Source organism: Xenopus laevis, chromosome 1L (genome assembly GCF_017654675.1).
Source record: "Xenopus laevis strain J_2021 chromosome 1L, Xenopus_laevis_v10.1, whole genome shotgun sequence".
NCBI lineage: Eukaryota > Metazoa > Chordata > Amphibia > Anura > Pipidae > Xenopus > Xenopus laevis.
In genome coordinates, this window is record NC_054371.1 from 109,348,440 (window position 1) to 109,420,528 (window position 72,089).

The 72,089-nt window shown below is 39.6% G+C and overlaps 1 protein-coding gene across 3 annotated transcripts; it reads right to left on the minus strand.

The window, feature by feature from the left end:
* Nucleotides 1-320: 320 nt before the first annotated feature.
* On the minus strand, nucleotides 321-40,500 carry arid3a.L (AT-rich interaction domain 3A L homeolog). 3 transcript variants are annotated; one of them, XM_018225206.2, is made up of 9 exons: nucleotides 40,300-40,500; nucleotides 36,788-37,384; nucleotides 32,827-33,079; nucleotides 6,454-6,526; nucleotides 4,847-5,030; nucleotides 4,182-4,432; nucleotides 3,555-3,815; nucleotides 1,900-1,992; nucleotides 321-1,294 (listed from the first exon to the last, which is right to left on the minus strand). In XM_018225206.2, exons 2-9 carry the CDS (start codon nucleotides 37,147-37,149, stop codon nucleotides 1,143-1,145), a joined length of 1,629 nt encoding a protein of 542 aa, XP_018080695.1. In that variant the 5' UTR covers nucleotides 37,150-37,384; nucleotides 40,300-40,500; the 3' UTR covers nucleotides 321-1,142. The 3 variants fall into 3 exon arrangements, with proteins under 3 accessions (XP_018080695.1, XP_018080703.1, XP_018080687.1); XM_018225214.2 differs by lacking the exon at nucleotides 40,300-40,500 and adding an exon at nucleotides 39,650-39,842; XM_018225198.2 differs by lacking the exon at nucleotides 40,300-40,500 and adding an exon at nucleotides 39,125-39,276.
* Nucleotides 40,501-72,089: the final 31,589 nt, after the last annotated feature.

Sequence of the window (72,089 nt, forward strand, 5' to 3'; positions counted from 1 at the left end):
CCCATGACCTATTTTATGGGGTAAGTAAATAATTAAGGGCTGTATAAATTGTAGAGCTTTTTTCTTTCAGATTTTACACCTAGTGTAGGACATCAGTCTCTTATGGGAAGAACACAGATGTCTCCTCAATTTCCTCAGTGGCTAGGAAGTGGGGAGAATAGCAAAAGCCCTAACCAAAATGGCTGCACACATGTTTTGCATTCAAACGTCACTCCACAGGAGCAGGCCTCAAACATCCTTTAAGGCCTGCATTTTCGACATCCTTTAAGAGCAACAAAGTAAATAAAGCAAACTACCAAGATGACCTTGAGACAGGAGGCTTAAATACAGATGACTTTCATGATTAAGAAATACAACTCCAGAAAAATAACTGCAAAATCAGAAACATAGAACAACCTGCTACCTGAAAAGGTAGTCAGGTTTTTAACCAAACTATATGACCCGTATAAATATTGCAAAGTTTGGATTCAAAGGAATGGTGGAGGCTATAAAGGTTCAGATGCTGCCTGAAACCCAAATCTTCTGGCAACCACAGGAATAAAAAATAAAAACACATTCAGTGATCTACATTCCCAGCTGCCCTCTAATAACATTCCAGAGTCTATGGAGGGGTGGGAATGTCAGGACTCACATGCCCATTGGGGGGGGGGACGTCATAGGCACACCCCACTTTGCTGATATTCAGTGCCTCTTGTAAGTCCAAAGTGGGGATTACAGAAATATTCCATTTTTTTAAAGTTTTTTTTGATTTTCAGAATAAAAGGCATTTACACGAAAAAATCCATACCCTCCCTTGTTTTTCCTATTTAGATATTAAAAGTTAAAAGGGTAAAGTAAAGATATTTGCATGTGGGTGGATTCCGGAGCGCAGCTTGGGATGAAGGGGTAGGCAGTGTGGTTCTGGAGGTAATATAAAATATATTTTAATTGCAGTGCAAGAAATGAGGTATTTGTGTTTTTTTCCACTTAGGGAAGAGATTTCTGACTGATTCTGTGCTGGCTCAACCTAGCCCCCTGCTAAAAACACCCCAGCACTGCGTTCCGGGAGCTCCCTCCTGCGAGGAGTAATAAACCTGAGTGTGAAAAAAGGAACAATTCCAACATTTTTGGCGTCAGCTGTGTGAAGATTTGGCGGCTCAATGTCAGGGAGAGGGGTTATTAGAGGTGGGGGCTGAGGAGGTTGGGGGGGGAGCAGGTTGTGAGGTGCTGCTGCCTCCTCCAATGCTGCCAGTCCGGTTGGAGCTCCCCTTGCTAGTCCCAGATGCTGAGGTATGATGCTGTGCAAAGAGCACACCTGTGGAACACAAGAGTTGGAAGAATGTTGAGGTAGTAAAACATATACCATGCTTAAAAACATTCAAAAAGAGTTTTTCCACCTAGAACTGAACCAATGACCAATGCTAAAGCAGAGCAGTAGTGTTGTGCAAAGAGGTTTTACTAAAACGAAGATTTCCTTTCTCTTGGAATTATGACTTGTATGTTAATGTCATCAGGTATGTTTATACAAGAATGCATTTTATAAAGCCTCGCACACCTAAGAAGTTGGGGGCAGCACAGGAAAGCAAGCAAAAGGAGGGGGGAAATGAAATCTGGTTGCAGTATGCCGCCAAGCAAGGGAACGGCATAAGATGGGTGTTGGAATTTATACAACTTATTTTATGCAAATTCATTTTGCAAATACTGAATTTCTTTGCAAGATTCAAAACTATGTGATTGGGTTCAAAGTGAAAAAATTTTGAATTATGTGACAGTTTTCCCTTTATGTTATGTTTGAATATTATCATTCACAATTATAATCAATTGCGTGTGTAGTGGAGTGGTCACATAGTTTAGTGGAAATTATATTGACGTAGATTTGAAAGGTAAGCTTACACCAGAGTCTGATCTATGGCCTCTTACCTGTGTACACAATACCATTTAGCTCCACGGACATGCTAATACTGTTAGTTCCATTGGTTGTGAGGTTCACTGCAGAGTCCTGTCTTCCTTCAGCTGAAATTAGGATTAAATGGTAGTGTGAGACTGCAGACATTAATTTTCATGATTATGTGGCCACTGTGGGCACAGAGGCATTGAACTACAATAATAATATGTTTCCGTTCAGTTTATCTGTACTCCCACTAACATTAAAGCAAATAATACAAGACAAAACACCCATGTCCATGTTTTACCATTCTGCAACAGGACATTCAGTCTCTACTACTATGATAAAGTGCAATGATCAAAATGCTGTCCTTGCTGTAAAGAATAGAAAAACAAGAAGCCTGGGCCTAAAATAACGGTCTGAAAACCACACTGGTAGGTTCTTGGGGAAACAAATGCAAGCACTGAGTTGGTTGTCAGACATATTATACTATGCCATCATTTCCTGTAGTGCATTGCAAAGTAGGATGATACAAAACCAGCATCACACTATAGATACAAACATTCTAATTTCACTGTATTAATAAATAGGGGTTATAGCTTGCAAAAGTTTTCATTAGTTTTTATCTAAACATTGCATCTACTTCAGGGGTGCCCAAACTTTTTGCAACGAGGGCCAGATTTGGTGAGGTGAAAATGTGCGGGGGCCGACTATTCAGCCCGACATTCTTTGAATTAAATTAAATTACAGGAATCGAGTAATCGTTGCAGTAATATTTGGGCACATTAGTGAAATGATCTGCCACTTGGTCTATACTGCTGCCTGTGTGCTGAAGGTGTTGGCAATAGACACGTACTGGAACATAGTGACTCCATACCTCTTTAGTTTACTGTACTGGCACGTCAGTATGTCTATTGACACCTTCAGCCCTAAAGAGGTATGTGAGAGCGCCACTATGTGCCAGTACGTGTCTATTGCTAACACCTTCAGCACACAGGCCGCAGTATAGACCAAGGGCAGATCATTTCACTAATGTGCCTTAATATTACTGCTATGGGATTCCTGATCGCACTGTGCTGGGGGGCCTCATACCAAGGTTACAGCCTTTTGTCAGAGCTAAGCAAATAAATGTTTATCCCAATTTTGTTGGGTTGGGCTTGCTGGAGATCTGAGAAGCAAAAAGGCATTCTCCCCCAACCTAACTCATCTTTCACTGCTGGACACCCACTGGTGCTACCTTGAGCACCAACAGTGTGGGAACCACAGCCTTAGGCTCTGGCTTGCCAGTTCACCTTCAGCTAAGATGAATTCTGTTTACCTCCTTCGTCAATGTTGTTTTGCTGCTCGCTGCACAATTAAACAAGGCCATAAATTTTTGTCAAAACAGATTTTAATAGAGGGTGGGTGTGGAGAATGTTACAACACCATCCCCTTTACACAGATTAAAAAAAAAAAAAAAAGTAGCATCACCTGTCACATTACAAACAATGAAGGTTTGCATGCAAAATAACAGGTGTTACATAGGCTTTGTGCAGATTGATAATGGAGATCAAGGGAAAGGAGTGAGGTAGAGATGCAAATTTGTCGCAGATAGTACCCTGACTGGAATGGAACCCACAACACAAGCCCTGCAAGGCAGAGTTGCTAACTAGAACACCACTGTTCTACTACACTTCTATGGAATTATTACCTTGGCTGTTAATGCGAATGTTCATGGGAAGCTGTGCAGTCATTGCCAGGAGATTGTGCTGGATGGTTCGCTGTATTAGTCGCTGCTGCTCTTCTGTGCCCAATGCCATTTTCTTTTCTGGGGGCTCCCCAGATTCAAGCTTTTCTCTGAGTTGCTCCAGGGCAGCAGCCTGAGCAGCTACTTGTGCTGCCACCATAGAATGTCCAGCCAACGTGACTGGAATCCGTGGTGGCACTGCCAAAGAGATTGGGGAATCTTCCTCTGAAGGAGATAAAGGCAACATTTTTACATTTTGGCAACAAGGAGATCACTGCTTTTAAGGTAGAAACAATAATAAAGAGCCTACACAGAAACAGTATGTGAACAAATGCATGACCCTCAAGGTTGTTTACCAATCAAAATGCATAAATCGCATGCCATATTAAAGCTAGGCATAAATCCTACAAAAGTGATTTAGGTCATTATAAATTGTATCCAAGAAATATTAGTATTCTAAATATAAGTGTATACTACAATGTATAATTATGGGGGGGGGGGGAAAGTCTGAAGAGAGCTACAAGTTTCACAGAATTATAACATTTTATAGGTTAAGGCTGTACGCTCAAAGCAGTCTAGATGTCCACTCACCTTTTTTTATTTTGTGCATGGATGAAAAAGCACTCCCATTTGTTGCAGAACCCCCTAAAGACAAACCAGACACCTGTAATTTAGGGGATGAAAGAATGCTTGGGGCACCACTTGGGGAGTACGTGAAGAGGGAGCCACCAAAGCTTTGCCTACGCCCTTCCCGCCTGTTACTGTCAATGGCTGCCTGTAGTTCATTGGGATTACTAAGGCCTCTCTTCTCACATTCATAGGGATACAAGTACTTCATATATCTGTGGGAGGGGGAAAAAGTAAAAGTCAGCTTAAAGATAAAGTTTCAAAGTGGATGTAAAACAAATAACCTACTTATTATATTCCCTCTATAACCACACTTAAACTCATTATTTGTTGCGTGCTTTGGGCAGGACATTCTACAGTTTCAGAATAATACAATGTATTTTGATCACAAAACTGAATTTAATATAGCTCTATAGCCAAAATGAGATTAGTAAATAAAAGGAAAAGTATTAAGACTGCTTCTTAATTTCAGAATAATGGTACAAGGGATTGGATAGAGAGGAACAAGTGGCTATGTAGGTAGGCGTAAAATATGAAACAGAAACAGCCTATATATGAGTTTTCAGTTTGTGCAAGTCACTCTCCACCTCCCTAATACCATATTGACACAGTAACCCTTATGTACTTACTGAGTGCGCAGTGTAAAGGCTGCACTGGTGATTGAAGTTGGTAGGTTCAAGCCTTTAGTGATCTCTCTCCACAGCTTTTTGTTAATAACTTCCACCAAACCTCCCTTTTCAGTTACAAGAACATACAACATGTACAGATCAAGGACCTGCTTGGCCATAATTGGGATCCGATTCACAGGGGTTCCTAGAAAAGGGGGTATATTAATGATGTGTCTTATCTGTAACATTAAAAGTCAAACTATACAACCCTCTCCAGAATTGATGTAAAAATTGGTTTAGGATTTCCAACCAACTATCCTTACCGCACAGATAACTAAACTCCACAGATCCAAACAAGTTCTTTTGCAGGCCAGTTGTTTTGATCATGCAACAATAGTGCAGCCCACTGATCTGATGTATACACTGACCTGGGTTAGAGTCTGAATCTGTCCTGAATGTCAATACTGTATATACACAAGCGGATATCAAACTGATCAGACCATGGAGCAGCTGGTGATGCCACTCAGTCAGAATTAGTTTCATTGTTACAGAACCAACCAATTGCAGTGGAATGTGAAGATCTTACTGTTAAGCACAAAGCATTCCCATAAATTGACTGGGTCATTTAAATACTGGGTAAAGCCAAGGGTCTGGCCACACGGGCAGATTCGGGGGGGGGGGGGGCTTTAGTCGCCGGGCGACTAATCTCCCTGATCTGCCTTCCCCCAGCTAAAATGAAAATCGCCTGGGGGCAGGCACTTAGAGCGATTCGTTTTCCTAAGTCGCCCGTAATTGCAAACTTGGGGCGACTTCGGAAAGCGAATCGCTCCGAGTGCCTGCCCACAGGCGATTTTCATTTTAGCTGGCGGAAGGCAGATTAGTCCCGTGAGTAAGAGGAGATTTGTCGCCTGCCAGTTATGGTGAACTAGAGGCTTATCAGCCAAACTCATTATCTTGGGGTCATTTCCAAATTGTGAAAAATATCTGTGCATATAGTTTGCTTGACATTAATACACCAGGTTAATTTACAGGCCAACAACTACTAGCTGAATATAAAAAGGTACAGTAGCTTGATGAAAGTTACAAGGGAAGTGTGGATGTAGGCAAACTAATTTACGACAAAAAAAAATAATAATGAAGACCAACTGAAAAACAGTTACAGAAAGGTTGGCCACACACACAAAATTAAACATTAACCTCTACTTTAACAGTCTAGGGCCAAAGGTATGATGCACGAAAACATAACCAGGAACATCACACAAATTTTTTTTATATCACTAATGAATCAAAAGGAACTCTGGCTGGCAGAAGTGTAACACTATAGTTCTCCCCTCCCATCCCAGTAGCTCAGCATATTCCACTAACTGCACTGTTGATAGGGACAATACCCCTGGGGAGAACAAGTGGGTGGGGGTCTGGAATGCTGCATTCCCAGATGGGTGAGAGATCAGAGAGTGCCCTTAGCTGAAATTCCTACTGCCTCTCTCTTCCCCTAACCAGCACCTAACGTGAAGCAAACAGAAAATGTAGGTGACTTAAAAAGGTGTAGTGTTTGATCTTAAAAACATAAAACAATATTAACAACATGTGCAAAAAATATACAACCAGTAGTAAGGGCACATAATTACCTCTTTTCTGCATAAAGCTGAACAGATCATCCAGAAATTCTTTCCTTTTGGGGTCACCATCCAATTCATAGAGCTGTGTAGGGAAAGAGTCATATTGTTGATTATAATAAGGCCAATAAGACAAAAGGACAAGTATCAAACACTATAAAATGCCACCGTGGGAGACTTGGATTTGTGCAGTGAGGAGACGATATCCAGCCAGGTGGCAAAAGAAATATCCAATTCTCAGGTTATTGTTGTATTTTCAAACATTTAATAAAACAAACTTGTCTAGTATAAGGTAATAAAGACATAACAAATACATAAAAGTTCTACAATGTTTCTGGAGGCTACTGGCACAGTGAATAGAGGTGAACACATTAACATCTGTTGCTACTGGTAAGAGGAAATTAAAACGTCAAACTGAACGAATGAGTGAGGCAGACAGATCCCCTGGAACACATCCAGCCTCTGTCTGCATGATGTAACCTGTGGGGGATCCCTCTAAGTGGAGCAATGAGGGCGTGGGGGTTTTGCAATGGAATGTGGCAAGGATGATGTTGGGTCTCATCCGTATACACCAGCTGTGCCTCCTGGAACATGCCAATACGTAGAGTGAAATTACAGATTGCGCTACCTGTAAACAGTATACTGGCACTCTGCCATCCTAAACACTGTTGTCCTGACAGAATCTCTGTTTACTCTTTTACATATCAGAATACGCTTTGGGCGATGAGAGATTGGGTTTAACACCTTTTCAGCTACAGTACAGATTTTCCAAGCATCTGGTGCATTTTCCAGCACAGAGAGAAAGAGCTAAGCCAAAATAAAATAACCAAGTGTAGCAATTACTGTAACTCTCTCAGAGGCACGAAACTCACAGCCATGACATTCAATTTTATGTCAGTAATCACCATTCTGTCAGTGAAACCCTACATCACTCTCAGTATAAATATGTACAGTAACTGCAAACTTTCTTCACTTGCATGCTATAGTTCTATAGTCCTATTTATAGATACAGCTTACAAAAAATACCCTGTATATATTTATAGGTACACTGAAACACATATATTTATTACACATACGTATATATAATGATATATTATGTATTTATATGTCAATTCCACCCGTATATACTGACTTTGCCTATTACCTTTTTTTGGATCACTCATACCAGCAGGGGTGCTTTGCCAATGAGGCGAGTTGAGGCAGCGCCCCACTAGGTACCAGGGGCAGCAAAAATGCTGCTCCTGGTACTTTAAGAGTGAATTTCTGGGGGAGGGGGGGCAGCAGCAACTGCTGCTGCCTCAGGCGGCGGAGGGGCCAGGATTACCTCTGCATACCATAAGGGGTTAAATTCTGCAATCTCCAGACATTCTCTGGTGTGCAATAGACCAAACATCTCTCATTCCCATTAAACCATTGTCCGTAGGCTCTAGAAACAAACAGAAATAATTTTCTCGCTTACCACACACACACACACACGTTATACAGGATGGTGTTTTTGTCTGGAGCATTTTGCAAAAGGACAGGGGCCTCAGCTCTGCCATTTAATGTGGGCAGTTTCTGAGGGCTGCACCCTTAAAATTGACACTGGCCCACACACAAATATATTGATTTTTAGTTTTTTAGTTTTTAGATTTTTAGATATCTATATCTATCTATATAGATATACACATACACACATACACACATACACACACACACACACACACACACACACAAGCTCATATTATGTTATATGTTTTTGAAAACAAGGCAATGGTGGCAAATGCCAAGAAAACAAGTTTTGAATGATAATAAGAAATTAGAACTTCCCTAAAGCTCACACAGCAACTTGCCCTCTGAAGTGGGTGTTATGGTTTTTCTGCTATTAGACTCAAAAAAATAGAAGACTAGCATCATGGTCGGTTGCCATTATTAAAATAAGCCTCCACATTCCTCTCTTTCTTATAACATTTTAAAACAGAAATAGTCTTATTACAGGAACAGAGTACTTTCCCAGGATGGGGGACTGACTTACAATAAAAGAAAGCTCTCGGCCATGTAACCACTCCTCCTCATGTCACTCTGCAAGCTCTAAACCGTACCCACCCTTTGGTAAAGCCAAGATAAATAAGAGATGAGAATGGCTATATAGCACTTCCCTTGGATTAATTATTTAATGAGCTGCTGCAGAATCAGCCAAACGAGGGGGCGGGTGTCTGAGCAAAAAGAAAAACAAAGGGAGGGGCACAGGTTCTATAAGGAACAGAGGAGTAAAGCAAACTGTTATATTATACAGCATTGCAAAAAACGTTGGTGCATTATACATAAAAAACTTAATTATAACAAAACTAAAAAACTTTAGAGGAAAGAAATAACATGCAGATACCATTATTGTTGGTCTTTAAGGCAAATATATGAAGCATTATGTTGTTATGGTGGTATTTTATACACAGGCGAATTAAACATTAGAATGCAGCAGCACTGCACATTGCTGACAAAAAGCCCATCAAGCTAATGTCCAGTGTCAAACTGAGAGAGAGTACTTAAAGGAAAACTATACCCCTCAAACAATGTAGGTCTCTATAAAAATATATTGCATAAAAACAGCTCATGTGTAAAACCCTGCTTCATGTAAATAAACCATTTTCATAATAATATACTTTTTTAGAAGTATGTGCCATTAAGTAATCATAAATAGAAAACAGCCATTTTGAGAAATTAGGGCTGCCACCTGGGATCATATGATTCATGGTGCACATGCTTCCTGTTAAAGTTAGAGTTGTAGTATTTCTGGTCAGGTGATCTCTGAGGCAGCACAATGGGGGTTCAAGGCAAGATATGTAAAAGTACAATATTTACTTAACCATATATACCAGTTTGATAAGATTCTTCAATATGCCACTTAATTTGATATAAACGATCTGTATTCATTTTGGGGGGGGGGAATAGTTTTCCTTTAAGAGGAAAAGGCAGAGAGAGAAAGAAACTGGTTTGGCTACAGAGAGGGAGACACTGGAGGGATACGAGTGAAGAAGATGTAAAGAAATGTTGAGAAAGCTGGCATGGGGACTACAGGGAGGAAACAATTCTGTAGAAAATAAAGATTTCAGAAAATAAAGAGTCATGCTAAAATACAGGTATGGGACCAGAAACCTGTTATTTATTATTAAAACAGTCAAATTTGTTACCATTTAAATGTTTTTGTAGCATTGTAAACTAAACATAAACTAAAGTTGCATAATGAAAGCACATGTATCCATTTATTAAAAAGTTTTTTGAAAAATTGTAAGGTGTTTATAAATGTTAATAGTTATGGAAAGCTGTATTTTTCAGTCTCTTACTATTCCTGCACTGCTAGTCCTATCTACTGTATATGTACCATTGAAACAATGCAGCTAGTTTCCAACATTTCTCACAATGCCTTGCATGTTCAGAGATTCTCCTTCACATGCCTGTTAAATGAACAAGCAAACGTGGGAAATGAGTCTTGGCTGGAGGAGAGCGGACTAAAGATAGAGATAGTAGTGCAAATGGAGATAGTAGGGGACTTAAGGTGGCCATACACGGAGAGATACGCTTGTTTGGCAATGTCGCCAAACGATTGGATCTCTCCCCGATATGCCCACCTTGAGGGGCCCTAGGGCCCAACCATCGGATCCTAACGATAGCTAACGGGCGGTCAGATCGTGGGACCGCATCAACGAACAGATGCGGGCGCGATCCGACAGGATTTTTAGTCCCGTCCGATTGACATCTGCCCGACTTTCGGGCAGATATTGATCGGGAAAGCCCGTCGGAGGGCCCCATACACGGGCCAATAAACTGCCGACTCGGTCTGTCAGCAGCTTTTATCGGCCCGTGTATGGCCACCTTAATTCTACATTGTTTCAATGATACCTATGGTCAATACTAGCAGAGAAGTGATTAGCAAAAGGACAGAAAGCTAGTCTTTTTAACAGCAATCACACAAAGTATTTTCAAATCAATTAAAGTTTGCAATAAATATTGAAAAGTTCATTTGGCAACATTTTACATTTTAATTTACACCACCACCTTTATTTAGGACACCCAAGGCCGCAGCGACATTAGCGTTCTTCTTTGCTTGCACCCAGAACTGCTGCATCCTCCTAAGTGCAGACACAGTGCAGTGGTAAAACACAACCTCAAACGTTTGAGTGCCAAAATCTGCACCTGGGCTGATGCAATGGTTATGGGTGCAGGCGAGATCAGCCTCATGGCATTAGCCTTAATCTGAAAACCCCAGGTCCAAAGTATTAAGATTGTAAATCCCATACTTGTTTATACAACATAAACGCTAGACCCCTGACCCTCAGGTAAAGTCATGGGGAACATGTAAAAACTTGTTTTAAGGCATGCATTGGCCTTCGTGGAGAATGCTGGTAAAAAATAAATATGCACTATTAAGGGATAGTTATAGCCAGACTGCTATTTTATAGGGCTAGAGAAAACAGATTAAAAATATACCGGAAAACTGTTGTCCTGTAACGTTTATTAGTTGATTACAATGCGAAGTACAGCATTAACACCAAAAGCTGAAAGATAGGGTTCAGGGCATTCTGACATGCCAGATGATGAGTCATATGTTCTTGTACATATAATACAATAATACATATGCATATAGAACCAGTACCTATTAGATTTGGCCATGCTAAACAGTATTCAAGATCTGCTGCATTCATACCACAAGAAACAATGAAATACCAAAGCCTGCCTATCCCATAATCTAACTGACTAAACAGGCAAGTCTCTAAAAACACAATATGCTGCAGCTATTCACTTGGGACTGTTCAATCTCCTGGCATCTTACCTAAATACACTAGGATATCCATATTAACAAGGTTATTGCTCTGCAATTAAATATGCAATTCTGAAAGGGGCCCGGGTGTGGCTGGTAAATGCTGTGAAATACTGTATCTCCTATCACATTCTCATGTAACGTAACTAAAGATTAGCCATGCTGTGTCTGATCTTTTGCCCTGGGCACCACAGGCTCCTAAAAAAAATAAAAAAAATCTGACTTACCTGGTTAATTCATTTAATTTACCCTCTGGAGGGGAGGGTGGAACTTGTAGTTCATATCCATTTTTTGCTCACTATGTCAATGGACAATATAAAGCTGCATATAAGCCCTGCAATCTATTAAAATGTATTGTATTTTTCTTTATCTTCTTCTCACAAAGTCTCTGTTCTTACACACAGGTATAGCATGTTCAACTTTACAAACATCACACAACATATCTGGCATGTATGTGACTAAATGCATAAGCAACAATTTTAACAAAATGCACTCATAATATACAGCACTTCCAAAGCAGAAGGTCCCCCAGGGTTTTATGTCCCCAACCCATGCATTAAAAACATTTGTTTTTTATGACATCTGGCCAGGGGGAGGTTGGAAGGTGTAGTTTAGCATTCCTGCTATAAACACAGTCAGCTCAGTAGAAGAGCATCTGTAATTTGAATTAGCTATTGAGTATTACAAGACTCCTATTATGGTTATTAGCTTTTTTTGTTATGGATTGAATATAGATTTTGATACACTGGATGCAAAACTGCATACACTTTACTCTTACTCATTTGCACTATGCATCAATCAATAGTCTCATCTCCCCTTTAAAATAAAATAAACTGCTTCCCCTCCTCCATTCATACCCTTTTTTGAAAAACTACAATGGCTTAAAATAGCTAAACTGAGTAAGCTAAAACACATACAATTTTGCTTACATGTGAATTCATACAGAAACTGGCTGACATCATGAAAATACCCAATTGCGAACCCATCTTGCCAGTGAATAGTTAGAATATATTACTAAATACATATGGGTAAGGCAACATAAGGGAGATTAGTGGATGGCATGAAGGGTATGAAACTTTTTTTTTCTCAATACTGCTGGTTTCTTTGCTTATTTGGAAGGAGGTATCTCAATAAGGAACTGCTCCAAAAACATTAATCTGTACCTTAATGGGCACGGGGGGTGGGGGTAAGCGTAGATTTTTTTTTTTTAAATGGCCCCCCAACAGTTTATGACACTCGCACCGGGAGGAGCTGCCAGTGCGAGCGGCCATGTCGTACATACATGCGCTTTTGATGTATTGTGCATAATGACCAAGTCCGGGCATTTGTTCATTATGTGCATTTGTGCCCAAACATGGCCGTTCGTACCGGGAGCTCCCTCCCAATGCAGGTGGCCTAGCGCTGGTGGGGGGCAATTTTTAAAAAAAGAAACTACTGTCACCCCCAATCGGAGTGTGGGCTCTTATTAGCCGCACCTTTGGTTGGGGATAATATTTTTGCCCTTTAAGAAACAGCATTCACTTCGAACACAACCTCTATTTTCAGATATTGGTCAGGCAGGCCCACCAGTGGGTTCCATACACGGGCCAATAAGCTGACAACTCGTTTGGCCGGTGTATGGCCACACATATATACAGCTAAAACAACCTAACACTACAAACACATAACTAGAGAGGACAACCATTCCTCAATACATCCAAAAATCGAAGTTTTAACATATGCAAGGACTAAAATTGCTATGTCAATGTTTCTATACATTTTATGACCTCAGCTTGTCTCAAAGATGCTGGGCCAAGAAGGAGAATTGGGCCCACTCATAAATGCACAGGCTGTGTGTCTGACCTGCGGCATTAGTGATAACAGGTAGTCCACCCAGACAAACAACCTTTCCACTTGTGACGGCCATACCAACTTTCCTTTCTAAATATAGTTAGGACATTGTTTAGTTATCAGTATCTGGCTACAATCAATAATTAACACAGGCCAGTACGAGCGGCCATGTTTTTGTTTTAACAAAAACTGGCCTGTGTGTGGCCACATTTAGGTCGGCCACACTGGGATAATTGTCAGCAAATAAGTGGATATTTGCCTCATGATTTGGTGAAGAAAACCAGACTGAGCAGATTATGCAGTTAATGGGATAATCAGATCATAGTGGCCCAAGCAGATGACTTAGGCAAAGACTTCACCAACTGCTTAATGCGGTCCTCGGGCTCTGGGATTTTCATTCTGGAGTACCATACTCTACCAACCCACTATCCATGGTTTCTATGTTATAAAATCATCAATTCAATTTAATTCTTTTGAACACATATTTTAGAACTGGGGAGGGGGGCAGAGTGCATTGGTGTAATTCTCCTTCGATTGTCACCTCACAAAATTCATGTATACTCAGGATCATTAGGTTATAGAGCAAGCAAGTGGTGTTCTGCTTACTGTGCAGGCATGAACACAGGACATGGATAACCAGGGACATGTGACACTAATAATCTGAATTCCAGAGCCGAGAGTCACATATAGCTGGGGGAGGGGGAAGGCTTTTGTACAATACATATAGAAACACAATACTAAACATAGCCTAGTCACTGAACAACAAAAAGACACACATCCAACTGAAAAAAAATAATTGGTTACTCTAGGGTACACAAAGATAATTAAAGACCCTACACAAAAATATCAATATCTATATATTTGTGAGGTGCTCAGTGTGGTCCTGCACAAGTTAGCATATACTAGGACACAAAGCAGCATAGAACAGCTTTGAGTAAACAAAAATGGTTCCCAGTGCAATCCCCAGGGCAGAGACACGGAGTGGATTTCTCCCATGCCTGGAATCCACTCTGTGCCCAAACACTTCCATAAACAAGTCGGGAGAAGGCTGATGCCAGCTGAGGAGCTGAGAATCAACCCATGTCGCATTACCCATACCCTTCAAAGTATTAAATGTAAGGCTCTTGAGCTTTGCGGTTGTCATTTTGTTGTATCAGAGTTTGTTCACAACTAGTTGCTCTGCCCACCAGCTTGGTTTGGTGCCTTTTTGGCGAGGAGGGGTTTAAAGGATTTGGGTAACTGTTTGTACAGTTTGTTTGTAGTTTGTTTGACCTTGAAGAAGGTCACTGCTGCTGGCCTAGCTGAAAAGCATTTTAAATGCAGCCTGCCATCTTACTACTGTATATATTGAATTGCAAATACCTAAAAATGGCAGTGGGAGATTTTGGTGCAATAACTAATGGTTTATCATCTTTGCTTAACAAAGTTACCATGACAGACTAACCTGTAGCCAATCAAAAAATTTATTTTCATTGACTGCCAGCAGCATCACAAAGCATTAAAGTTACCAGCGTTAAAGAATCCAACTTTGTATTTTGTGCTCCTTTTTAAAACAGGGGTGTTCAACCTTTAAATTGAAATATTATAGATCAGTTTTTCTTAACATTTTACCCTTGGCAGATCAAAATTAAGAGAAAAAAAAATCAGTCCTATAAAAAATTGACTGATTAAATGTAATACTTTATTATATAAAGGAAAATTTTACTGTATTCAGGGGATCATTATGATCCACCCATAAGTTAAGAATCCTGGTTATAGAGTGACATTCATTTTACATACTTTTTTTAAAATAATTATTAGTGTTTACATTCTGAACATTTATAGTCTTCAATTGAAAATGCTGTCTGGTTGTTGGGGGCCCTGACCATGGCAAAAAACACACCAATCGAATGATGGTTCTGTTTTTTTTTGTTATTCTTATAACTTTTTTCTTAAGGAGTATTTTATTCTTAGAATACTCCTGTCTACATCATACAAAGGTTAACTTAAACATAAACTACCCCTTTAAGTAATAGAAAAATTGGTAGTAGTTTTAAAAGAAACAATGCAAAATGCAGTGCTAAATGCAAATACAAACACACAAATTATAGCATTACAATTTAACAGAGGCAATTGCAAACACAGGCACATAACACGGATGCATGTTATAAACTGCTTAGTGCAGACTTTCAGTCTGTAAATGTGAACGCTCCTTAGTAAGCACTTTATCAAAGTAATTACTGCTCACAGGGTTCGGGCCCTACTGGGATAATATGCATAAACACATCTTCCTTACCACTTAACTCAAACCAGGCAGTCTTGCAGTCCATTATCAATGTCTGGATATTCGGTTTAGAAGGATCATCCATACAGGAAATATTGTATTTATCTATAGTTTCTGCACTTATTTATGTTTTCTCCTGCGAGATTCATAATTTGGGGCAGAATTATCGTTAGATTGTGGTAATGTTACGTACCACAGTAGGACAAAGGCACACGTAGTGCAGAAGATTGCCTCATCCATGAGTGACAAAGCATCTAAAATACCTTTAAATTCAGTCAAATATACATCATAACATGTAACACACTATACCTGAAGCTTTCCAGTGTAATCCTGAGAAAATGTGTTCCACTGTGATTCCTATTCTTTTATTTATTTATTTTTATTTAAAAGGTATTTGTGAATGCTTTGAGTGTAGAATGTCATCACCCTAAAGCAGGCCATAGATGCAAAGATCCGATCGTACGAATCAACGTACGATCGGACTTTCCCATTTCCCGACCCTCCACTAACCATTCAGATCAAAGTCTTACCATTTCGATCAAATAAAGTAGTAAAAGAACAGATCAGCCAATGTACTACCTCTGACAGCAATCGTACAATAGTTATGTCTGACAAACCTAGTGACAGTCTATCACTGAAAATCGTACGATCGGCAATACACGCAGAGATATTATCGGCAGGCGACAGAAATTTTCTAACCTGTCCGATCGACCAAACAACCAATCTCCGCCGGACGAAAAATGTCGGGGCTCTCCAGACACGGTCCGAAAATCGTACGAATCCACAATTCGTACGATCGGATCGTTGAGTCTACGGCCAGCTTTACACTATATGTTGCATTAATGCCACTAGTAAGGCATTAGGCACGTTGATAAGATAAACAGTGATGCAAAATAAGCTTAACAGGTACGGACACCAAATTAAAAAAGGATTAAAACAATTTGTCATGTATAAAAAAAACTTGCATGTATTGCTGAAAAGGATCACAGGGTAGATTAAGTAACATACATGGGTATACAAGCCACTTGGAAAGTTGCATAGAGCAAAAAACTTTGCAGTTGCTCATAGGGCTTCACCCATTGCACTTTATGTAACAGCCCGAACTCAAAAAACCCGAATGACGCATTACTAACTTTATGAGAATTGCCTGACAGTCCAAGCACCAGGACTTGACTATCACACAGACAAATAAATTCTGTATACTCTTGGTGATTCCGGTCAGCTATAATGAGAGTCAAACTCTAAATGTCAGTGATACTATTATACACTCATTATGCATACAACAAAGTCCACACCAAATATAAAGCTGTCCCACTTTTAAGACTTGCTGGTGGAGTGAAAATTGCCAGAGCTATAAAGAATTAGCAGGACATAAACAAATAGTACAAATATCAAAAGGTCCATGCTTATTAGAGCTTGCAATCAAGGGGGAAAATCCTTAGATACAAACAGTCAAAGTGCAGTGTTCTGTTATAACACTTCCATTTTTGATAAAGTAAACATTTTCATTTTTGCTTAGCCTTGCCAAGATCTCCATCTTCCTGCTAATTCATGTAATAAGATCATTAAAAAAAACAATGTAAATCATTGTAATATAACAAATACTTAAAGTTTAAGAAAGAACTATTAATACTTTGCTGGTAACAAAATGTTCCAATATGCGGTCATGGCTTGGCCACGGGCCAGACTACACTGAATGTTTAAAATAAACAATTAAATGATGCAGTACTAATAGAGGCTGCAGTTCTGATCAGGTAAGATTTGAACAGAGGCTTTTCGCTCAACTCCCACCTTATGACTAATCAACAAAAAGAAAAACTCTTCCATTTTCTGGATATTTACACAGCGGCACACAACAGTAATGCCACTTTACTCAGAACATGCTGCTCATGCAGTGTTAAAGCAACCATGTGTGGGAGCACAATGAATAATAAAAAAACTGCAAATGCTGTTTTTGTGTCAGTGATTTTTTCCTACGTGTACAAAGAGATTAATGGGACCATTTATTAACCCTCTAACTTCAGGAAGGCAGACAGGACAGATGCTGAACAAAAAGTGCTGTTATAATTTTGCCAGATCTACCAATATTGTTGCCTAAAGACTACTTGATTGTGTTGCTGTGTGGTTACCAGCAGGCTGTACAATTTGATTTGCAGTTATGTGCAAAAAAAGCAACAAGGGGCACATTTACTATGGGTTGAATATCGAGGGTTAATTAACCCTCGATATTCTACCATTGAAGTTAAATCCTTCGACTTCAAAGGAAAAATCGTTCGATCAAGCGATTAAATCCTTCGAATCGAACGATTCAAAGGATTTTAATACAGTGCTACGCAATATGTTGGCGCTATATAAATACATGTTAATAATAATAATAATCCATCGATCGAACGATTTTCCTTTGATGAGAAATTGCTAGGAAAGCCTATGGGGACCTTCCCCATAGGCTAACATTGGTGCTCGGTAGGTTTTCGGTGGCGAAGTAGGTGGTCGAAGTTTTTTTTATAGAGACAGTACTTCGACTATCGAATGGTCAAATGAATTTTAGTTCCAATCGTTCGATTCAAAGTCGTAATTAAAGGTCGTAGTAGCCAATTCGATGGTCGAAGTAGCCAAAAAAATAATTTGAAATTCGAAGTATTTTTCATTCTAATCCTTCACTCAAGCTAAGTAAATGTGCCCCCAAGTGATTAGATTGTGCTGGCTAATGGGCAATAAGCCATTAGAATACTAGAGACAAAAATATATTAGTTCATACCAACCCTAAAGCTGGCCATCTACAGCCAGATCTGCTTGTCTGGTGAACCTGCCAAACAAATGGATCTGGACACTATTTGGTCGCCCACTTATTGGTCCAAATCAGGCTGATCTGATTGTTGGCAAAGTGGCCTCTATAGGAGACCCATCAGATGAGGACCACATAAATGCACTCAATTAGATTCTCCCAGATATCGGATAAGGTGGGCATCATACACTTGGACCCTATAAACTGCCCAAGGCGATGCCAATTTTGGGACACAGTCACAGCTGTTATTGGTCTGTTTATGGTCATCTTGAAACAAACATTCAATTGTATCCAGTTTATCAGAGCCATTTATTAATGTATGCAGCTTTACATTATTTATTGTAATGGAAGTTTTTCTGCAAGATTTCATGTTCTGAATTTCGTCTGTGGATGTGCTGAATTGAAAAACTGATAAGAATTGCACCTCAGGATACAAGTGTCATATTATAAGTATAGTTTTGAACATACATAAGATGCTTACAATTGAATAAGAGACAACACTAAAGAAAAAAAAAAAAAAGTACCATCTGCAGTGCAAAGTTACTGGCATGGCTAGGGTTAATGCAATAGTCTGAATCCACTGTTTCAGTATTCCTATTTGGGCTAACGGGTGTGCCAAAAGTGGGAAGGGGGTATTATAAACAGGGCATAGGCTAACTTTTGAAATAGCTTTTGTCTGGTTTTGAAAATTAGACCTGGCAAATCTTTCCAGGAACTGCAGTACTTCATGGTTGCACCCCTGGGCATTGCCTAATTCCTCTACCCCCTTGAAGCTACACTAGCATTTATTGAAAGCAAAGTCAATGTCACACATAGTCTATGCTTGGATTACTCCCACATCTAGTGGGTGATAAAGCACGCAAGCTAATGAATTGAGCCATAAGATGTGGCTTGAAAATGTACACATCTGGGGTCAATATGGACAAAGTAATGCATGTTAACTTTTAGCCGTCAACCTAAATATTAATATTTATGTTTGATAGCACAAGGTTATATGGCACCGATTGTCCAATGGCTCTTGACTGCCAATTTGGTAGACAAGTGGGCTACTCAATTCCTATACACAGAGCCAACTGGAGAAACTTTATTGGGAACTGTATCTATTGCATGTCATAGAATAAGTACAGTATTTTATGATATGCAACAGCCTCATTTAAAGCCCCTTTTATTTAAAACAATATCCCACTACTTTTTTATCTAATAATTTCAAACATTACTGTTAGAAAGTAGTGCCAGAAGGGTAAACATAGATGCACACACAGTATTAATGTATTAAAAGTAAATTCAAATTCATGATTGGCCAAGTACCTTTGATAGTGTACAGTACTATATACAAATATGACTATTTTTACTATAGTACACATTTTTAATTGGCTGTTATGCGTTATCAGGAGCAGTGCAAATTTCGGTTTTCAGTTTGACTCATGAATTGTATACACACCATTCTTTAACACTATCAGCTTGTTGTAAATTGAGAACAACCCCCCACCCAATGAAACTCATCTGGCCCCAGTATGCAAGGGTTACGGCCTCTTCCACGTGTTCTTTGTTAAAAGGGGAAGGACAACAGAATCCTGAGACCACCATTCCCAAATAAGGATGTCATCAATTTGTCATGCCTCTTAATCGCATGTTCCCTTTCATTCCCAGACCCTAGTTTGCATGTCTCTTTTACAAAGAACTTCACCCCTAATGGACTTGCAACCAATATGCTGAAATAGAAGCAATACCAAAAAAAAAAAAAAAAACAACTGTTCTGTTACCTCTCAGCAAACACTCTGATAACATGAAACACATGGCACTGGAGTAATTTAAATCTACAGTAAAATATATGAAAATGTCCAAATAAGCGCTACTTGTATTCTGATTCTGCAAAGTGAGGGTAGGGGTGAGACTAGGATCTGTTTATAGCAGGCGGATCACCCTAACCCACAGAGGAAGCATTGTCTTAGACCGGGGTTCTGAACTGCTGCACGCAATCTGGTAGCATGCAAATGAGTCGAAAAACAAAAACTAAAAATATTCTGCAAAGCAGGAAATTCAACAGGGGGTAACAAACAGGAGAGAACTTGCAGGATTTGGAGGGGGACAAATGCACTGCAGCGTTTTTTTTGTTTTTTTTTAATAATGAAACCCTGACAACAAAGTCCATGCCACTAAAACTGGTTTTGATATATTTGGAGCATAGTCAACTTTGGATACTTTCCTGTTGAGCAAAAGGGTACAATGCAATGTACTGTAGAACCAGAATAATGAGGGAATTCATTTCCATTGCTGTTTTTGCTTCCTCTTTGTGTCATCGACCTTTTAAATGTACGCTCTTAACAGGCAGGGGTTTCTAACCAGTTTAGACTTGATTTATCTCACAATAGTAAACATCTGGAGTTTAATAAACAGTGTGATAAAATTTAGATTATGGTTTCTAAAGACAAAAAAGGAGAGCACTTTTGGAACATAAAATATAAAGCTGTTGGAAGATTGTTATATGTCTAACAAATAAAGAGCAATTAAAATCCATGGCTATACAGGCACATGTTAAACAGAGTTTATCAGTTTAGTTTAGGGCAGAGACACACGCTCAGATTCGGGGCAACTAAACGCCTCGATCTGCCTCCCGCCGGCTAGAATGTGAATTGCCAACGCGGATGGCAATCGGTGCGCTTCGTTTTCAGAAGTTACCTCACGAGGAAACTTCGGGCAATTTCGGAAAACGAAGCAGTCCAAATGCCATCCCGCTGGCGATTTAGATTCTAGATGGCGAGAGGCAGTTCAGGGAGATTAGTCTCCCGAAGAAGAGCAGATTTATCACCGGGCGACAATCTCCCCAAATCTGAGCGTTTGTCTCTGCCCTAAGAGTTTAGCTTACTATTTAGGCTAGGTCCACACAACGAGGATTTCCGCCAGCATTTCTATGCTCGGGTGCAGGCAGCGCAGCAGAAGAGGAGCAGCAGCAGCAGGGCAGCGGATTCTCATCAGTATTGTGTGGCCTTAACCTTAAAGGGGTGGTTCACCTTCAAGTTAACTTTTAGTATGTTGTAGAATGGTCAATTCTAAGTAACTTTTTCATTTGTCTTCGTTATTTATTTTTAATAGTTTTTTAATTATTTGGCTTCTTATTCGGACTCTGTCCAGCTTTCAAATGGGGGTCACTGACCCCATCTATAAACAAATGCTGTGTAAGGGTACAGTTGTATTGTTATTGCTAAATTTTAACTCCTCTTTCTATTCAGGCCCGCTCCTATTCATATTCAGGTCTCTTAATAAATCAGTGCATGGTTGCTAGGGTAATAAGGACCCTAGCAACCAGATTGCTGAAACTACAAACTGGAGAGCTGCTGAATAAAAAGCTAAACTCAAAATGCACAAATAAAAAATGAAAACCAAGTTGTCAGAATATCACTCTACATCATACTAAAAGTTAACTCAAAGGTGAACAACTTCGATCATGGTTTTTATGATGTATTTTTTATTTCCAAATTACAACGTTAACACTGCAAATAATTCACTTTACAATATAAAATTGAATTCCTGAACCAGCAAGTGTATTTTTTTAAGTTGTAATACTGGTGTGTAGGCAGCCATCTCAGGTCATTTTGCCTGGGCATGTGCTTTCATAAAGAGCCAGGGCTTTAGGATGGAACTGCTTTCTGGCAGGCTGTTGTTTCTCCTACTCAATGTAACTGAATGAAACGCAGTGGGACCTAGATTTTACCATCGAGTGCTGTTTCAGTGCAGAATTCTGCTGGAGAAGCACTATTAACTGGTGCATTTTGGGGAAAAAATTTTTTTTCCCATTACACTATCCCTTTAAGGTCCCCATTGTTACACAACACACTATGGTTATTATTACCAGGAGCCAAGTAACCATCCTGTATGTCTCTGATTTGATAAAGGGGCATTAATGCATGCAGTGCCAACTTGATTAACATCTTGAAATGTTGAAGCATCTTGCCCTTTAAATCCTGACCAATTTGTTCTTTTATATCATTTGATGTAGTATGGAGGCCTACATACCACATTTTAATGCACTAGAACAGATGATCAATATACAAGACTACACAATACCAGCAAAGCTAATCAGCTTGATGCACTACCCCCGACAATTCTACTGCCCTTTCTAATGGATACATCTGCAGATCAATATACACTTTTGAATAATACTAAAATCCTCACCCAGTCGACCTATAAGAAAAAAATCATTGACAGGGTTTGAGTTTCTTTGCTCAGCACAGAAGCATTTGCAAAGTTTTGTATCAAGTGACCCTTAACATCCACTACATAATTACTTCTTTACAATTTTTTCGAATTGGTCAAATTAGCGTGATTTTCATCATATCATCATAGTACACTTTGGCTGACACAAAAAAAAAAAACACACTAAGCAGGGTCTGTGAGAGGGTCTGTTAATATCAATAACAGATAGGTGAACGCTAGACAGTGAGTGCAGACACTGCGTGCCAAGGAAAGGAAGTGAAATAACAGAAAGCGAGTGCCAAGGGAGAAGTGAAATAAGAGACCACATGCCAAAAAGAAGGGCAGCAAAACTACACAACTATCAAAAATATATTGCTACAAGTGTTAAATGCATATAAATTTAACGTGGGCTAAGATACATCTCAGAATAGTTATTTCAGTCAAACCCCTTTCATTACTAACTACATATCAATACAGTAAACAAAATATGAAAAAAATAGTTGATGCAAAAGTATATTTTATTTATTTCACCACAAAATTTTCTGGTGTCTGCTACATGTAACATTTGCCTCGAGTGTAGAGAGAGCCAAGAACGACATTTGACTTGTGTTTCTCAGCACTTATTTAGGCTACTTATTTAGTCTTGATATTTTCTGGTCGAATATTTAAAGGGGAAAACAAATTTTTAGAGGGGGAAAAAAACTAGAACTTTTAGAGATATATCCAATATTCCAGTTAAAAACTATTGAGGTCACATAGAAGTCCCTGAAGATGTTTCTTGACATTGTGATCTGCGTTGGATAATCCGAAAAAGTCAGGGGTTTCAGGAGACAAATTGAAAAGATCGGATAATTTTATAAAGACTCTTCCCGTACTGACTTTTTCGAGCTGATTATTTGATAAAGGAGTTAAATTTGTCGATGGGAGCTAGGACGACTTTGTTTTAATAAAAAAAAAAAAGAAAAAAGAAAAGAAATGAAAAGTTTATTAAATTAAACTAATCAAACTGATTTAGACCCTTCAAACCTTATAGGTGCTAAAATTCCAAATTGGAGAGCTTCTGGAAAAAAAAAAAAAAAAGTTCTAAAACCACAAATTATGTCTAAGAATATCAATCAATCTTGACTGTATTAAATAATTTTATGGTGAACAATTTAGTACTAAAGGACTTTTATTTTATACAGTATGCTATGTAAATGTCAGTCCTACTAACCTGCTGAAACTTGAAAGGCATTCCCACGGCTAAACAGCAGTCTATTAATATAAATGACATTAGGCTGTAGCAACACATTGCGCATTTCATCTAGCAGAAAAAGAACACAAATTTCATATTGCAACTGGGAAGCATTTCTGGCCAAAAAAGTACTGTTACTTTCATGCGTTCCCTAGCCTAGGAAAACTTTTAACTGGTTAAACACCACATGCACCACAGCGCTTAAAGCGAAGCACAAACACACATTTTATTAAGTTCAACAGTCCAGTATATATCTATGTAATACACAAGAGCCAAGAATATTCTGTAAATTATATCCTTAGTCATCAGTTATGATCAGGGATTAGCGATGTAATTTCTGTCTCATGACTCACTGAAACTTGTGTATTATAATAAAGTACCCCCTGCTGCAAAATACAAGGATATTAGAAGTCACCTCGGAGTTCCATGACCTTTATTAAAACACTCTGCCTTCGGCCTCATGCTTTTATATAGTCATAACTCTCCAGTAATTTATAATATCCTTATATTTTTCAATAGAGGGTACTTTATTCACTAAATATGTGAAGAAATGGGATTGGGTTTAATACAGGTAAAGGATCTATTATACAGAATGCTTCATCTGGATACCTTTGGTCTGTAATTCAGAGATTTCTGGACAAGGGATCCCATACCTGAATAAGCATTCTACCTCTATGCAAAGAGCTGCTTTCTGATTAAAATAAAGTTAGCTTAGTCAAACATACAGTGAGACAAAACTTTGGCTTCTGGCACAGAGTGCTTCTAAACATGCCAGTCTGCTCTACACAAATACAGCGCACAGCTGGCATGAATGACTCGGGTGTTACCTTATTTAATGGTTAGGCGCATGCAGATATGAGATCGCTACCAATTAAGCTTTATAATACATGGCTCAGGCCCAAACCAGAGAAGGGAAACAGCCACGAGACAGACCGGCAAAATGCCAAACCATGATTCCTGGAGAGTGCAAACACAAATATGCATTTGCAGGGTAAGATCATCACAGGCAGACCATGTATGAGCATTTATATTACTGGAAGTACTCTTGCTGCCCTATAAAAAATTTCTGTTACGGTCATGTTCAATCACCCCTTATCAAATGGCATTGCGTTACAGATAATCTTACAAGTGTAGCGAACACAACCTTAGCGGGGGAACAAATCTAAATAGCATTCTTCATTCTTGAAAATTTTCATTCACAACTACAATTAATTTGATAAGTTTAACATGTTAGAAAAAAAACTAAAAAGTGATATGTGCAAAATGTAGTCATTTCTTTGTAACACTGCCTGTGGCACAAACCACAGCCTCAAAGCTGAGAACCAACCCATCCCAACTGCCTTCCGTGGGTCTGACAGAGTTGCCCAAAACTCAAGACTAGAATGCTATTCCACTCAAATATGCTCACCAACCAGAGCATTTGCAGTTGAGTATTCACACCTGCGCTTCCGTACAGTTTCCCATGGTCACAGACAGAGATGGCGGTGATATACTATATGTCCCATTACTGTAATATCCTTTTCTCATTAAAATCTCACACTGAAAGTGCTGGTATTTTTGCCTATACGGGTATGGGACCTGTTATCCAGCATGCTCGGGACCTGGGGTTTTTCCGGATAACAGATCTTTCCATAATTTGGGTCTTTAAACCTCAAGTCTACTAGAAAATCATGTAAACATGAAATAAACCCAACAGGTTGGTTTTGCTTTCAATAATCTTAGTTGGGATCAAGTACATGGCACGGTTTTATTATTACAGAGAAAAGGGAAATCATTTTTGAAAATTTGGATGCAATGGAGTGCATGGGAGATGGCCTTTTCATAATTCAGAGCTTTCTGGATAACAGGTTTACATATAGCAGATCCTATACCTGTACTGCACCCCTATGCAAAACTCCACTTTCTATTACTTGAACAAGAATACACCTTCAGCTGTTCCTTTTCGTTCACTTTGCAAGCTGTACTACTGCCAAGCTATAGCAAAATTTTGCACCCAAGTCAGTGCGGATTTAGAAATCCAGTTTCTGAAAGATGTTGGGGGGAATTCACAAAAGTGTCGGTAAAAAAAGTAACCCAGAAGTGGCGGTCGACTAAAATGTCGTATGAACGGCAAATTCACAAAGGCAGATGTTACCATCTCTGAATGTCTCGTAAGTCTGACAATTTTCTAAAATGTCGTATATCTTTTCATCGTACAAACGACATTTACCAAGACTTTTTAAACGACAATTTGTCTGACATTTTCATTTTGGAGAGCCTAAAGTGTCTGAAAAATTGTCTGTAAAAAAAAATGAGTTTACGAGTAATTCATAAAAATGTCGGGAAAAGTGGCGCCGAAAAAACCACGCCCACTTTTAACGACACTAATTCAAAAGTGTCGCACATGTCGGAAAATTGGCGGAGAAATGCTCTGTGAATTTGTCGGCTGTTGCTACGACACTTTTTACGACATTTTAAAGACATTTTTTCGTTCCCGACACTTTTGTGAATTCCCCCCGTTGAGTTGTAGGTTACCAACATGTGGTATACTATATTTTAGCTACAGTTCACCTGTATAAAATCAGTGTCTTCTATTGCCTTTACTGGCTTACTTATTGATGCCTTTGATACATTATTATTTAAAATAACTTTCACGTTCCACCTGGAATTGACGAGACAAAAGAGACCTCACCCTTCCCAAAGTTTAGGATACGCATAGTGGCACTGTACACACCTCACGTCTCAGCTATACAAAAGCCCAGACAGGGAGCGTGCAGGTGCATCTAGCAGAAATCCTGCTTTTACACAAATGTTAATCTGCCTTGTTAGGAGAAAGGTTGGACAAAAATAATCTCCCTCGGGCAACTGCAACGGTCTCCATTGACCAACAAAGGAGATTTGCATTTGATCGTTGCCTGGCAAGTTTCTTCCTAACTTTATATTTCAAACCTGTGCCTTTATGATTATTTTTACCCCTAATAGTGAGCAAAGCCATTAGCAGAAGTTATTTTTTAGTGGCATGCAGCTGGTCAATTAACACTGCTAAATACAAATAAGAGCTGGGTGCCAGTATCTTTTTCAGTGGCTGCTCCTGTTTACTGCCTATTTTGTCTGTTAAAGGGCTTAAAGGTGTGGATAATGAAGTTACTCTTGACTAGCAGCATTCCTCTCCCAAGATTTCAGATTCCGTTCTGCTCTAGGGGGAAAATACCTTTACAGTTATGTTTAAAGACAGGTCCATAAATAATAGGTACAATGAAGCCACAATGTATCCCAAAACAGGTGCTATATGATATTTCCATGATACAACAGTGTGTTAATAAAGTGGTTAGAATACATATTAAATGTACATTCCCCTAACGTCAATTTCCACACTATAAAACCATTTCCAGTAAAACTGCCTAAACTTATTCATGTTGTTGTGGAAACTGTTTCTCCAGTCAACATTCCTTCCCTGATCAGATGTTATCTACTAAATTTACCTGGGCTTTTAAAGTTTCCCAGAATAAATACACCTGCGTCAGTTGTCAACGTGTATATACAGTATCATCACCCCAGTGCCACTGCTGTGTCTCTGGGGCTCATGCCACACATGTAGATGTCCTAATGGGAAACCCGCGCTGCCTACGGGTAACAAACCTCTGGAAAATATCATTGAGTAAGAACAATGAAAATTGCCACTGGTAAAACACATAAAATTGGGTAATTTTGCAAAGTTACCTTTCAAGGCAACTTTGCACAAATACCCAACTGTCACCCATGGAAAGCGCCAATTTCTGCAGATCAATAAAATCGAGTGTGCCATGAGAAAACAGATAGTGCCAGTGTTAGCTTCTTCAGCTACTCCACTAATAAGAGATATTGTGCAAAAGCTGAGATTTGTAAAACACCTTCAAGTGATAGGGGGTTAAGAGGAGGGGGCGCTCCAAACTAATCACATATATATGTGATTACTACTCAGGCATAGCTTATTTCACAGATTTAAAGAATATCAAGATAGTAAGCTTGTTCATTGGGACCACTTCCATAAGCCCCTTTAGGTGCACATTGTAACGTAACCCCTCCCTCACCTTGTTCAATTGTGAAGTAATGGATTATACCACTTAAAGTCGCTCTGCTTTCCATACCATAGTGGGTGGTGCACATATTCTCTGGAAAGCAGAAACTTCAAGTCCCAGAACCCATCACTTTACAATGGAACATGGTGAGGGAGTGGTTGTAATACACCCGTGATCCCCAACCTGTAGTGTTGCTCACAGCCCCTTGGATGTTGCTCCCAATGGCTCAAACAAGCATAGCGACCTATAAATTGTATTTAGTAGTAACCCAGTGTTTCTGTCAGGGGACAACCTCACACAAAAATGAATTAACCATCTGAGAAAATTATTGAAGGGTATGTCCACCCAAAAATTTTTTGGATTGAAATAAAATGTAATTCTAAATAAGCTAAAATCATTTAAAAAAAACATGTGTATTGTAAATACTATTGAAGGCATCTTCTGTCTGGCTGTTTATATTCAGTTAACATCTGGTTCTGACTCCTGGTACAACGTATTATTATCAAGCTGATTTAGGGTAGTAGCAGACAGGGAGATTAGTCGCCCAGCGACAAATCTCTTCTTCAGGCGACTGGCCGATCAATTTCCTGACAGATGTCGGCCGAAAAATCGTAAGATGTTCGTTCGTTCGAATCCCACTAACAGCACGATAATTTCGAAGGATTGGTCGGACTAAAATTGGTTGTTCGGCAATAAAAATCTTTGCATCTATGGGGACCTTTACATGTAAATGCAAACATGAAGCAATAAGATGCGTACAAGATGAGATAACCCTTCAAGCTTTATCTAGTTTAAATACAAGGAAAGCCCACATTTATTTTACTGCGACAGAAAAACATCAGTATGGTATACATGTAGCAAGACCAGCTGCACCTTCTAAATTCCTGTTAAATATCAGTGGTGCTGACCTCCTATAGGCAACATTACATAGAACCATCTGAAACCTTCCACAGATTTAACCCCTAAAACATTAATAGGATAAACTCCCCTTGTAGTCATGTTTGAATGTAACTCAGAATAAAATATTGTTCTGGAAATAAATCTCAATAGCCAACTGTAATCTTAATGATCACTAAAAGTTTGCATGAACTACCACACTGGTTCAGTCCTGGGTGACGCCAGCAACGTCTCAGTTTGTAGTGGGTCACAGGGGAGGACTGGATGCCATCACAGACATATTTTTTGGCACAAAATAAAAATTTCCCAGCACAGGTTTAAGATGAAGAATGAGGAGGAATCTATAAAGCAAACATGGTGTTTTTACGATCTACACATCTTTAAGGAAAAGCAATATATGCTACTGCATAAACAGTGATAACCATATGGCTCCTCAGTTGCAGCAAACTATAACTCTCGCCACTCTCAGGCAGCTGACCATGTTTTTCAGCTGAACAGGTAGAGGACTTCAGCCTTGGCATTACTGTTCAAGAACAGCGCCTAATATTAAACAGAACATGGAATTATATATTTGCCAAAGGAAAAAAAAAAAAAAAAATTCATATACCACATATAAGCAACGGTCATAAGTGAATCCCTTTTTATAAATAATAACTGCAAGCGCTGGTTTCCGGCAGTTTTGGGGAAGCAATTTATATCTTGTTTCTTAGAGACTGAAAAATTGAAGTGGGAAAAGAAAAAATGGTTTCCATGCTTTTCCTTTAACACTTTCCTTACCAGCAATGCAGAATCAGGACTGGTAGGAAAGTTACAAAGTGCGAGTAATGTAGATTGTACATTTCGATATTACATTCAAATTAAATGAGAAACTACAATGCTAGGCAGCCTGCGGTTTCAGAGCAGCTGCTAGCAGAGAAGGTGTTACATAAGTTAAGCATATATGTATATCGCAAAACAGTATTGCACTGCATTAAAATTTTAGCTTTAGGGTAGTATTTCCTCTCTGGACCTAAAATAGAGAATTAGCTTTGTGATCCAAAATGGATTTAGAACCAGTTACATAGTTCATGAACACACACACACACAATATTATATAATTATTTTTGGCAACATTAATCCATAACAGGCAACTATAATGCTTGAACTGATACTAAGCACTCCAAGAGAATGATAGACAATAACACTTCAGTACTGCTTTTAATCCTGTTGAATATTTCCCAAGCTTAAAGTCTCTGTATACACTTAACCCTCCTTTAATTGTGAGCTCACCCAAAAGCAGTTCCTAAGAATCACATTTCATATATTTACACACAGAGAACAGAATGTTTACATCCATCCAACTGCCTCTTAGTGCCCCCCTCTCCACCCTCCAAGACACACCCTACCTCCTCCCGTTATGCCCCCTCCCCCATTACAGGAAGTGAGAAAAAAACCTACACAGAGACACATTATCAAGGGGAGGAGAAGGGAAGCAGAGTGATATAAACAAGTATCTAGTCACGCAATACCTGCTACTAGACAGACAAGCAAAATGGCAACATAAAGAACAGCCTGTAACAGATACTGCAGTCTGAGGTAATGTAAACCCAATTCAGGGAAGGATTTATTAAGTCAAACTTAAAACAAACCCTGCTGAAATGGTAAAACGATGTACAAAACATTGTGAGGCTGCGACAGAACAAGACACATCATCCAATAAAACAAATAAACTACTGTACAAAAATAAACACATTTGAGTATACACTGCTCCGAAATAAAACGAGGGAGGGCTTTAATTACATCTTCTCCCATAATGTAAATTCTGCCACGAAATACTGCATTTATACAATGGTGTCTATAATAGCCAGTCAAGTACTGAGGCATTCCAGACATGCATTAAGTTTATTTATACCTTGTTTTCTACACACAAACATACAGTTTGTACAGGTCAAAGGATTTTTTTTTTTGTTTCTTATAAACAGTAAGAATAAAAACATGAAGAGCAGCTCCTTATCCTACCTTCAGCACAAATCCAGTTCCCCTCCCCTCCCATCTGGATTACATCTGCTCTCTTCCCCCAGGCTTCTGGCTCCCCTCAGATCACATTTGTACTTAGTAAGACCTAACAACAAAGACCAGTCTTTCCAGCACATTATGTCCTTTGGCATTCAAACACTATCAACATACTGGATTATATGTATCCAGGGCTGGGCAAACTATACAAACGATTGTATACAGTTAGAATACTTAAGGAACAGTGGACCAAGAAAAACAAAAATAAACAAAACAGAAGCTTGCTTATACAAGGCAATTTTATTTTAGTAGTTTAAGCTTAATTTGACTATAATCAAATGATTATACACTTACTGAATAATATTCTCCATAGTGAAGGGTAAAAAGGCATTACATAAGCTTACACACAAGTGAGGCAGAGAACTATGATGGCCAGATTGGGGAGGAAGAGTATGTATGTCAGCATGACTGTAGGAAACAGTAGCCAATGAGGTAATGCTTCCGGGTGCAGGCACCTCAGGCAGAAGGGCAGCAGTGGAGGAGCGGATTATCGACAGAAACGCAGGCCAAGATCCAACTTGTCTGGCCCTAGTCTTATAGAACAAGGTTACTTTCAGCAGTCTGAAAAAATCTGCAAAATTCCCTTTTATTGACTTGAAACACACTATGGACAAGCTCTGGTTCCGACAGGCGTTTCGTATTTGAGTCAATAAGACAAGGGACAATTCGAAATGCTTTTCATGGCTTGTGGAAAGCCAACAGCATGCGATCAGCCTAAACTTTACCAGATGCTAGTTCAATTTATATACAGTCAACAAACTCATGGCTAGACTGCCCTGTTGCAATGTAACAAAATCTCAGAAAATTATTATTTGAGGAATTGTGGCATTAAGGAAAAACTCGCTCACTGGTCAAAAAAACACCCTAAATCCTCAAGGTCCTATTGAGGATAATGCAAAGTCAAAAGGAATAAATTAAAGGTGTATTTTAAGACCAATGTATTCAAAAAAAAATAAAAAAAAAAAAAAAATGTTTAGGGTGTGAGTTATAGTCCTCCAATTCATTAAATTAGTGTAGGGAACAAAGCACTTCTCTCAGTGGATTATCAAGCTAATTTGTATAAGGCTGTAGATGAAAAACGGGTTTCCAAAAGGATTTGTTGGGGCATCCCCCACTCCCTCTTTTTTTCCAGCTGTAAATGCCCCCAAAATAATTGAATTGATCTCACAGATCCTGCGTTCTGGTCTTTCCTCGAAGGCACAGACTTTTAGTGATAACCAGCCTTGTTTTCTCCACTTTGCAGGTACCTTTTTCGGCCCAAGATCCAAGATGGCGCCTGGTTCACTTCAGCGCGTTTTCCACTGTGGAGCGCAATTCTCAGAATCTCCTCTTGACTTCCACTGTTTTAGCGATTTTCATGGTCTTCACGATTCAACTGTTCACAAAGTACCGGCAAACTGCGGATTTTCACTGCTTGATAAAGCCCTATAGAGGCGAAACGTGTTGCAGCACCCAGGTGGCGTCACTCCTTAGGTTGGATTATTATTTTTTGTCTTTTTACCCCAATATCGAAAAAATCTCGAAAAACTGCAGTTTGGCGGTACTTCGTGAACTGTTAAACCGAGAAAAATCGGTAAAACTATAGAAATTTTGAGGATATTCGGAGAATTGCGCTCCTCAGTGGAACGCATGCGCTGAAGTGAACCAGGCGCCATCATGGATCTTCAGGAAAAAGGTACCTGCAAAGTGGAGAAATCGTGAACAGGCTGGTTAGCAATAAAAGTCTGTGCCTGGAAAGACCGGAACGCAGGCTCTAGTGAGATCAATCCAATTATTTTGGGGGGCATTTACAGCTAAAAAAAAAAAAAAGAGGGAGTTGGGGACGCCCCAACAAATCCCTTTGGAAAACCATTTTTCATCTACAGCCTTATACAAATTAGCTTGATAATCCACTGAGAGAAGTACCTTGTACCTATTTACCGAATTGGACGACTATAACTCAACACAGAAAAACTTTTCCAAGTTGGAGAACTTTAACTCACAGCCTTCCTTGCTATTTCACAATTGGGGCAAGCACCTATCATAACCTAGGAGTATATATTGTATTAATAAAATTTAAACGAGCGACTACCCACCTTGAGTAACTTGATAATTGTTTTTATGTAATTTTACTGATTATCTATTTATTGTGTTTCCTGGCAGGCCAGCTTTTAAGAATTCTGTTTGTTAAATAAATTATATATATGAATTATATATATGTTTTTTGAATACATTGGTCTTAAAATACACCTTTCATTTATTCCTTTAAAATCTCAGAAAACAAACCAGAATCTTAGAGGGAAGCCAGCAGGTACTCACCTGCTTGAATTGCTCCTCATATGTCCAGTCTCCATGATCTTGCAGTTGTGGGTGTCCTGAGAGAGGGAGCCCTGTGCGCTCTGCTCCTAGAGAACGCTGGGATGGAAATGTCTGTTGACTAGATTGCTTGGGGGGCAATGTAGACCCCTTGCCCACCCTGCCAGCCTCATTCATTCCCATTCCTTCCTCCATGTCCTCATAATCTTCTTCCTCTGCTTCATCCTCAAAATCGTCCTCATCCCATTTGCCCTTCCTAAAAAAAAAAATGAAACAGCAGGAGGTGAGGACCTATTTACTATATCATTCCGACTGCACAATTAACATCAGGTGAAGAAGACAGCTCCACAAATGTTTAAAGTTTAATGTCACAAATGTTTATTTTAAAAAAATGCTAAAGGCAAATATACACAATTATACAATGTGTAGACAATCTGTAATCTGTAAGATTTGGGGACTTTTTGATCTATCCACTAGTTAAGGCTCTTTTAACTAATCAAGTTGTGATACCATCCAAATTATTTTCCATTCTGTTTGTGTAAATAACAGAGTTAACATCCTACCATAGTCAAAATCTACCGGGTTGCTTGCAAAGACATTGCAACCCAATATAGGAAAAAAATTTAAAAATTACACAGTGCGAAGTCTCTGTTACTCACTGGTTCTCACCTAAACCAAACAAAAAGAGTCTGGTATTCCAGGCGATAATATCAACAGCAGTTACACATGGCTTTTCTTAAGCACTGCAGTTTCATAACTACAACAGGAAATTATCCTTTTGCGAACATTAGCAACTTGGCATTGGCAGTGTGAATCAAGATGATGCCACTTCTAGCTACTTATCTCTTTGAGGTTTGTAACCGCTGAATGCCTGCCAATAATTGCAGGCCTGCTGCCAGCTTCTGGCACGCACTGTAATACCAGTTCATACAAGGGACAAATTAAGCAATGAAGGAACTGAAATCAACACTTAACTCTTTCAATCTGCAGCAAGTCGCCAATGAATCAGTCAGTATACTATAATTTTAGATATCTACATATAGATCCAAGTATAGATCCATTTGTTTGCAAAAGAGGAAGTGAAAAAAAGATGCACAATACAATGACACATAACCAAGTTATAAGAGAATGTACTAGAGAATAAGACAAATCAGAGATGTGTCACTATCTGAGAACAGTATATTGACAACTTACACAGTTAAAACTGAAATGGTTCCTAGTCACCAAATCAATCGTGAGTGGCAGCTCCACAATTGAAGGTCACAACTGTTTTTGCCCACTGGAAACCGTGAGTTTAGACCACCATGGAACACACGTGCTGCACAATGCTGCCTGTGGCAGAGAATTATCTAGGTCAGTGATATAATATTGGGGCCCTTTAGCTTTGGATTCCAGTATCTGCTATTCACAGTTTCATGAAGTAGGCAGATGCAGTATACATCAATGGTAATCATGATTGTCTTGACATCTCCATTTCACAACTTACACTGCTTTCAACAAAGATCTAAACATTCCATAATAAAATGGTAAACAAAGCCTTGGGGGTTTTAAAACAAACTACACTTAATTAATTATCAGCAAATAAAACAAAACATTTTCTAGAATCTGAATGGAGATTACTAAAATGTTAGGTATTAAATCTAAAACACAGGTAGGATGGGGGCGGTGGCTGAAATAACAGTTTTATTATATTAAAGGGATACCATCATGGGAAAAATGTTTTTTTCAAAATGCATCATTTAATAGTGCTGCTCCAGCAGAATTCTCCACTAAAATCTGTTTCTTAGAAAGATTTCTCTATATTTAATTTTGAAATCAGACATGGGGCTAGACATATTGTCAGTTTCCCAGCTGCCCCTAGTCATGTGACTTGTGCTCTGATAAACTTCAGTCACACTTTACTGCAAGTTGGAGTGATATCACCCCCCTCAGCAGCCTTAAGATGGCCATAGACACAAAGATCTGATCTCCCAACCAGCCACTAACCATTCAGATCAAAGTCTTACCATTCCGAGCAAATAAAGTAGTAAAAGAACAGATCAGCCAATGTACTACCTCTGACAGCAATCGTACGATAGTTATGTCTGACAAAGCTAGTGACAGTCTCCCACTGAAAATCGTACGATCGGCAATACATGCAGAGATATTATCGGCAGCCGACAGAAATTTTCTAATCGACCAAACGACCGATCTCCCCCAGACAAAAAATGTCGGGACTCTCCACACACAGTCCGAAAATCGTACGAATCCACGATTCGTACGATCAGATCGTTGCGTCTATGGCCAGCTTAACAACAAAACAATGGGAAGGTAACCAGATAGCAGCCCTCTAACAAAAGATAACAGCTGCCTGGTAGATCCAAGAACAGCACTCAATAGTAAAATCCAGGTCCCACTGCAACACATTCAGTTACATTGAGTAGGAGAAACAACAGCCTGCCAGAAAGCAGTTTCATCCTAAGTGCTTTCTTTCTGAAAGCACATGACCAGGCAAAATGACCAGAGATGGCTGCCTACACACCAATATTACAACTAAAAATATATATACTTGCTGGTTCAGGAATGAAATGTTATATTGGAGAGTGAATTATTTGCAGTATAAACAGTGTAATTTAGAATTAAAAACGACATCATAAAAATCATGACAGAATCCCTTTAAGAAGTTAAAGGCAATGGAAATGTAGAATCGCTGCCAAGGTTTAAGGCTAAGACGCCAGAATAATATGGCAGTTCTCACAGGAAAAGTACCTCTGGCTGGTGCATTTTTTTTTTTGTTTAAGAAAAGCCCAGGGTAGGAAGTAAGTGACTCGAATCATTAAGACTTGCCAACTCCCACTCCCAGTGACTACCTTTCCTAAAGTTGTTAACCAACAGAACGATTTCTTCTACAGAAAGGCAGTATACCCCCTTGTTCAGCAAATAGGGCTTGTGCTCAACATACTTTTCTTCTATAGTTTTAAACATTCTGTGGTTTATTATTTCTCAAGTGTAACATGGCAAACAGGAAACCTGAAGCTACACCATGTTTGGTCCTTGCAAGGTAGATAATTCAATTACCAGCACACAAATGTCCTGTGTGGATGGATTAGTGTGTGCACTAGCAATCTATTTACTAAGCATCAAACCAAATGACCAATGATTTCTCTGTTTTAAGTAAGGATGGCTATGTCCACATGTTTTGTCAGTATAGTGTGGTACAGCAGACTGGTAGCAACGTCTCAACAAGTCATTCCAGCACACAGAAAAGGGGTCAATGTTTAAGCCCGCCTCCCCCTAAAAACATCCTTCTAGAAGAATTTCCATGGAGGTGCAGATTATAAAATCAGGTTGATTTTCTTATATTTGTGTTTTTTAGGCTATTTAAGCTTAACTTTAATGTTGCATATAGTTCTCCCTTTATCATCAGAAGTATAAAGGTCACTAACTTATTGAGGGTGTACCTGATCCCTAAACAAATGACAGGGCAATGACCCAACAGAGCTAGGTGGACAAATAATTCAGGTAAACATTATCACGCAATGCACACAGACGTGCAAAGCTACATACATGTGCAGAGCCCTAAGGGCAGAGACACACGGTCAGATTCGGGGAGATCAGTTGCCCGCCGACAAATCTTTTCTTATTCGGGGTGACTGATCTCCCCGAACTGCCTTCTTGCCGGCTATAATGAAAATCGCCAGGGGGGGTGGCACTTGGGAGCGTTTCGTTTTCTGAAGTCACCCGAAGTTTCATAGCGAGACAACTTCGGAAAACGAAGCACTCCAAGTGCCAGGAAAGGCAGAGGGAAGGCAGTTCAGTGAGATTAGTCGCTACGAACAAGAGGAAATTTGTCGCCTGCCGACTAATCTCCCCGAATCTGACCATGTGTCTCTGCCCTAAAGGCTCTTGACACAACAAAAGCAATGCAAAGAAAATCTCTTCTTCAAGAAGGGGGGGGGGGGAAGAGAAAAAAAAAACAACTCACAGATCTTCCTCCTCTGAGGCCATATCCTGGTACCGTTCACTTTCCCCATCCCTCTCTTTTTCATCCTCCTCATCAGATGGCATACTTTCCCCATCGTCCTCTTCTTCCTCAGAAGCAGCTGGACTAGGCTGTTGGCTAAGTCCAGCAGCAGCTGCCCTCATGGCAGCCAGAGCTGCTGCCTGTGCCCGCTGGATTTTTAAGGCCTCTGGCTCTGCTTCCTCACTTCCATTGCCAGGGTAGCCTACTGATGGTTGTGTGCGGCCTTCAGATGTGTCCTGCTGAAGCTGCCTGGCTTCCAGCTCCTGCTGTAATCGTGCCCGCTGCTGCCGCTGGAGGGTCTCCATCACCGCTTGCAGCTTCATGGCGCGGTGGGGCAGGCGAGCGGGGACACGCGCTGGCTCCTCCACCTTCTGAGATGTTAAAGGACACTCTGGCAGAGATCTTTGGATTTTGTAAGGGAAGTCACAAGATATTGGGGGTTTTCAGCTTAAAGTCAGAAATTTCGGCATGGCACAGGCTCCACACTTCAGGATAATTTGTGTGTTGTCTAATGAGTTTTAGGACTTAGGACTACACCACGTGAGCTCAAGCGGATGCCTAGGAAAAAATCCAAAAAGAAAAAAAAGAAAAAGTCACTGAAAGTGCTTTCAATAAAATTAAGATACAGCAGAGCTTCCTGTGCCATATAGCTGCACCATCTGTCACTCAAATACATACACAATAGGGCAGTGGTTCCTGTGGGGATGACATAACCCAGGGGGGCTCAGAGTCTTGGGGGGTGGGGTCAGTCTTGACGGTCAGTTAGAAAATTATTTGGGCAGAATGCTTTTCTAGATGCTCCTGGAAGTTTATCTTGAAGTTCAAGATCCAGGCTGAGCACAAATTAGTTCCAAGAATTTCTAGAACATATGGCTGAATAACTGATAAAGCAATGTTTTCATGCATGTTTACGCATTTTATGACTGGGGGCTAATCAACATAAGGCCTCAAAGGAGGGTTTTAGCAGAATGTAAGTGAAAACTAGCACTATAGTGATGAATATATAGGTATATAATAGAGCAGGGCATCTTGTGTAGCAGAAAAAGTGCATTAGTGCTCAAAATCATGCCACATAAAAATGTAATATGCAAAAAAAGGATCATATTAATATGGGATTCAGACAAATGTTTTGTGTCAGTTCAAGTCTGTGGAGTGCTAAGAGAGTAAATTATACTGCCTTGCAATTTTAAAAGGTTAACTGATAAATAACATAAGCTAAAGTCTATATATATAACACTATATTAGTGATATGCATATGTGTCTGTCACTTGTGCTTCTTCAGTTCTATCCTATTTTATTATTTTTTTTACTATTTGCTCTGATAAAATGCACAGCTTCCATTATACATACTATCTATAATATGTAAACACACACAGATATATAGAACGCATACTACACATCTATAAAGTCATTTATAAACGTATGTAAAGTGTAAAGCTGGTATACAATACATTCCACATTTACATTAATAGTCTACGGCAAAGACCTAATTATAAAAGACTTGCATTTTTTTTAAATTCCCAACTCCTATAAAATGATAAACATTATTTCACACCTCTATGCATGATGTAGAAAAATTCTACGGCGTTAAAAACGATTTGGCTCTCAACACTGCTTACTACACAACTTTTTTTTCACACGGCTACACATACGCATTGTATCATAACAGTCTTCTAAATACACGTGACTTTACACAGCGTACCGTCTTACTTAAGTGTCGATAGTTGGTGTATGACAGTTTAGCTTTTAACAAACCTTTGTACACAAACATACACCCTGTTTTTTTTTTTTTAAATTACACAATCTACATTCATACTATTTGCCGCTGTTTGGGCTGTACACTTAACATGTATTTTTCTGAAGGTTACATTTTATAGCCCTTATGCTGCTCAATGGAAACCATTCACCAAAAGAGGAGGAAAGACAGCAAATGTGCCAGTGCATTTCCTGCCCTAAGAGGAAGGACATACATCACTGGGGACAGCTTAACAGGATGATTCACTCAACCTTTTCACTGCCTATTCACGCTGCAATCATGAGCTTCAATGGCAACAGACAAGTAGAACTTTCTATATATTTAGCACTTTGCTTCTTTCAGTGGATAGATTACACTACTTTGCAGTGCAATTAACACTCATAATAAGCTAGGTAAATATTCTAACATTTATAAACCTCTACAGACAAGACACCATAAAACAACAGGAGCCAGAGGCCAAGAGTTACAGCCCGTAATCCCTGTCCCACAGGACATATAGCAACCCCGTTCCCCATGAACCCCTAGAAAGTCCCTTCACTGACCTAAGAAGCAGATCCGGACGCTGGGTGTGTAAAGAGGAGAGAGAGAGAGAGATCACACACTGGGTGTGCAGAGATTAAACAAATACACCAACTGGAGGCTGGGTGGGAGGCCTGGGTGGGAATTAATGGAGGGAGGGGCAGTGCCTCCCCTCCCCCCCCATGGACATTAGCTCTTAATTATCTAAGCAGATAGGCAGGATTAACCCACGGCCTGCTGAAATATTCAGCATGACACTGCGGTGAAACAAGACTATAAATTGGAAGAGGGGAAAAACACACACACGGTTCCAGTTAATCCTACACTGGTAAATGGCTCAACAACTGCAGATAAATACATTAGCAGCTTGATGCAGGAAAAATGCAAGTTAACATCAGCATACAACACAGCTAAATACGGTAAATGAAAGGCACCCTTGGCCTTATGTGTGTACTTTCCAACAATTAACTTATTCACAAGGCCTCTCATGCCAAATGCAACAATGTCACAATTGTTTGAATCAATGCTGAATTGAATCGAATTCATACCTTGATATAAAAGCCTTTAAGAAATCTTTAAAGAGCAAATGCAGGAGCCAAGTGGGAATTCTAATGACTGCTCAGACCTCCTCCACAGTGAGTGCATAGTTTCAGAAAAGTTGCATACGACCTGCCAGATCTATTTACAGTTCATTAAGGTTTCCTGGTTACTCAGCTGCACACTGAGCATGGTCTGATACTGAATTAGTTAATACAGCAGCTGTAGGGCCCCTCCACCCCTTAGCTCCTGAAGGCTTCCTGGGAGGAGGAATACATGAAGGGGGAGAGGGGACACTCCCTAAAGTGTGTCTGTACATAGGGTCAGTGCTCCTGTGCTCCACAATGGGAGGTTTGTGTTAAGACACGAGACTGTGTATCAATGCAAGGCATTAGTATAATATGTATAAAAGCTTCATGCTAATAATGCAAGGGGCAGTAGACCTGCAACGCTAAACTGGGAGAAGTGCTGCTTAAATAGCTAAAAAGAAACCATAAGAAAATCAACCTGATGTTAACTTCTCTCTCATCTGTAAATAACAGCAAGCTTTCTTTGTTTAAACTTAATGGGAATGTAATGTCATTCCATTAAGTTAAGGGAGTCTGATAGAATCCCTAAAAACAGGCAACTTTTCAATATACATGCATTATTTTATTCTTACTGTTGATGAAATGATCAATCCGCTTTCCTCTGCAGGCACAGGCAGCCTCAGTGAGCTCCAAGCTTCCTTTCTGCTGTAACCTGATCCCTCTCTTACGGCTCAGTCCCATGTGTGCAGCAGGAGCCAATCAGAGGCAAGCATGCTCATCGCTCCCTGTGTATTTTCTGTTCCAATGGGCTCTGACTGCAATGAGAGATAGGGACAGCCGGCGACAGCATAAGTTCTTGAACAGCTGAACAAAAAACCTAGGCATGGTTAGGGTGAGACAGGCTAAAAGGATCCAAAAAGACCTTCACATGCAGCATACAGCCTTCTCAAAACAGAAGCTATTTATTTGCCTTGAGTCATATACATACCACTGCATTAATATAAAAAATTAGGTTTTAACTCTCCCATAAGGCATTATAGGCAGAGACATGCAAATCACTCCTTTATGTCACTTCTGCCAACTATGAATCAAGAACTGCTGGTTATATAGCACAGATACAGCCTAATAGTTCAGAGCCATATATCCAAACTTGCCAACAGCCTGTTTCGATCTAGTTAGATCTCAGGGCAAGAAACTGAAACGTCTTCTGAGGGGGTAGGAAATGTGGAGCAGCGAAGGAAAGAATCTAGCCTGGTTAGGGTGAGGCGGGCAAAAAGGAGCCAAAAAGCCCTTCACGTGCAAAACATGCAGCATAACTCATACCTCCCAACTGTCCCGTTTTTAGAGGGACAGTCCCTCTTTTGACAGCTCAACCCACAGTCCCTCATTTGTACTGAAAAGTCCCGTTTTACAATGCACTGAACAGCCGGAAAAAGAAACAAAGTTTCTAACTTAATTGGCTTTTGGCAGAAAGCCCAGAACAGCCACAGCAGTAGATAAGATACTTTTGTAACAATTTTGAGATACGCTAATAAGTAATTGTCACAATATAAGATAACAGGTCCCTTGGGAAAAGTTAGACTCACAGCTTAAAGGGCAATTCACCTTCATTAGCAAAACTGTAATGGGAAACTGGAAAAAAAACACAGAAATATGTTCAAACTTTCATAACCTGCCAAATGTAAAATGAACATGGTAATTAGGGGGTGTGGCCACAAAAATGGGAATGGTCAAAAAATTGCCAAGCTACGAACGTCATCTTATTTTTACCCTCTTTTTATTTCCAAAATGTTGGAAGGTATGCATAAATCCTTTTGAAAACAGAAGGTATTTACAGTAAGGCTGACTGAAGCTGCCTAGTTAGAGCTGAAGACATTGGGGCACATTTATAAACAGTGGGCAAATTTGCACCTGGGCAGTAACCAATAGCAACCAATCAGTGACTAGCTTTTTCCAGCCAGCTGCAGGTTGAGCACTGAAAGCAATCATCATTTAGACTTTACATCCCCTTTAATATGTGCAATTAACTAAAGGGAATTAACAGATGACTTATACAGGGGGAAACTTTCAATGATCATCCTCAAAAACTTAAATTGCTACTTTTCTTCAAATCCATTACCAGCCTGAGTGTGACAAAGGTTAAGTTATTGTGCATAGAGATAAAAGTTAGCTTTACATGTTTGGACATTTGGTCAGGGGTGTAGTTATAGATCAGGGGCTTAAATATAGATGGAATAGAGCATGTGGTTGCAGAAGGGCCCAGGAGTGTAGACTAAGGCCATATTTAATTAAGTTTTATTATATCTTGGTAAAATTTAGCAACTTAGTAATATTTTGGGACCCTAAATGGAATTTGCCTAGTAACATCTAGTTAGTTATGTTGCTGCTATAAAGGAAGAAGAGCCTGTAACAATTGCAGGGTCCAGTGGGTTCAGGGCTGCTCCTGCCACGAGGCAAGGTGAGAACCATGCCTCAGGCGGCAGAGAGTGGCCACTTTCAAGGGGCAGCAAAAAGCCACCTCTTGTAACTTTAAGAGCCAAATTTCGGCTTCACTAGTGCAGAGAGGGATACTGTGCTCATCGCACTAGCGATGTGGCCCCCATTGCCCCTGCTCCAACATTAATATTGAAGCGCAGAACGGGGGGGGCGGCCCTGAAACGCCCCTGCAGTGGGGCCCTGATTGATAAGCAATTTCAGCATATATTTAGGAAAAATGTATAATACCCAAAGCTTAGAAGCAGTAGAATATATTTTCTTTGGATGCCCAGTAAGTTCTAATCATGTCCCTGGTAATGGTCCATGTGAAACAAGCATAGAAGTAAGGCATCAGTGTGTCCATCCAAATACACTTTACTCAAGTACTACTGTGTATTGGGGCTTACGTTGAAATGACACCAAGAATAATAAGCGTTTTAACGTATTGTCCCAGCACAGGTGCACTATGTGTATATTTACAGCCATATTTTAGTGCCTTGTACTCATTGCTCCCAGTGCAGCATATTCTAGAATGTCTGCCCATGCATGCAACTTTATTCATAGCAGTAGAACTTATAAGCTTGCACCCTGCTGTACGAGTGGGGCACCGTCATGGGACATGGCGGTGCAGTCAAAAACCCACATGTTGCACGAACAAACAAATCTCAACACTAGCAGGTGATTAGCGCGTACTACATGCCACGAGATAGTGCTGGTATCTCTCTAAAAGTGGCCATAGACGCACAGATAATATTGTACAAAACTAATTTTCGTACGATATTCAGTGCTTGTATGGTGGGAAAGAGCAGACCAATATCGGCAGAAACTTGGATATCGGTTGGCTCGTCGATTGGGCTGAATGGAAAATTTTGATCTGGTGCCTTTGGAGGCACCCAAACATTGGCCATTGTTCAATCATCAGATACAGGTAGAATTCTATTGTTTCTATATGTATATCTGACGATTCAGCTCTACACGTGTGTATTGAAACAAACAATCTTTCTTGGAAAGATCTTTTCCAAGAAAGATCTTAATTGTTACGTCTATGGCCACCTTTACTCGCCCCATACAACCTTCATCCCCTTACAAATTCCCCTCATGAGAAAACTTGCCCCCAAACTTGGCATGAAACTCATAGTCATCATGCCCACGGTGCTAGTGCACTCTACAGTCATACAGTCTAATCGGGAAGGTGGGGCCACAACCATATGGACTTACCTGATTGGACGCTGGCCAGGGAGAATCTGTAAACTGCCATGCTCAAAACCCTAGTAAACCTGGAAATTAGTTACCCCTGCTAAACAAGGGATAGTGTGACAATCACCAAACATCAATGAGCAAGGGATTGTCTGCAAAGTACAGTATTGCCTATTTATGGAAGATACCACAACCTTTAAAAGGGAGAGTCAGCAAACTAGCAGCCCGCGCCCTCACTCACTCACTCACAGTCTGTTAAGTACTAATTTTGGAACACTGGACAGGCTTGTTTGTAATCTGAATAGTACGAGGGAACGGCTACAAAATACGCAGCAGAAAGAGCAAGGAGATAGCAAAAGGAAAGACAGTCCGCATGTTAACCCACGTCTTCATTCCCCCAGAGAGAGGCTTATGGAAATACATTGTGCAGGGCTGTGTAATCATGCATTAGCCATAGTTCAGTATTGTAATAAGTGCCAATATGTCATCATTTTGACTTTAACAATCCCAGGAAATTGTTCCTGGAATTGAATTGTCCTGGGTATTCTGTTGCTTCTATACCAACAAGCAACACAGGTAATCTCATGTTACTTATAAAGCCTTGTTTAAGTGCATAAATGTGCCAACCTCACTGTGTTCCATCCAGGAAGTGCTCTTTACTAAAGTGCTGCTTTACAAGCTCCTGTGGTTTTGCCAACAATGCACCTGGCTCCCTTGTGCGACTGCACAATATTGTGTCTCTCTCCTATGTGAGCGATAAATATGGACGTTTGCTGGCAGGCCCCCTGCCGTGAATATCCTAAAAATGCAGCTATTTGTGGCATACGTTCACAGGGAATGAAACAATTAATCAGTGGGGTTGACAATTTAGGGATTCTCCGGTGACTCGAATCACTAACTTGCTACCACAGGCCAATGGTCTACTTGTACATCTGCCATCTCATTGTCTATTCCTATATTTTCCCTGTGCAATTGAAACTTGACTTGTGCATGGCACAGAAATTGCCGAAATCCCATATTGCCCATGTGCCCATTCAGAGGGGTGAATTGCATGCATGAGGACACATATCATGCCAGCTGTGCACCCAGCAGAAAGTACCCTGGGTAGAAGGTTTGTGATATCAGCCACTGGGGGCTGCCTAATATATTGTTATCCTCCAGTGCCCTTTAGGGCAATGACAAATGAGACTATTCCCCTGTGAGGAAACTTTGCGCCCCAGTGGAGATTCGCATGTTAGGAAAACATTTGGAGGAGGTTAGTCGCCTGCACTAGAGCAGATTGATCGCAGGGCCACTAATCTCCTCATTTTTCATTGCCCTCTGCTAAAGACCTCCTCTAAACCTGCCAGAATGGCAACTTGCACCAGATTTACAATCCCACACAAGGTGCAAATTGTAGTATCACTACAGAGGGGCAAGTGTTATAGTCTCTGACTATATAGTGCTTTGTGAGCATGTTCTGTACTCTACTAAATCATTAGTATCATGGAATATGCATCTCACCAAATTCCCCCTTTAACATTATTTGACCTGCACCCACTTAGCTTGCTTCCCCTTTATAAAACAACAGTGATCTCCATATTTATTTACTAATTAGTTAGCACTTATTTTGTCTTCTCATTTGAAAACAGTTATGTATGAAATATCACTGCTCTAGCACTAAAGTCAAGCATGTTTCCAAGCAAACACATGAGGAGTTAACATGAAAATGACATCATATACAGTATGTTATCTGATTCAAACATGATTGTATAAAAATACATTGAAACATTTAATTAACTAACTGTGTATCTGAGAACTTTGTAACGGAGCTGCCCTGTTAACCTTAGAAACATTAACCTTTGAAAAGTAGTTTGCTATTAGCACTGTGTCACCAAACACTGTTTTAAAAACACCTGGCACCTGATTATATCCGTGTGCATCTGTTTTTATTGCATCATTTAAAATACTGTATCCAGAAAATGTTAAGAAAAGGTTATTTCACTGGTGGGGTGCTTAGATGTTTTTCTCAGGGCAAATGATCCTTTATGGCAGCCAAAAAAACTGCTTTGCTATGAGACTACAATTCAATTGTTATTGTTAATTTTGAATACTTTCTATTCATGTCCCTCCTATCTCCTAGAAACCAGATAGCTGTTGAAATTCCAGTCTGGTGAGCTTTTGAACAAAAAGCTAAATAAAAAAAAAATTAAAAAATTATTATCATTGTCTACATTATACTAAAAGTTGCTTTAAGTATGAACTAACCCTTTAAATACACTGACTAATAACTTATATTTATATATACTGTATATTTTGACTTATATTTGCATTCCCTGAATCAGATTTTATTGTGCTAATATTTTATATCTCCTAGAAACTAGATAGTTGTTGAAATTCCAGTCTGATGAGCTTTTGAACAAAAAGCTAAATAAAAAATGAGTATCATTGTCTGCATTATGATAAAAGTTGCTTTAACTATGAACTAACCCTTTAGGGTTGGGGCAGACGAGCAGATTTTTGGAGATTTAGTCGCCTGGCGACTAATCGCCTTTTCCGCGTGGCGACAATCTCCCCGAACATAGACGGAGGGTGATTTATTTTGTTTGGGGAGGCTAAAGGTGGTAATATATAGGCAGTCTTAAGGCAGAGACACACGCTGCTGTTTTGGGAGATTAACAGCAGCGTCCCCGGACTGCCTTCCCGCTAGGCTACTGCCTTCCCACCGGCGGAATGGTACTTTAAACACTTTGTTTTCCAAAATCACCCAAAGCCGAATCGATCCTAGTGCCATCCCACCAGCGATTTACATCCTAGCCATCAGCAAGGCAGTTTGGGGAGATTAGTCGCCCGAAGAAGAAGCGATTTGGCGCTGGGGGACTAATTTACCGAAATAGCAGTGTGTGTCTCTGCCCTAAAAGTGAATTTTAAATCCTGAATGCTGATAAGTATTAACTAAGGAAGGATCGAGTCTGGGATAAATTAGTATAAATGAGTTTTATTTACTTTGTTTTTGAACTAGTGAGGGTTAGAGTTTTCTTTAAAGGGGTGAAAATAATTTTCATTGGTGTCTGATGGGCACACTTATAGGGCAAGCAAAAAGCACTGACAGGCAGACAGCTAGTGTATGCTGGTAAACAAAGTATTTGATATGTTGAGAAGCAGTGGGCAGTACTATATGGAACCTGTTAACCAGACTGCTCATTACTTGTGGTTTAGCTGATAACGGATCTTTCTGTAATTAGATCTCCATACCTAAAGTCTACTAAAAAACATTTAGATATTAATTAAACCTAATAATTGGTATACCTTAGTATAGCATCTAGTAGAATGAATTATTTTATTATTACAGAGAAAAAGGGAAAAATATTTTATTAAAATAGAGTTTAGGGGTAATGACTTTCCCAGAATTTGGAGCTTTCTGATAAAACTTACTGGATAGGTATCACAGGTTTTATATGGCAAGTCAGTGGGTACAGTCCTAAATATAATAAAAGTTAGTGGGTACTGGCACCCCAAGTATATTATACAGTACAAGCAGAGGCGGGCCAGGCAAGCCGGGCGCCCAAGTCAGCCCAGCTGCCAGCTCGCCCCCTCCCTTCCCCCATCACACGCGCATGCGCAGTACTGGCGCTAGTGCGCATGCGCAGTAACGACGCTAGTGCGCATGCGCAGTAACAGTGCGCATGCGCAGTAACGGCGCTGGTGCGCATGCACAGTAATGACGCTCGCACATGCACAGTAACGCAGTATCGCTTGGGGCGCATTGCGTACGACAAGTTACAGGTGAGTCCGGTCTAAGGGTAGGCAGAAGAGGTAGCTGCCCAGCGCCCCCTAATCGTTGCGCCCTAGGCAGTTGCCTCTTCTGCCTACCCCTAGTTCCGGCCCTGAGTACAAGCATGTGATACATGGCAGCGGGCACTGATACCTAAAGCACCCCAGCACAATTCTGTTGTTATTATTCGGTTATAAGATACAGTTTAAACACTTTGCCACTGTTGTACCACCAACATAGCCAACGCTAGGCATGAAGCAACATGAATCATAGGCCCACAACCATATACATTTATGGATGTACGAAAAATATACCTGCCCCCTAGTTTCATATTCTCTCCCGCTTTTTTTCATTTTCTATTTGTTATTCCAGGATTTTTTTGGTTAATTTTTGTGCTTTTTTTATATTTCACATCAAAAAAACCACCCTTCATTCTAATTTTTTTTCTCCTACTCCTCTCACATCTGAAAGTTTATCAGCCACTTTTCCAGTGACGTAACTAGATGGGTCCCACAGCAAGTTAATTTTAGGGCCCCCAACATATCCAGAGGTTGTCTTGTTTTACCATGAATTGTCCTGTTTTACATGAATTAAAGCCTCATGGAGCCCCATATACCTCCTGGGCCCCCTTCAGCCGCAGGGTCTGCTTCCTCTATAGTTATGCCCCTGCACTTTTCCCAAATCCACTCGCAGGTTCTCTGTACATTTTTATGTGTCCTTTTCTGTGTATTTTAATTACATTCTGTGACACATTTTCTTCCTTGTTTGATATTTTTCTGCTCTTTTTTCTCTACCCTACCTGGTACCCACTGTCTCTTCTCCCCCATAATGTTCTATTTTGACACTGACTGCTTCAATGCTACTTATTTTGTCCACCTAATTCAACTCTCAGGGGAGGGGAAATTGGATTGGCTGTTGAGAATGTCAGACTTTAGACTTCAGCCAATCTGGTTCCCCGCAGCTGTTGTCGGCGGGACTTAAACATTATTGGCACAGGAAGCTGATGCAGACAGAAAAAAAAGAAGATAGTGCTGTAATTGTGAAAGCTTAAAGAAGCAAACAGTAATTGTCCTTCCATTAATATGTGTACAGTCATGTTGATAAGTTTGCATAAAATAAGAAGACCATTCATATGACTTAATTACCTACATTTAAGCCTACATCTCTGTATATACTTGACATGATGGAAACTCAAATGGTATAAAACAGGAATTAACAGCAATGACTATGTAAAATACATGATCTATTTGTAAATACCTTATAACACTGTTAACATATACATCTGATCTGTATACAATGTCTAAATGGAAAGACAAATGCAAATATCCAGAGATGGAAGAAATGTACCTGACTACTGCTCGAATAAAAAATTGTTTAAAAAAAAAAAAAATATGTGTACAGTCGGCTACTAGTAACATTCTCTGCCCCAGATGGATACAGACCAGCAGAGTTAGCAAGGGAGCAGTCTTTTTTTTCTCCATTTATCTTAACTGCCAAGCAGGTTTGGGGAGGCTTAGCCTCCCCAAGCCTTATTGAAAATCCGCCCCTGTCCCCAAACTGCCTTCCGTATGCTTGAATGAAGAATCCCCTGCTCTAAACACATACTTCATGATATTTACTGAGTGTTCAGAGGTTTCTCCTCACAGACCAGAATGGTAGAAAAAGGAAAAGAATGGGGTTACCATATCATATTTTCCTTCTTACTGTGGAACAATTTTCATCAGTTAAAAAAAAAGAAAAGGTGTATTTTTGAAGACACTTCCTCAGTCTCTAAAATAGTTCCTCAGACAACATCCTTGACAGAAAAAGTCTTGTTTGAAACAAAGACAAATAAAAAAAGAAAGGAAGTTTGATCCTGTTTGGAAAAAAACAAGATATTCTAATAAACATTATGGTAACAGCTCTCATCTCATTCTTACTCTGAAGCTTTTGCCTCTGAAAGATGAAATTTACATACAATTAACATCAATTATAGGTACAGCAACTAATAATGACAAAATGGATAGGTCCTTATGCAACATACAGTTTAAAAATACAGATACAGCTGCTACTCGTGCTTGATACAGCAAAAGTTCAATGCTGTGAATCGAATATTTATACCTTCCTTACAATTGGCACTACTGAAAGCAGTAACCAGAGCTGTGTTTATCATACTGTAGGTCAAGCTTTCAACTCAAGAGCTCACTGGTTATATACTATGGGCATGTCTGGCCTGCTCCAAAAACTCCAAAAATTTTGAAAACACTGATTTATTTGGTCTAGATTTAATTTTTTTAATTAGTTCTTTTTTTAAAGTGAAACCCTACTGTAAAGCAAAAAAAAAAATCATTTAGAGACTGGAACAGAAACAGAGTGGAGAGTGGTATCCTTACAGGTCTCTGGGGCATCCTAATCCTTTTAAAGCTTTGGACAAACAACCATCTTAAAGTGGTCTACAAGTTACAGAAAGAAAATGCCAGACAAAGAATAATTTATATTTCTTCCTATTTAGAAATCCTTTCAATTATGGCAAGAAGGGAATTATATATGAAATCATTATTAACAGATGGCACATATCACTAGAAAATACATGAGCAATAAAATATCAAGTACTGCTTTCTTGTACCACTGATGTCTAAGGCTGAATTACAAACATGATAGGATCTGCAGTGCTGGATTTATTTCTGGCAATGCCCTAGGCCCAACTCTCTGCATTCTCTCTACCAACTCTGATCAGAACATCATCACAACATATTATGAGACTTTGGGCCAGATTCAATTCAGTGAGAAAAGGGTTTATCATGTGAAAACTCATGGACGAGATTCAATTTGAGATGCAATTCAATTCAGAAAAACATCTCACGGTTTATCATGTGAAAACTCCAATGAAGTCTATGGGGAAAAAAGTGGAAATGAACATGGATAAAAGTCTTTTCAAATTTAATCTTGTCCATGACTTTTCAAGAGATAAACCTTAAAATGGCATTGTGTGCAGTTGCTAAATAATTAGGCCATGCCCACTTTTTGCAATAAGTTGAGACAAATAGTTTGCTAAACAGTACAACTTATTTTATTTTGTATAAACATAGTAGTTTAATAAACTGAAAAAGTCAACTGGAGTTGATTAATCAATTACTGTTTTTAATCTTCCTTTAAAAACAATGTTGTGACCACCTTGGGTTGATGATAGCCATTGATCTGTAATATGAATTAGTGCTAGTTCAGCTCATGTTGCTGCTAGAGATAATGCTAAGGGCCAGGGCACACAAAGCATTGGCTCTGTTGCTCTCAGACCGAAAAAGCAAAAGCTGGCATTTTCAAGCAGACCTCTCCTCCACTCCATGTACCTGCAGGCAAGTGGAAGCTGCACTTTTCAATGGACCAATGGAGCTGGGGAAAAAATGCAGGCTGAAAGCAGTGGAGCCAACACTCCATGTGCCCTGGCCCTAATAGCACAAGGGTCATTGTATCCACTGGCATGTTATATACCACCTAAAAAAGCCAATCCACTGCCTTATGCAACTTGTATGTGTGTGCACTGACAGGCACAGGATCAACCTACCAGAGCGGATTTAAGTTGAAAAATGCACACTTTAGTGTTGAAATCCACTATGTGTGTTAACAGGCTGAGGAACTGCCTTTTTATGCATATTTGAGTGATTATGCTATATGAGTGATTTAGGGCAATGACACACACAAAGAGATTAGTCACCTATGATAAATCTCTTTTTCTGTGAGTGACTAATCTCCTCAAATGCTTTCCCACTGGCTATAAAGTAAATCGTGGGTGGTAAAACATGTGCAGTGTCTTGTTTTTCAAAGTCATCTGTTTCCTCACAAGGCAACTTCGGGCGACTTATGTCTTACCACTGGCGATTAACTTCATTGCTGGTGAGGAACCATTTGAAGGAGATTAGTCGCCCACAGATGAGGATAAAAGAATAGCAAGTATGAGGGTGAAGTCACACAGAGCTATTAGTAGCAGTTAATTGCCATGGCTACAAAATAGACAATAGTGATAATTAGGGTTGCCACCTTTTCTGGAAATAAATACCGGCCTTCCTATTTTTTTTGTGTTTTTTTCCCTATAAATAACATTGGCAACAAGCAACATTTTTACCGGCCAGACCGGTAAAATACACTTAGGGGCCGATTCATGAAGCTCGAGTGAAGGATTCGAATTAAAAAAACTTCGAATTTCGAAGTGTTTTTTGGGCTACTTCGACCATCGAATGGGCTACTTCGACCTTCGACTACGACTACGAATCGAACGATTCGAACTAAAAATCGTTCGACTATTCGACCATTCGATAGTCGAAGTACTGCCTCTTTAAAAAAAACTTCGACCCCCTACTTCGGCAGCTAAAAGCTACCGAAGTCAATGTTAGCCTATGGGGAAGGTCCCCATAGGCTTGCCTAAGTTTTTTTGATCAAAGGATATTCCTTCGATCGTTGGATTAAAATCCTTCGAATCGTTCGATTCGAAGGAATAATCCTTCGATCGTAGGATTTGCGCTAAGGATTTTAGTTCCTAGTCGAATATCAAGGGTTAATTAACCCTTGATATTCGACCCTTAATACATCTGCCAATTAGTGTTTTAGCAGGGGCAATTCTCAGTATTGTCTATGGCAGGGTATTTTTGTAGTTTTAGCTCTTACACGAGAAAACCTTATCCAGAATCCCATTATCAAGAAAGCTCCAAATTACGAGAAGGCTATCTGATTTTGTTTTTTATACTGTAGTAATAAAATGGTTCCTTGTACTAGATCCTAACATCCTAGCATGAATCCATGTTGCAGGCAAAACTATCCTATTTATCCTATCCATTTAATGTTTAAATGCTTTTAAACAGCCTTAAGGTATAGTGATCCAAGTAATGGAAATATACCTTATTTAGAAAACCCCAGGAACCAGGCATTCCGGATAATAGATCCTATACTTGTATTATTATTTATGTATTTTTAGAGCGCCACCATATTGCGCAGTGCAGTATGCAAAAAAGTCTAGTGTTGGTTGTAGTTAAACTGTTTTAAAGTGTTTTACTTTATCAAAAAGAGATTTAAAGTTTTACATTTTTTTCAGCTGTTGGAAAACTATTAGTTTTATGGCAGACTGTATCAAGTCAACCTAGTGGCAAAGTGATTATTTTCCCCATCACTGTTGCTACTTAACATAGACAAGACAACATCTTTGTTATGAACGCTTGAATGTGTTCCCATTTTTGTGTTTGACTGGGTAGGGTTAACTCTGTTGTATTTAAAGGGATACTGTCATGGGAAAACATGTTTTTTTCAAAACACATCAGTTAATACTGTAGTGCTGCTCCAGCAGACTTCTGCACTGAATTACATTTTTCAAAAGAGCAAACTCATTTTTTTTATGTTTAATTTTAAATATGACATGGGACTAGACATATTGTCAGTTTCCCAGGTGCCCCCGGTCATGTGACTTGTCTTCTGATAAACTTCAGTCGCTCTTTACTGCTGCAGGCAGAGAACATAGAGCAGGCAGAATGGGGGCAGTAGACAAGGAAACCTATCAGGACCACTCAATGGTGTGCTAAATACAGTGACACAGTGCTGGTGCCCCGTTAGCATTTTGTATGTGGTGGAACAGATGAACAATGGCAGCCATGTCAGGTCATTTTGCCTGGTCATGTGCTTTCAGAAAAAGCTAGTGCTGCACTATGGAACTGCTTTCTGACAGGCTGCTGTTTTTCCTTCTCAATGTAACTGAATGTGTCGCAGTGGGACCTGGATTTTTACTATTGAGTGCTGTTCTTAGATTTACCATGGACCTGTTGACTTGTGTTAGGGAGCTGCTATCTGTTTACCTTCACGTTGCTCTGTTGTTAGGCTGCTGGGGGAAGGGGGAAAAGGGACAGGTGATATCACTCAAACTTGCAGTACAGTAGTAAAGAGTGACTGTAGTTTATCAGAGCACATGTCTGGGACTCATGGGAAACTGACAATATGTCTAGCCTCATGTTAGATTTCAAAATTAAATATAAAAAAATCAGTTTGCTCTTTTGAAAAATGGATTTCAGTGCAGAATTCTGCTGGAGCAGTGCTATTAACTGATGAGTTTTGAAAAGAATATGTTTTCCCATGACATTATCCCTTTAAGGACGAGCCACAGTGATCATAAACAACTATAGACCTAACAGTATCATACGCAGAGTGGGAGCGGTAAGACTAAGAAAGTTAAACAAAGCAGAACAAACAAAATACGTGGAATTCTACAATATATGTACCCTAATGACAGTGGATCTCTTAACAAACAGAGGATGTATTATGTATATTTTATATTTTGTGCAAATATGCATGGAAAGAATGTCTTGTGCACTTAGAAATCTAAGCCCTCATAATATTCTATTTAATACAATTTGCTGTTTCTCGGGAGGTCATTATTACGTGTTTAGCTCCATTCTTTAACTGAAGCTGCTTTTTTTGGTGTTGTAAGATGGACAGCCAATTCAGCCATCAACAATGCTCACAAAGTTTCTGTAGAAAATTCTGTGTACCCTAAGGCCTAGTATACATGGACTGTTTTGACCACTGCTGTAGTCTTGTGAAGCACAGCAGTAGCCAATATTTTGACTGCTGCTGTTTTCCCACACACAGCACATCTGGACCTGATAACATTAGTAACTATAACAGGCAGATAGGAGTATTTTAACTGCCATTGGAGACCAGAAGTGGTCACAATGCTTTGTGACAAAATTAATTACAAAGAGTGCACCTAATTATGTATGCAGCTTTGCCAACATACTATATAGTACAGTACTCCATTGGGTCTGTATGAGATGCACTAGATTTTAACCTGTTACAAGTACAACTGGAAGTAAGAGCACTAAAGGGTACTATTATCTGCCACTTAGTTCTCCAACACTTGCAGTGGTAAATGTGCCCTTTGGTTTGAACTTTTTAACTTGAATTTTCACTAAAAGTAGGTATTCAATCAGCATATGGGAAAGCATTTGAATAAGGATTGAGACAGCACATGTTCTTAGAGAGAGCACAAACAGGAGGTGACTGGCATAATAGTTATTTTATTATCTGAGTGTTTAGTACTATTTTTTTTGTGACCCAAACCTTGTGTCTCATATCCACTTCTCCTTTTAGATTTTAAGCTTTAATGAGCATGGCCATCTTTGTCCTGTATCTGTCAGTATTTGTATGTACTCAATAGTAACAGTAATGGTACCATATGAATGGTACCATCTGGTTTTGACCAGATATAGATTGGAGGGCCCCATACATGGGTAGATACTTGCTGATTTAGTCTGAAGGGTACTAATTTGCAGCTTAATGAGGTGGTTCACCTTTAAGGTAACTTTTAGTATGTTATAGAACACCCGTGACAAAATCTTTAGAGGGACCCGGCACTGACTGCAGAGAGCAGGTTCCCGGCTCTCCCCTACCGCACATTCAAGTGCGTTTGCACCTGCCATTACAAGTAGAAGCTGACCCCAAGCTATAGAGGAAGCTGATCCCAAGGTCTGAGCCCCCCTTTTTCCCAGGCCCCCCGCGACCATGGCGTCTGCTTCCTCTATAGTTACACCACTGGTCTGACCCCATCTAAAAAGCAAATGCACTGTAAGGCTACATAATTACTGTTATTACAATTTTTATTGCTGGCATTGCTATTCAGACCCTCCCTAATTATATTCCAGTCTCTCATTCAAATCAGTGCATGGTTGCTAGGGTAATTTGGACCCTAGATTGCTGGAGAGAAAATGAAATAACTAAAAAAAACATACACAAATGATAAAAAAGGAAACCAACGGCAAGCTTCCTCAGAATATCACTCTCTACATCATACTAAAAGTTAACTCAAAGGTGAACAACCTTTAAATTTGTCCATGTATTGCCACCTTTAGAATAAGGCATACAAGGGTGCACAAAATCTAGCAAACAGATTTCCTCCTGTTCAGCTTTTCTTATTACAGAACTTTCTCTCTTACACTAGCGCTGTCACTGGAATTTTCAGTCTAAAAGAGGACAGAAAAAAGTGCAAGTCCCTGTACCTTATGTATATGTGTCTTTTCTAGCTTTTATTAGAGCATTTCTCAGATTGTTCCTGTTTCCTACATACTGACATCTCCCCACACACTTGTGTCTCTCGTTTTTGAGCAGGAGTTCAGGCATGGGGGTATATTTATCAAAAAGTGAAGTTAGAGATCACCACAGTCCACTAGAATGAAATACCGCTTCTCTCCATTAATTTCTATGGAATTTTTTAAGGCGTATTTATCAAAGGGGCAACTTTCACGTTCACCATTTGATAAATACGCCTTTAAATATCCCATAGAAAGAAATGGAGAGAGGCGGTATTTCACTCAAGCGAACTGTGGTTATCTCTAACTTCACTCTTTCATAAACATAGCCCATGGTGTGTAATCAGGTCAGAGCACAACTTTAAAAGGCAGAGTGGTCTAAAAACACCCTCCATTGCTCAGCCATGGAACAGGTTTTCCCAAAACAAACATGGCAGACAATACTAATCAGAAATAGGTAAGAAAGCAAAGGTAAACAATGGTATACTCCCAGCACCTTTCCATGTGTGGACTTAAAATATATTTCTCCATGAAAATGTTATATGGTAGGTGCCACTTAGTAAAAAGTACAGCCCAGCATATCTGCTACATCTGAAGTTGCTTTATCCCTATTGATTACAAAATATTTTTAAATGAAAGAAATATTCTTGAAGATCGGCAGATTTATCAAAATATGAGTTTAGAGCTTATTAAATAAAAACTCACCCACGTTCTATTCATTCATATAGGATTTTTAGAATTGTATTTATCAATGGGGGAAAGTTAGAACTCCCATAGGAATGAATAGAACAAGTTTATTTATTAAGCTCTAAACTCATATTATTATAAATCTGCCCCTTAATGAAGTATTACAAACCTCAAGTACTAGAAATAAACCTCTGTCCTCTTTTTAGTTAAAAAGTTTTTTTGGTGCTGAAAATATTTGAGGAGCTGTCAGCACACACCTCTACACAATTCAAAAAACACAGCGATTTGGCTAAAATGAATGATTCATGTTGACGTGAAGAATTTAAACATAATCACTTTCTGCATTTCCTCATAGTTTTATATTTATGTTACTGAAATTACCTTTGTCCAGTTATATCTGGTTTAGTACAGGCTAAGGTGTAAAGTAAACCTATGTTGGTGAGTTTTTATTTATTAAAGGAACAGTAACACCAAAAAATGAAAGTGTTTTAAAGGAATGACAATATACTGTTGCCCTGTACTGGTAAAAATGGTGCGTTTGCTTCAGAAATACAACTATAACTCATATAATATTAAAAGGTTCCTGTTTGGCCATAGGGGCAGACATTCAAGCACAAGATACACTGTATTCACTGTATTGTATACTGCAGAGTTTATTTGTAATCTGCTGTGTAATCTGTGCCGTTTATCCATTTTCATCTTTGAATGGCTGCCCCCATGCCTAAACAGCAATTTGTTTATATAAACTATAGTAGAGATTATGAAGCAAACACACCAGTTGTACTAGTGCAACACAAAAGTTCATTACATTAAAACACTTCGGGGATTGGAGAGGAAACTTCGGGCGACTTTGGAAATTGAAGCGCCGCTAGTGCATTGGCAGTGGCGTTTTCTCATTATAACAGGCGGAAGGCAGGGGAAAGGCAGTTCGGGGAGATTGCAGAAGAAGAGAAGCCCGCAGAAGAGGCGATTAGTCGCCAGGCAACGAAATCTCCCCGAATCTGCCCGTGTGCCCCTGCCCTAAACTCACATTTTGATAAATCTGCCTCTTATAAAGGGATATCCATTACTTGACCACTAGTACTAAGGCCATAGTCACACGTTGCATATCCAATGCTTGTAATCAGGCAGAGTGAAGTGAATACTGTAGCACAGGCACAGCTACAGGTCTTTGGCTACAGGCACAGCTTAGGTCTTTGGCTGAGGGCACATGGACCTGCGTTTTTTACAGGCTGAGAGAAGCGTATCTGCTCCCTTCCAAATGCATTCTTTCAAGTTTTTTGGTCGATCCCTGCTTGGCTCTGCCTTGTATAGCAGAGCAAGGTGGAAGCTGTACTTGTTATTGTAGCTTAGTTCTAAATCCTGAAGCCATTTTTCAAAACTAAGCAAATCTAACCCTCAGGGTGGGTATGTAAAGATTCTGGCTCCTACAGCAAAATATTGTTTTGATAGCATTTTTTACCACTGTGTTCCTGCAAGCTACACAAAATAAAAAATTTCACTGTCCCGATTTCATAACAGATCTGTCCCAGTCACTGCGCTTAAAGGAGAAGGAATACCATTTTGTACTTGGGGGTGCCAAAAGTTAGGCACCCTCAAGTGACTACTTTTACTTACCTGACACCTGGACCGGTGCTCCTATTAGCAGAAAACCATACCAGCCTGAGATTCTTCTAGCGAGCACCACAGAGCGATCCTCTTCCGGCTTCTTTGAGGCCTCTTGCGCAGTAGAGCGAAAAGCTGAACTTTAACTATAAAGCTGGCTGTTTCTCTCTACTGCACAAGCGTCTGTCCCGAGAAGTTTAAAAACCAAGGAAGCAGGAAAAGGATCGCTCCATTGTGCTTGCTAGAAGAACCCCAGGCCGGTGCGGGTTTTCGGCTGATAGGAGCACTGGCCCGGGATGTCAGGTAAGTAAAAGTAGTCACTTGGAGGTGCCTAACTTTTGGCACCCCCAAGCAGAAAATGCTATTCCTTCTCGTTTAAGGCCCCCATACACGGGCAGATATAAATTGCCAACAGATTAAGTCAGAGTTTATTGCCCAGTGTATGGGGCCCTCTGACAGGCTTCCCTAATAGATATCTGGTCGAATGTCATCCAGATGTCAATCATCCAGGCTTAAAAATCCTGTCAGATCAAGGATCAGTTCATCTGACCATCTGTTTTCTCCTCGTTGTGATGGGCCCAACAGTCGGGTCAGCCCGATATTGCCCACCTCAATGTGTTAGGTACGATCAGGGAAATAAGTATTTAAAAAGGCAAACAAGCAAAGTTATTTGTTAAAAGGTAGGTGGCCCACCTAAATATAGTGCAATGTATTGCCAAATAACCCCTGTTTATTATTAGTAGCTTTTTCTATACAACTATGGAACCTATTATCCAGAATGCTGTGGACCTGGGGTTTTTCTGGATAAGGGATTTTTCCGTAATTTGGATATTGATACAATAAGTCTACTTAAGATTAATTTAAATATTAAATAAATAGAATTGTTTTGCCTCTAATAAGGCTTAATTATATCTTAGTTTGGATCAAGGTACTGTTTCTTTATTACAGAGAAAAAGGAATTATATTTTAAAATTTTTAATTATTTTATTAAAATGGGGTCTGTCGGGGATGGCAGCTTTCTGAATAATTGGTTTCCGGATAATTGACCCCATACCTGCATTAACATCCTTGACTCTGTATTATATTGATATGGGTGAATTTTAGAAACTCTGTTTTCTGTTCGTTTAGGTTGTCAATGTAATACAAAAGCTATGCATGCCTAGATTTCGATTATTAGGCTTGAATTCTTGCACTCTTGAATTGACTAAAATAACAAATATATACAGTATATATATATATATATTCTGAAATATAGAGGAGTTCAGCCCTTACAGTGATATATATATATATATATATATATCACTGTAAGGGCTGAACTCCTCTATATTTCAGTCTTCTCAGTCTCCTCTATTTTCAGGCCAATGTTCTGATCAGCTATATGTTATTTTTATGTAATAATTCTCTAGGCCTGTTTGCAGCAGTATTTCTGCAGATAAAAATAGATTGCCATTGCTTAAGACAACCAGAATATATAAGAGATGACAATGTGTGCAAATAAAATGTTATAACAAAAAATATTTTTGTCTGCACATTTTTTCTGTGTAATCCATATCAAGTAATCATACGGTATTCAGGATTACTAATGAACACATGCAAAAGTAAACATATTTTGGACATTAACTATTGTACTTGTTGACAGAACAGATTGTGATCTTCTAAAAAATTCAGCTACGCCCCCACATTTCTCTTTATTAAAAGAGGAAGCTCTGCCACTCCTTCTTATAGACGAGAATGTGCTTCAGATTTTTGTCTTCTCTTGATGTTACTAGGCAAGTTTGTGTCTTGCATGAAAGCCTCTTTATGGGTTCACTCAGACAAATTATAATACGGTTCACATTTCAGTTGTTGTCACCTTTAATGGAGGAAGCAACTGTTGGCTTTTTGGTTGACTGCATCTTCAGACTGATGATACTTGCACTCCTATTTCACAATCAGATTAATGTTGACAGGTGATGAATTCTCTTGTAAGACGGGGATAGATTTATTATATAAGGCTATAACTTTTCTCATTCCCATCATATTGTGTATGCATATATGGTAGTTTGTTCAATCACTTTGCAAATTATTATCCTTTATTGATAAAGCCCCATATACAGTATATGCTCTGGCACAGCCAGATAAATGCCACTGCAACTAGTGCCAGATTTACCAAATGGGCACAACTTTTGTTGCTGTTTTGAGGGATATGTTGGAAACAATATTATGCACAGCTAACTATATGCTGAAATGTGGGTAAAAAAACATCAGATTTGTACCAATATTCTATTTTCTCAGGCGAGGCTTAGTTAACTAGGTAAAGGGTCGGGGCAGGAGGCAGACATCAAAGTTTGTATCCAAGCCAAACATTGCATCAGGCAGCAATTGTAAAAATTCTGTATCCAGGTCAGTAGTCATGGCAGGTACAACGAGTACATTCTGTATGCATCTGCAGTTGAAATCATGCAGAAGCGAAATGACTAATAAAAAAGGTGAAAATGGAAAGTTATATAAGTATACATCCATATACCACCCATCTGCTGCCCTTACGGTATTTACTGCAGCTGCATTTGAATTCTGTGAATGAATGTTACATTGTTGGTAAATAGCTTGATACATTGTGTTGATGTTTTGATGTGTTTATTTTTTTACAAAATTTTTATAATTTAGTTTAAAGGTAGCAATTTACAGAATGGGTGGAAGGACAGAGGAGCACTTCCTGCCCTGGTTCTGTGTCTAGTGGTACAACTAGTGGGGAGAAGGGGAGTCATCCCCAGAGTGGGCCCAGCAAGGACTGTGAACCCTTCACAGACCACCATCCCCATTATGACCTCCACCCATGGACTGTTTTAGGGGAAGGAGGTCCACAGATACACCTTTGTTCTTTGCAATGTGTGTATTTATTTATGTACAGGGCTACTACCTGTCCGGTTTTAAACCAGACAGTCTGGTTTTTCAAGAGGTTGTCCGGTTTAAAATTGCTTGTCCAGGTTTCAGTGTTGTAAAAACATCTTTATATAATTGGATGCTGGGGATTTCTGCAGAGAAAAAACTAATGTTTACAATTTTTACTTATTTGATTAAAATAATGTATGTGGCAAATTGCTTTCCTGTAATTCAGAGCTTTCTGGGTAACAGGTTTCCAGATAAAGGATCCCATACCTGTACATGTAAAGTGCAAAAAGTTTTCATAGATACACCCTGAATAAGTCTGCATTAATTAACTTTTTGGGATCCGAAAACAATATCTCCCTCCCTCTACAGGAGGGATATATGAAACCGTAGCTAATAGTGAACAAATGCACTGAAGTTAAAAAAAAAAAAAACTATATACATAAGAGCAATAGCACACAGGGAGATTTGTCACCCACGTGAAATTACAAAAAAAAAATACAAAAAAAACCTAATTGTACAAAAATATAGAAGGAAGCATTCAGAACCCTGGTATGTACTTTGTATAGCACTTATTGAATGGCATGTCAGCACTCTCCAAATATTTTGGAGATCTGTAGTAGAAGGCAAACATGTGAGGTGGCAGAAGGTGTAAATTGAATCATCTTAGGACTTTTCTTTTTAGGAATTGTTATAGAAAGATGCATCAGTACTGATATATTAAACAGTATGTTATGTGCCTGGTGCTTTATCTATTCTTAAAATGCCACTCTTTTGAAATATTAATAGTTAAAAGACTCTTAGGGGCATGACAGAGCCGGAGGTGCAGAAGCCCCTCCGAGTTGATTGTATGGGATTGGGCAGCTGAAGGAGTGGGTCAGGGTGATGTAGGCCAGGCTTAAAAGGAAGGGGACTGAGGTTGCCACCTCCCATTCCATTTTGTAGCAGCCCCAAAAAACTCCCACCCTCCCCCATATATATATGGTAGGTGAGGGTGGGGTTATGGAGTCCAGGAACCAATTGATGTGTGATCACGAGAGTTGCAGGGTTAATGGGTAGCTGGAAGGCCTGGCATCTCAGGGGTAACAAAACACCACAGGAATAGGATTTGGTTGGGTAGCAGGGGATAACAGGCTACCATGGCAGCTGGCAGCGCTGTTGCGTTGTGCAGTTATAAGGTTTGCTACAGTATGTGGGTATTCAAGAGTTAATTGTTTGTTATACAAATATTATTGTTATGTTTTGCTATGTTGATGATATGTTTTCATTTGTCGTAGTGTGTTTTTGCACTAAATATCAAATGTTATAATAAAAACTGTTCTGCGGCCATTTCATTCAAAATTGTTGTATTTTATTAAAGGGCTTGGAGGAAGGGGGGCTATTGGTTTTCTGGTAAGGGCTGGGACAGGTACCGACATTGCCTCTGTCAGGCTCTGACTTCATGACGATACTGCTTTTTGTATTATTAATGTTTAAAGACTGCCTACTCATCTCTCAGTAAGATGCAATAACTGTGTTTTAGACTAGCCAACTGCTGACTTCATTGCATGTGATCAGTGGGGTAACTAGAAGTTGTTTGGCCCCACTTTTTTAGGGCCCACATAAGACAGTCAGTTCTTAATGCAAAATCAAATGTTTCTTTCCCACACTAAAGCAGAACTAATATTGTGCACACGCTATAGTTCACATATTATCACGTAACCAGACTACTAAATGGAAAGAAAAGAGAAATAGCAAGAAGAATCAGGATGCTTGCTGTCTGATTAAGAAAGTCTGTGCCAGTAAAGAGAACAGAGAAGCAGCAATTGCTGCGATTGGTTGGGTACAGGCCTCAAATGTGGCCCCTGCTTAATTATAAAGGCTGCAACATCTGGCCCTTAAGGTCTCATATAATATTTGTACGCTAAATATGGATGTTGATGGAAAGATGAGAATGCAGGTTATAATCGGGTACAACGTCAATATTCCTTGGAGTGATCCACTGTTAGAAATAGTAATAGACAGAGGTAAACTGCTTTGAGCAGTACATGCCACAAAAGCCTCAAAAAGGTAATTATATACTCCATATACTATATACTTCATATACTATATACTCCAGTCACTCTTTCTATAGATTCCAGCTCTGTTGGTCATTTTCTTGACTGTCTGGCTGACTTGACTTCTAAGGCCTGTTTCTTGATAGGAATTCCAGTGAAATTTTTCTAAAACTCAGTATACAAAACAATGAATGATGCTACCTTATTCCAGCCTTAATGCCCCCATACACGGGTTGATAAAAGCTGCCAGCAGACTGAGTTGGCAGCTTATTGGCCTGTGTGTGGGGCCATCCGACGGGCGTCCACGATCAATGTCGATCGGTCCGGTTAAAAAATCGTGGATCGTGGTTGCATCTTTTTGTTGATGTGATGTGGTATCTCTACGGCCAAAGTCCTGGAATGGATTGAATATGGCTTCTTCTTTTTCAAGGGGGCTTGTCTGGAGGGACAGCCCATGTATGGCTAAACTACCGCAATGTCAAGGTAGAAGGAGGAAGGTTGTTTCTTAAAGACTCCCACATCTTTCAAACTGCTCAGTTGATGTCTGGCTAAGTTTTGACCAGATACTGGTTGGGCAGGCCCATTGGTGAACCTCATACTCATGCCAATAAGCCTTCGGAGCCCTCTGGAGGGACTGAGTCAACAACTCGACCCATGTATGACCCGATTAATGCTTACTTATTGAAATGACCAGGTAGAAAGAGGGAGGTGGTTTTCTCAAAGACTCACAATTTAAAGTCATAAATAAAACCTTCTGCACATGGTGGGGGTAGAAAGGTCTATTACAAGCAAGGTTTATTTTAGTGGATGCCTTGCAAAACATTTTAACAGCAACTATATGCAAAGGAGAAGTTATTTCAAAATATCTGACCAGGTTGATTATGTAAGTAAGAATTGTTTGTAACCCAGTGACTGCTTCTCTGCATGTGATTACAAATCTCTGAAAGTAAAAATGACTCAAAGAAAATTACCTATGTCCATTACTAATTCTAACAGTGGATCACTGCAAAGAATATTGTCGTCGTGCCCACTTAAAAGCTGCATTCTCATTCATTCAGATGCCCTACAGAATTGTTTAACAAAGAAGGGAATACACTGAATAAACATTTTGTATGACAACTACTCCTGGGGCTTGAGAAAGGGCCCTGTGCGGCTCGAAACGTTGCCATGTTTTTGAAGTTTGCAATGAGCCAATAAAAGTCACTTTTTGCATTGACAAAACTGAATCGTGTGCTACAGCTACTTTGGACTTAACTACTCCTGGGGCTGACACTCTACACTACCCTGTGTCTACACAATTAAATTGTGTTAGTTAAAATACTATATTTATTCAGGACTTGAGCTTTGCTTACTTGACCTTTGACAGTTTCTTACAAAGATGGTCAGATGGACTATCTATTCCTGTGTAGTCATGCCATTCTGATTCAGCATGCCTCCCAGTGCTTGGCCTGTCTTGAACAATAACTATGTTTATCTAAAGGGAGCGTGATATAATGAATATATTGTGGCAAGTCACCATGTGTTCAAATGTCCGTCTGCTCTTTTGGTAATTGTTCTTCAGTAGTAAAATAGACACACAAACTATTTCAAGCAGATTATATAGTAGGTACTTATTTAGTGCTATCAGTAACTAATTCTGAAATCGTCAACCTGTTTTCTGGACTCTGGCACTTTTTAAAAGAAACTGTTTCACCCTAATCCTATAAACCATTATGCACTAGGCAGTCTTAGTGTTACAAGTTTTGGTGGGAAAGGAGTAAAAAGTAAAGCTATACACGAGTTGAAAAAAGCTGGTGAATTGGCCCCTGTAGTTAAGTCTGCGTCCTATTTGTCCACGTATGGGCCCACTCAGTATCTAGCCCAATACTGAAAATCAGACAGATGTGTTTTGGGAAGGTTTTTGAAAATTGGGTCCCATGCTCTTGTAGTATGATACAATTGTTGACCTCAAAAGTGCAGGTGGCTAGGTTGGGCAGCAATACAGTCATATAGCAACCTAGCCATATGAGAATATCACCACATTTATGGCTAGTTTTAAGTGGGTCACATTAAGGGCTACCACGCAGCCAGTATTTCACTGTAATGGAAATGGAAGTCACTCACATCCAAGATGGCGATGGCGTCCAAGATGGCAACGGCGTCCAAAATGGCGACTCCCTGCCTCTCCATGTGGATCCTGCTGATGCCAGCATCTTCCCTCCTGCCGATTGGTCGCCAGTGACAGAATAGTCGCCGGCGTCAGAACGTGCGTCGGCGTCTAAACTCCAGCGTCAGGACGCCAGCATCAGTGTCAGGACGCCAGCATCAGCGTCATGACGCCATTGCGCTCAAACTTTGGCGCCAATTCTGGCCTATATAAAGCCTTCTGGACATTGCCCAAGTATAGGTTTAACTTTGTGTATTCCTGGGTGTGTTATTACTGATTGATTCCTGTGTGCCAACCTTGCCTGTTATTTTGGATTGACCCTTCGCTGCCTGAATTGAACTATTGCCTGGACTTTTGACTACTCTCTTGCCTTACCCTTCTGATACCGTGAACTTTGGTTTAACTACCTGCCTCCTCCTTGGTCCGCACTCCAACTGTGCCTTCGGTCCCTTACATTCAGCAGCCGAGCCAGTAAAATACCAGCTAAGGCCAGGGCCAATATGACCAATTTACTGGCAATGTATTTACTGGTAAGTCTAGAATTCTTAATTGGTCCACTCCAGGCCCACCTCCTATCTGCCCCAAAGTCCTCTCCTAAATCCTGCCTACTTGTCTAATCCAAAGCAGAGCAGTCCTTTCTTGACCCAGCCAGCCCCCGGAACGTCAAGCCTCAGCCCCAAAATGGCACAACCACTCTATGTCCTGCCTCCACCCCCTAAATCATAGGCTGGTAAGGCCTGAAGAAAAAGGTGTCAACCCAAGCCAAATTTCAGAAGTAATGAAAAACAATCTGGCACTACTTGAGGTTTCACAGTGTGCTGTCTATGGAAAAATAATTCTGGAACTGCATTTCAGATGTTTCCGGAATCTTCCCATCCCTTTGTCATTGTGATAGCAAATGGAGTAGCGCTCTACCAAAATGTCAGCAATTTGGTCATACAGCTCCAGCAACTGCAGTTTGTAAGAATATCAGTGTGAGCTACATATATTTACTGAAATCTTAGACCATGTGATAATTCACCACCTTTGGTTGCTTTTTTTGGTGCTTTTTAAGCTTTCTAAAGTTGTTTTGGCCACATTCAAAGAATGTTTTACAATATCTCTAAAGAATTTGTTTTCAGTTGCTCTTTCAAGGATTGTATTGTTGATGAAGAAGCATGGAAATTTCATTTGTTTGTCAATTTATTTTAAAAGCCCTGTTATAATTGTAAAGCGCTGAGTAACTATGAGTAAATAATGATGATGAACTGAAAACAACAGCACACATAGCAAACTAGAGTACAAAAAACTTTTTTTGCAGCTACACATATAATTCACTCATAGCTTAGATTGGTCCCACTCCTGCTTTTGTGCAAAAAATATTAAAAGTTAAAAGTTAAAGGGGTTGATCTCCTTTAACTTTTAGTATGATGTAGAGAGTTATAAAATTGAGCCAATTTTCAATGTTTTTTTTTATTTTTTATTATTTGTGTTTTTTTTAGTTATTTAGCTTTTTATTCAGCAGCTCTCCAGTTTGGAACTTCAGAAATCTGGTTGCTAGGTTCCAACTTATCCTAGCAGCCATACATTGATTTTAATGAAAGAATGGAATATGAATATGATAGATGAGATAAGTAATAAAAAATATCAATATCAATAATTTGTAGCCTTACAGAGCATTTGTTTTTAGAAGGGGTCATACGGCCGAACGTTTGAATTACCCCCGATATAGCCATGCTGTTAGTGGCATATCGGGGAAAGATCCGCTTTTAGTATGATGTAGAGAGTTATAAAATTGAGCCAATTTTCAATGTTTTTTTTTATTTTTTATTATTTGTGTTTTTTTTAGTTATTTAGCTTTTTATTCAGCAGCTCTCCAGTTTGGAACTTCAGAAATCTGGTTGCTAGGTTTCAACTTATCCTAGCAGCCATACATTGATTTTAATGAAAGAATAGAATATGAATATGAGAGGGCCTGAATCGAAAGATGAGTAATAAAAAATATCAATATCAATAATTTGTAGCCTTAAGGTGGCCATACACGGGCCGATAAAAGCTGCCGACAGACCGTGTCGGCAGCTTATTGGCCCGTGTATGGGGGCCCCCGACGGGCTTCCCCGATCGAGATCTGGCCGAAAGTCGGCCAGATCTCGATCGGATGGGATTAAAAATCCCGTCGGATCGCGGCCGCATCTGTTCGTTGATGCGGTCCCGCGATCCGACCGCCCGTTTGGCGAACGCTAGGATCCGATCGTTGGGCCCTAGGGCCCACGATCGGATCAGCCCGATATTGCCCACCTCAAGGTGGGCATATCGGAGGGAGATCCGCTCGTTTGGCGACATCGCCAAACGAGCGGATCTATCCGTGTATGGCCACCTTTACAGAGCATTTGTTTTTAGAAGGGGTCAGTGACACCCATTTGAAAGCTGGAAAGAGTCAGAAGGAGAAGGCAAATAATTAAAAATATGATAAAAAAATAAATAATGGAAACCATTAGAAAGGTTACTTAGAATTGGCGATTCTATAACATAATAAAAGTTAACTTAAAGGTAAACCGCCCATTTAAAGGACCAGTAACATCAAATTTTTTTTAAAAAAAATTCGTTAGTATACATCAAAAAATAAACACCAAGACAAATAAAATTTTAAAATTGCAAAGCCTTTATTAAGAAATAACTTACAGAAACTCCACTTCCTGTCCTCTACAGAAAAGGCGACACGGCGACCATCCATTGTGTGGCGCTGGATTTCTCCTCCTTGGCTCTGTTTCATGCTGTATTGACAGCATGTGAAGCGGCTGCTGCATCAGGGAGCGTGGTTTCCATAACCGAGGATTGCTGGCTCATCTGTAGAGTGGGGAAGCTGTTTAGAGTGGAGCTGGGCCACATCGTGGATGTTTGTAGTTCCAGGCTAATCGGAGTTCCCAGTCACTTAGCCACTCTCAGATGCGCTGCTTTCCGTGCTATCGAGCGCTAAACTGCAAGCGGACACACAGTGCGGGTTCCTGTTCAGTGTCAGGGTCCCCAAAAGTGAAGCCCAGCGTTCCCTTCCATCCCATTATCCCCCTGCTAGCTAAGCACAGGGACCCCATTTATACAAGACAAGACTGTTACCCTAATAATAACCACAAGTGGGGTCGTTGCAAGCATGCTAACTAAAGAGAGGGGGATCCTCTGGCCATGGCTTTTCCTCCACGTAGAGTGCTCGTAATTGATGGGGGCAGGTTACGAGTCTGAAAGAAGCGCTCTATAGCACTGAAAGCAGTGCATGGAATTCGGGTCGGTAAGAAGCTCTCTATAGCATGGAAAGCAGCGCATGGAATTTGGGTCGGTAAGAAGCGCTGTATAACACAGAAAGCAGCGCATTGAATTCGGGTCGGTAAGAAGCGCTCGATAGCACGGAAAGCAGCGCATGTTGAGAGTGGCTACGTGCCAGTGACTGGGAACTCTGATCAGCCTGCTGCCTGGAACTACAAACATCCACGATGTGGCCCAGCTCCTCTCTTAACAGCTTCCCCACTCTACAGATGCGCCGATGAGCCAGCAATCCTCGGTTATGGAAACCACGCTCCCTGATGCAGCAGCCGCTTCACATGCTGTCAATACAGCATGAGACAGAGCCAAGGAGGAGAAATCCAGCGCCGCACAATGGATGGTCGCCGTGTCGCCTTTTCTGTAGAGGACAGGAAGTGGAGTTTCGGTAAGTTATTTCTTAATAAAGGCTTTGCAATTTTAAAATTTTATTTGTCTTGGTGTTTATTTTTTGATGTATACTAACGAATTTTTTTAAAAAAAAATTTGATGTTACTGATCCTTTAATTAAATTTGACCCAAAGCCCCATGGGATGTAGCGGATCTTTCCCCGATATGCCACTAACAGCATGGCTATATCGGGGGTAATTCAAACGTTCGGCCGTATGACCCCTTCTAAAAACAAATGCTCTGTAAGGCTACAAATTATTGATATTGATATTTTTTATTACTTATCTCATCTATCATATTCATATTCCATTCTTTCATTAAAATCAATGTATGGCTGCTAGGATAAGTTGGAACCTAGCAACCAGATTTCTGAAGTTCCAAACTGGAGAGCTGCTGAATAAAAAGCTAAATAACTAAAAAAAACACAAATAATAAAAAATAAAAAAAAACATTGAAAATTGGCTCATTATATAACTCTCTACATCATACTAAAAGTTAAAGGAGATCAACCCCTTTAACTTTTAACTTTTAATATTTTTTGCACAAAAGCAGGAGTGGGACCAATCTAAGCTATGAGTGAATTATATGTGTAGCTGCAAAAAAAGTTTTTTGTACTCTAGTTTGCTATGTGTGCTGTTGTTTTCAGTTCATCATCATTATTTACTCATAGTTACTCAGCGCTTTACAATTATAACAGGGCTTTTAAAATAAATTGACAAACAAATGAAATTTCCATGCTTCTTCATCAACAATACAATCCTTGAAAGAGCAACTGAAAACAAATTCTTTAGAGATATTGTAAAACATTCTTTGAATGTGGCTTTAGAAAGCTTAAAAAGCACCAAAAAAAGCAACCAAAGGTGGTGAATTATCACATGGTCTCAGATTTCAGTAAATATATGTAGCTTACACTGATATTCTTACAAACTGCAGTTGCTGGAGCTGTATGGCCGAACGATCGAATTACGATGCGCCAAGGGGCTCCGACGGGTCGGTCGGTTAAAAATCAAACCTTCCCGATCGATATCATGGCCAGATATCGATCGGGAAGAACCCGTCGGAAGCCCCCATACATCGGTCCAAACGACCGTTATCGGCAGCTTTATCTGCCCGTGTATGGCCACCTTTAGAGAGCAAGCTGAGTTGGAAGTATTGTAAAAGTAATGCTTGGATTGTAGCCAGACTACTCCACTTTGTGTCAATCCTTCTTTTTTGTAAGCAGTAGTTTTAGGAAGTTGACTGTCTTATTGGCTTACCATATGTAGTCCCTGAAGGACAGAGAGAGAGAGAGAGAAAAGGAGAGGTGCTGATTAGCCCTGATGAAATGTGTATCTTTTAACTATTAGATAGATACTTAGTTTTGTACATCCTGGTTTAGTGTGCTCTAGAAGTATAGGTAGATAAAGTAATCATACTATGCATAACCTTATTTCTAATGAGAAGGTATTGAAAATGTTATAACCTATACTTTGTGGTTGACTGGGTTCAATATGGTGGCAGAGTGCCTAGAACATCTGCCGAGGCTGAGATTTGATTCTAACACTATCTGCAAAGAGTTTATATGTTCTAACCATGCCCACACTACTCCTTTCCTCCCTCTCTCCAAAATATACAGGCAGGTTAACTGGCTCTCTTTGAAACTGGCCTTAGTGCATGCATGTTGTGAGGAATCTTAGATAAGGTTAGATAAGGTTACAAGATAACGTCATGTCTGGAAAATCCAGCAACATACATTTAGCTATGAATTTTCAAGTCATCTGGTAACCTTATTGTAAGCACAACTGGGACAGGGTCTAAAGTACAAAGAGCTGTATAACATGTGTGAGAGATATAAATAAAGCAGAATGATAATGCTTATTTTATATATTTATAACTTAAAGGGCATGTAAAGGCAAAAAAATAAAATCCCATTTTTACTTTCTTTAATGAAAAAGAAACCTATCTCCAATATACTTTAATTAAAAAATGTGTACCGTTTTTATAAGAAACCTGACTGTATTCAGTGAAATTCTCCCTTCATTTACTGCTATATATATGATAGGAATTGTCAGATGGTCCCTAACTGCTGAGCAGGGAAACAATCATACTTATGAACAGCAGGGGGAGCCCCCGACTTACTTACCAGCCATGCAGAACTCAAGCAGCTTTGTTTATGACAATCCCTAAGCAGCCCAGACCACAATGAGCATGTGCACAGTCTTGGTCTTGCAAAGACGTTTAACAAAGTTACAAGATGGTGACCCCCTGTAGCCAACTTTGAGAGCATAAATTATTTGTTTGATTAAGCTTGTGGTGCAGTAAGTTCATGTTTATATTTAGTATACAGAATACAGCATTTCTAGCCTTATTCTATTTTAGACTTAACATGCCCTTTAAGTATCCGTTATGTGGCAGAAACCTGCAGAACTCAGGAAAAATCAGTTGTATAGGGAATTTAGTTTGAACAGTCTGCAGATACACTTTAGGGGGAATGTTCTAAAAGTTGCAAAGAGAAAAACAATTTGCACCAATAAGAATTAAATTTCACCTTCCTTTAACTGTTATTGCATTGCGAATTTTCATTGCACACTTTTAAGAAGTGCTTGACGGTGTTGTAATGTTTTGGTGCAAACATAACTTTTTCAGTTATACGTTTTATTACATTCACTGAGAACTGGCGCAAACAATAATATTTGCAAACTTTCTTGCACTGTTGAAAGTGGTCGCTAAACAGTTTCCAGGTTCGCAAAAGCTATATTAAATTTGCACAAAGCAAAATTTGTTTGCGCAAAGGCATAACTTTTCACATTGCTTTTCAAATACTTTTTCTATTACTGACATTACATTCCCTCATTTACCTATGTTAACCCATTATGGACATAGATAACTTTATGTAGGAGAATGAAAAGAGTATACTGTGCACATTTGTTCATGTGAGTTGCGACTTCTTCAGGGGAATAAATATCATTATGCACCTTACAATGTTTTAGTTAATATGCATTCAGTGGAGCAACTAAGACTGACCCGCCCCCCCAAAAAATATCCAGGGGGGCCTGGTGCTCACCTACTGCCGTATGCATGCTGGTCCCCCTCCCTAGTCCCTACAAAAATATGTACATTTTCACTTAGCTCCAGTAATCCATAGTCATTAAAGGAAAACTATACCCCCCAAACAAAGTAGGTCTCTCTAAAAAGATATTGCAGTTCATATGTAAAACCCTGTTTCATGTAAATAAACCATTTTCATAATAATATACTTTTTAGTAGTATTTGCCATTGGGTAATCATAAATAGAAAAATGCCATTTTAAAAAATAAGGGCCACCCCCTGGAATCGTACGATTCACTGTACTCACAAACATACCAACAAACCATACTTGTTAGGTCCCATGAGACAATTAACAGACAGAGTTGTGTCTTTTGCTTCAACACTTCTTCCTGTTACCGTTAGAGTTGTAGTATTTCTGGTCAGGTGATCTCTGAGACAGCACACAGACCATCACGAAATGGTGGCTCAAGGCAAGAGATGTAAAAAGGCAATATTTACTTATATATATATATACCAGTTTGGTAAGATTCTTTAATATGCCACTTAATATTATGTAAACTATCTGTTGCTCAAGTGTTCATTTTGGGGGTATAGTTTTTCTTTTTCTGCACTAAACAAAATGTCTAAATAATGCTTTGAATATTTGGAAGCAGGATGAATAGTAGTTATGATTTTTAAATCAGGGTCAGACTAGGAGGCCCCGGACCCTCCTCAGGTGTCCCATGCGCCGCAATCCCCCGGGGCTAGGGTTCAGGGAACAGCGCTAATAGTGGGTCGGGGCCAGTGGGGCCCACAAGGGCCGGGGTTCTGTTTCAGTTCTGTTGGAGTTCCATTCCTGGCCAAGAGCTGCTAGATCTTTGCTGGTCTATGGTCATATACTACATGCACAGGGCTGTAAATTACATTT

Excerpts from the sequence above, each read along its gene's own strand:
- arid3a.L (XM_018225206.2), bottom strand. The coding sequence starts at position 37,149 with ATGAAGCTGCAAGCGGTGATGGAGACCCTCCAGCGGCAGCAGCGGGCA. Across the intron at positions 5,031-6,453 it reads CAGCTTTATGCAGAAAAGAG|GAACCCCTGTGAATCGGATC; the intron begins GTAATTATGTGC and ends CCCCTTTTCTAG. Across the intron at positions 1,993-3,554 it reads CATTCGCATTAACAGCCAAG|CTGAAGGAAGACAGGACTCT; the intron begins GTAATAATTCCA and ends TCCTAATTTCAG.